The following is a 72,089-nucleotide window of genomic DNA, read 5'->3' as shown; positions in this document are numbered from 1 at the left end:
TGAGCTGGCCTGTATGGCTTGCGACTCAGGCCTTGGGTACCTGTTGCTTGCTCCTCAATGTACTGGTCCCTCTGTGTGGCGGAGCCTCCAGGCTTCTTAGGCCAAGGGACCTGAAATCCCTCGCAGGTTGGTTCTCTGCTGCTGGGCTTGTAACCCTGACAGCCTCGGACCCCAATGTCCGGTAGATTGGTTCTCTGCCATGACTGGCTGTCGTCGCCTCTGTCCCTGTCTTGCAGTTTCTCCTCTGCCTCACAGACTCTTCAGCTACAGCTGAACTGTCCCTCCTTCTCTGAGACTAGTCTCACTCCTGAGCTAGGTAGTCCAGTTTTCTCTAACCCTGCCCCCAGTTCCAGCTTTTATAGGGGCAGCCAGCTCCCCCTGCTGGCCTGGGACAGGAGGTGCTGTATGTTAATTGTCCCTAACCAGTGGACCTCCCTTCTGCTTTCAGAAACAGATTATTGTTTGTGGCATCCAGGCCTGGGGTGACACACACACACTGCTCTATATTTAGTATGATGTCCCCACTCCTCCATATATATAGCATGATGGTCCCACTGCTCCATATACAGGTGCATCTCACTAAATTAGAATATCATCAAAAAGTTAATTTATTTCAGTTCTTCAATACAAAAAGCTGTCTTTCAGCTCATCTGCATTGTTGGGTCTGGTGTTTCTCATCTTCCTCTTGACAATACCCCATAGATTCTCTATAATAGATTCTCTATGGGGTTAAGGTCAGGCGAGTTTGCTGCCAATCAAGCACAGTGATACTGTTGTGTGTAAACCAGGTATTGGTACTTTTGGCCGTGTGGACAGGGGCCAAGTCCTGCTGGAGAATGACATTTCCATCTCCAAAAAGCTTGTCGGCAGAGGGAAGCATGAAGTGCTGTAAAATGTCCTGGTAGACGGCTGTGCTGACTTTGGTCTTGATAAAACACAGTGGACCTACACCAGCAGATGACATGGCACCCCAAACCATCACTGATTGTGGAGCCTTCACACTAGACCTCAAGCAGCTTGGATTGTGGACTCTCCACTCTTCCTCCAGACTCTGGGACCTTGATTTCCAAATGAAAATTGGAACTCTAGGACCTTGTGGAGTGTGTCAATGACTGCCTTCTGGACATCTCTCAAGTCAGCAGTCTTCCTCATGATTGTGGAGCATACTGAAACAGTATTGAAGAACTGGAATAAATTAACTTTTTGAAGATATTCTAATTTAGTGAGATGCACCTGTATATACTATGATGGTCCCACTGCCCCACATACATATAGTATAATGGCCCCACTACTCCATATGTAGTATGATGGACCCACTACTCCAGATATATAGTAGGATGGCTCCACTGCCCGATTATTTAAAAAAATAAAGTTTATTCTCACTTAATCCTGATTCCCTACATCACGACCTCTGTCTCCTCTTCCATGGCGGGACTGCAGAGCAGAGCGATGCAATGATGTCATCGAGCCACCTGCGTGAGTATGCTGACATCTCGTTAACCGCAGGCCTATGGCGATCTGTGGCATATGAAAGAGATAGTGATAGGGCAGGGAGCTTGTGTCTCACTGCTTTATCATGCGACGCCTCTGCATAAGAGACATTAGGGCTATATTAGCTACGTCACAGAAGACACTGGAGCTGGAGTATATAGAATAGGAGACACTGGGGCTGGCGTATATTCATCACAGGATACATTGGGGCTAGAGCATATACATCACAGAAGAAGCTGGGGTATATAGAATAGGAGACACTGGGGCTGGAGTATATAGAATAGGAGACACTGGGGCTGGAGTATATAGAATAGGAGACACTGGGTCTGGCGTATATTCATCACGGGATACATTGGGGCTAGAGCATATACATCACAGAAGAAGCTGGAGTATATAGAATAGGAGACACTGGGGCTGGAGTATATAGAATAGGAGACACTGGGGCTGGAGTATATAGAATAGGAGACATTGGGCTGGAGTATATAGAATAGGAGACACTGGGGCTGGAGTATATAGAATAGGAGACACTGGGGCTGGCGCATATACAGTTCTGCTCAAAAGTTTACATACCCCGGCAGAATTTTTCCTTTCTTGGCCTTGTTTCAGAGAAAATGAATGATAATAAAAACACTTTTTCTCCACTCATGGTTATTGGTTGGGTGAAGCCATTTACTGTCACATTTCTGTGTTTTCTCTTTTTAAATCTTAATGACAACTAGTGATGAGCGAGCATGCTCGCTACTGCTCGGTGCTCGCCCGAGTATCTCACTGCTCGAGATGCTCTGCGCTCACCGAGTATTTCCGGGTTGGTCGGGCGGGAAGTCGGGTCCCCTCCCTGCATGTTTGGCGCTCTTTACAGAGCCAATGAACATGCAGGGATTGCCTGCCATGCACTGTAATGCCATAGCCATGTTGGTTGTGGGCATTACAGTGATTGGCTGGCCGCACAGCGTCATCAGGTGTATATCAGACCTGGCGCCGCCATGCTCATCACAGTCACTCCGGATCAGACAGTGTAGGGAGAGCTGATGCTGCGTTAGAGAGAGATTTGATTGTGTATTAGGTAGTGTAGGGAGAAAAACCGCACATTACACATATCCATCTCAACAAACAGTCCTTCTGAGGACTAATCCATCTGCAGAGATATCAGGCAGGCAGTGTATATAGGCAGGCAGGCAGTGTATATAGCAGACTGCAGTGCATATAGCACAAGAGGCTCCATCCCAATTCTGCCTTCTGCTGCTGTTAGATATTTCTATACAAAGGCCCAGGTCTCAGGGGCGAGGAATACTTTTCTTTGGATCTTAATCCTCATTATTTGCTTATAAAGAAATCCAGAGAACACCTTTTTTCTGCGCCATTTGCTTGTTGGCACTGCAGAATACAGCCAGGTCCTTTCCATATTAGAGCGCTAGAAATCCAGCTATTTAAAACTGTGTTTTCTCCGTCACACGGATCACATATACGTTGTCAGAAAATACTGCCATTTCTGGCCTCCATTTTTTCAGTGTGTCAGTGAAGCAATTCACAGCAGTTTGCTGTTCACACTACTTACCTACAGGCCAGGTATTTAAAACTCAGTTTTCTCCATCACACCGATCACATATAACTTCGCTTCAAACTCAGTCATTTGCAGTGAGCGTGGAAGATACTGTCCTCCATTTAAAATGGGCAAGGCACGTGGCAAGGGACGGGGAACTGGACGTGATGGTAATGGTACATGCAGAGGCCGAGGACAAGGCCGTGGACAAGCCGAAATTGTGCCACAACAAACACCCACATCTTCTCGCCTGACCTTCCTGTCCCAATTTCTAGGGGTCCGCAGCACACCACTATTGAACCCAGATCAGTGTCAAAAGGTTGTTGGTTGGATAGCGGATAATGCTTCCAGTCACTTAGCCACCACCACCACCACCACCCTGTCTTCCACATGGTCAAGTCTCAGTAGCCGTGAGTCTGGACCGCATATTCCTCACCCTGATCCTCCTTCCTCCCACCATGCCGAGTACCCAGAGACAACTGATCCCACACTTGGACAATCTGAAGAGCTGTTCACTTTTCCATTTATAGATTCGGGCCTCTCGCCCGGTCCACTTGAAGCGGGGCAAGAGGAGATCACGTGTAGCGATGCCCAAATATTTGAGCAGCCACGGTCACACGAAGGCGCCGGTGGGAAACTGTCACAAGAGGTGGACGATGATGAGACACAATTGGCAGAAAGTCAGGAATAGTACCAGGGTGCAGAAGTGGGAGACGAGGTGGTGGATGATATAGTAACTGACCCAACCTGGCAGGAGGACATGCAGAGCAAGGACAGCAGCACACAGGGGGAGGGAGGCAGAGCACCCCAACAGGCAGGAAGAAGCAGTGTGGTGGCCGCAGACAGAAGGCAGGCTACTGTTTCCCGTAACACCAACACGAAGGAAGTTGCCACTACAACTGTTAGGTCTTCCCGAGTCTGGTTGTTTTTTAAAGACTCTGCCGATAGCTACAAAAAGGCCATTTGCATCACGAGCCAGACCAGCATCAGCAGGGGTGTCAAAACGACCAGCCTGACCACCACCAGCATGATCAGGCACATGGCAGCAAAGCACTCGACTTTGTGGGCCGAACACCAGGGTCCAGGAACAGTGTCTACAGGTGGCACCATTGCTTCTTCTGCTGTTGTGCATGCAAGCCAATCCCCTGTCCATAGTGCATGCAAAGATGCCTCCTGCCCTGCATCTGTCATTGCACACTCTCAAGTAGCAGCATCAGGAAGCACGTCCATGTCCTTGTCCCAGCGCAGCGTTCAGTTGTTCATACTCCAGTCCTTGGAATGCAAGCGCAAATATGCAGCCAACGTCCCACAGGCCACACTACTAAATTCTCACAATTCACGACTGCTTGGCTCGAAATGTTGCCTTTTAGGCTTGTGGAGACAGAAGCATTCCGCAACCTGATGGTGGCGGCCGTCCCTCGGTACTCTGTCCCCAGCCGCCACTATTTCTCCCAGTGTGCCGTCCCCACATTACACAAGCACGTGTCCCAAAACATTAGCCGTGACCTCAACAACGCAGTTACCGGTAAAGTCCACCTAACCACGGACACGTGGACAAGTGCTTGTGGGCAGGGACGGTACATCTCGCTGATAGCACACTGGGTTAACATAGTGGAAGCCGGGACCCAGTCGGACCTTGGGACGGAACACGTCCTCCCGACGCCAAGGATTGCAGGCCCTAGGTCAATCAGGGTTGCCCCCACGGTCTACAGCTCCTGCACCTCATGCTCCTCAGCCTTCTCCTCCTCCTCAGCCTCCATCTCCGCATCAGTCACAAGCTGGAAGCACTGCAGCACTGCCTCGGCCAAGAGGCAACAGGCTGTGCTGAAGCTAATATGCTTAGGTGAAAAAACACACAATGCTGAAGAGTTATGGACAGCTCTGAAAGAGCAGGCAGATCTGTGGCTCAAACCACTGAACCTACAGCCAGGCATGGTCGTGTGTGACAATGGCCGTAACCTGGTGGCGGCTCTGAGGCGAGGCGAGCTCACACATGTACCATGTCTGGCCCATGTGCTTAACCTCGTGGTTCAGCGGTTACTCAAATCCTACCCGGAGCTGCCGGATCTGCTTGTTAAAGTATGCCGCCTGTGTGCCCATTTTAGAAAGTCAGCTACAGCTTCCGCCGCCCTTGCAGTGTTTCAGCAGCGTTTGCAGCTTCTGGCTCACAGACTGGTGATGTCCCCACACGTTGGAACTCTACATTGCAGATGTTGGGAAGGATTTGTGAGCAGAAGAGGGCAGTTGTTGAGTACCAGCATCAAAAAGGCTATCGGTATTCAGTTCAGACTCCACACATAAGACCTCAGTAGTGGACGTGGATGTCAGACATATGTACCATCCTCCAAAACTTTGAGGACTCCACCAAGATGGTGAGCGGCGATGACGCATGACGCCATAATTAGCCTCACCATCCCGCTTCTCTGTCTTCTGAAACGCTCTCTGCTCACAATCAAAGATGATGCATTGCAGGCGGAGCACGATAAGATGGAGCAATTAACCATACAGGGTGATTACACACAGCCAAGCCTCATCTCATCCCAACGTGGATTGGGTGACAATGAGGAAGAGGAGGAGGAGGAAGGACAGGAACTAGTTTCATGCACTATAGACGGTGCTATCTGCACAGCTGTCATACCGTCTGTTCAGCTGGATGGCCAGAGGACAGAGAGGAGGAGGAGGAGAGCATGGTCAGTCATCCTCTTGGTGAGGACACGGAAGTCTTGCCTTTTAGTAGTCTGGCACGCATGGCTGAGTTTATGTTATGCTGCCTTTCCCATGACCCTCGCATTCTCAAAATTTTAGGTCATTACTTTTTGGTGACACTTTTAGACCCACTCTACAAGGAGAACTTTATATCTCTTATTCCTGAGGCGGACAGGTGTACAAAAATGAGGCAGTACCAGAAGGCCCTTGTTGCGGAACTATTAAAAAAAATTCCCATCTGAAAACGCTGGAGGCAGAGGGCACACTTCGTTCGACAACCAAGGAGTACAGGCGAGAGAGACACAACTTCAATCCAGTAGAGGCAGGGGAACACTGTCAAAGTTCTGTGAGAGTTTTCTCAGACCCTCCCATTGCACAGGCCCTGAGGCGCAGGGTACTCTCACAAGGAGTGCAAAGTTTGGGAAGATGCTGAGGGAGTACCTTGCCGTAGCGTACCAACGTCCTCTGTGATTCCTCTGTGCCTTATAAATATTGGGTATCCAAGCTAGATATGTGGAATGAACTGGCTCTCTATGCCTTGGAGGTCCTGGACTGCCCTGCCGCCAGCGTTTTATCAGATCGGGTTTTTAGTGCCGCTGGTGGAATTATAACTGATAAGCGCATCCTCCTGTCAACTGAAAATGCTGACAGGCTGACTCTTATAAAAATGAACAAGGGCTGGATTGGGCCAGACTTCTCAACACCACCGAATGATAGCAGCGTAACATAAACTCAAATCCAGTGTCTTTTCTTGGGAGGTGTATTCCCATGCACCTTTTCACACCCACACATGGGTATACGCTTCCTGATTTTGGCTATTTGCTCTTGTCCTCCTCCTTCTCCTCATCCTCCACCACCATATCACCAGGGTGACCGTGGTCCATGATGCAACACCCACATAATTTTTTTAAAGGGTGTTTGACTCGCCCCTGGGCCGTGGGGCACTCGGAGCCGGGCAATAGGGAGACGGTGGGGGTAGTAGTGGCGTCCCGGTTCCATGGCTCAGGGTGGTCAGACCAGTGGTAGTCCTTTAGCAGTCCTAAGTGATGTTTGACTACGCCACCCGTGGATGGTGGTTATTATGAACCGCCGCTGCTAGGCAGACCGCTGGGGCTGATGATGTATGCAGCTGAGGTAGTGTGACTCCCCACGGGAAGAGTGCAGCCCCAGGGCAGTGTAGTGGATGGTGGGGGTGATGGTGCAGAGAGTCCCAGTGCCGTTAGTGCTGGAGGAGCGAAAGCGTACACAGACAACGTACTGCAGTCCAATGTCTTTTACTCACAGTTCATGTACTCCGGGTCACTTCTGTCAGCAATGACCGCCCGAGCCGTGCTGCGTCCACAAGGTGAGGGGCTCGGTCAACCCCAGGCAGTTCAGGAGCATGGCACAGGACCCCCTTCAATCCTTTCTCTGGCCTGCCTCACCAGTGACCCACTTTTGTCCAGCTGCCGCGGACTTGTGCTTCTCTTACTCCACTCACTGAACTTCTCTTCTTCTCTTCTCTCTGTGCTGGCTGGGCCTCAGAGGCTAGGCCCGCCTACAGAGAAGAGCCCCTTGCAGAGGCCCCCACTCCGTCACTTCTTCTCTCTGACTGAACACTGTTCTAAGATGGTGCCCACCTTTTATACCTCCCTCTAGAACATGAGCCCAGGTGACCAGCAACCAATGGGCTCCTATCTACACTCAGGAACCAACCCCTATCTGCTCCTACATCACTGGGTATTCCTACCCCCTCCCCACTCCAGCCAGGGACATGGTCTGTTGTGCCTGCATTTCTGTCTAATGGGAGCTGTCCCTCGGAAATGGGGTGAGTGTGCTAACTGAACCCTGGTCCATACTCCATCCTTACCCGGGAGTGGAATATCATACCTCTGGCAGAGGTGCAATACCCCTGTAGCGGCCGAGCCCTCGGGGCGCTACATTTTTATGATGCCCGTAAAAAAAATTTTTTATACAGTATGTTCATGTATACCCCCCAGGAGTAAATGTTTGTCAGCCCATACACTTAGTGCATGGCATTACAAGTATAGGAGGCCCGCTCCTTTCTAATGGTAAAAATTTTTTATGATGCGCTCCTCCACGTCTCTTCCAAGGGCCATTGAAGTGCCTCCAAATTTTTGGCAGCCATTGCAGTCACTGCATAGTCCAACACTATGGGAGACTCTCTCCTTTCTAATGGGAATTTGTCATTACTGTGGCCTGGTCTATGTGTCTTTAAATTCTTAGTGGGTTTTTTCCTAAACTTGGTCAGCCGTTGGACTCACTGCATACCCTATAACTGTATAGCAGACCCTCTCCTTTCTAATGGGAACATGTCATATCTTGTTACTGTGGCCCTGCTCTGTGTGTCTTTAAATTCTTAGTGGGGATTTTCCTAAAATCTGTCAGCCGTTGGACTCACTGTGTACCCTATAACAGTGTAGCCGACCCTATCATTTCTAATGGGAATTTGTCGTTACTGTGGCCCTGCTCTATGTGTCTTTAAATTCTTAGTGGGTTTTTTCCTAAAATTGGTCAGCTGTTGGACTCACTGCATACCCTATAACTGTATAGCAGACCCTGTCCTTTCTAATGGGAGCATGTCGTACCTTGTTACTGTGGCCCTGCTCTGTGTGTCTTTAAATTCTTATTGGGGTTTTTCATTAAAATTTGTCAGCCGTTGGATTCACTGCATACCCTATAACTGTATAGCAGACCCTCTACTTTCTAATGGGAACATGTCGTACCTTGTTACTGTGGCCCTGCTCTGTGTGTCCTTAAATTCTTAGTGGGGTTTTTCCTAAAATCTGTCAGCCGTTGGATTCACTGCATACCCTATAACAGTATAGCCGACCCTATCATTTCTAATGGGAATTTGTCGTTACTGTGGCCCTGCTCTATGTGTCTTTAAATTCTTAGTGGGTTTTTTCCTAAAATTGGTCAGCTGTTGGACTCACTGCATACCCTATAACTGTATAGCAGACCCTGTCCTTTCAAATGGGAGCATGTCGTACCTTGTTACTGTGGCCCTGCTCTTTGTGTCTTTAAATTGTTAGTGTTTTTTTTCAAAAATTTTGGCCACCCTTGCAGTCACTGGATGTGCAATAACAGTATAGGAGACCCACTTGTTAATAATGGGAACAACAAAGCATAGCCCTCTGATGGCTCTCTAACAATAGCTAGGGCTGACTGCTGGCCTTTTAAGAATAGTAAGGGCCATCTGATGTCCCTATAAAAATAGGCTTTATGACTTTCAGAGTCCCTCCATCATAAATAAAACAGGATGTGTCTGATGACACCACATTGCCAGATGAGGTTGTAAAATGTTAAAATGACATTTCCCGGTGAATGCATTTGTCATAAAAAAAAACATAAAAAAACATAACAGTAGGATCTTTCTTTAGTATAAAAAACAGCATCACCAATTTAACCTCAATGTAATCACATTGTTCAGCTCATGCACCTCCTCCATCTCCGAAATGACCACATCAGTCACAAGCTGACAGCACTGCAGCACTGCCTTGGCCAAACAGCAACAGGCTGTGCTGAAGATAACATGCTTAATGCTTAATTGACAAACCGCCCAGCGCTGCATAGTTGTTGAAAGCTGTAACACAGCAGCTTGATCTGTGGCTCTCACCGCTGAACATACAGCTAGGCATGGTCGTGTGTTACAATGGGCGGAACCTGGTGACGGAGAAATGACAACCGGGGTAGATACGGTTTCCCTCTATGCCAGTCCTTTCACAGAGCTAAAGAATATGGCTGTGGTGAAATACAACTCCCACTGAGAAGCTGTTTCAGATTGAAAAACATTGTGCCCACCAGAGGATTTGTTTCTGAGGGCTAACCTTTCTCACCCGCTCAAGAGCCCCATAGCAGCTGCAAAGTTAGCGCTATCATGAGCTCTCCTGAGGTAGAAGCCAAGGCACACCAGAGAATTCTCTGGTGGGACTGTCCAACCCTGCCGAGAAGCAGTCCTGGCTTAGTGTGTGGAAGATTCCAGGACACTCTATTTTTACTGAGGAGGAAACACACGCAAACATGGGGAGAACATACAAATTTCATGCAGATGTTGTCCTTGCTGGGATTTGAACCCAGGATCCCAGTGCTGCAAGACTTCAGTGCTAACCACTGATCCAATGTGCTGCCGTTCACCCTCTAATATCTAACAGGCTGGAGAAACTTGAACCTACTGCCACTCTATCATCAGCTCCTTTGTGAGAAAATGTATTTGGGCAGCCACTCAGTCTACCAAATAAAATTCCAGAGAAGGAAATTGAGGATGGCTTCGCTACTGGTACTGGGGGCAGTGCTAATACCATGGTGTTGTACCATAGTTTGCTGGAAATATTCCAGGCTGGTAGGAGGCAAGAAAATTCCCACAGAAAAGTACCAGCAGTAATGTTCAGGCCACATTTCAAGTGCAAGCAGCTTTAGAGGACTTCCTGGGAGAAATGACACGCAGGGTAGATACGGTTTCCCTCTATGCCAGTCCTTTCACTGAGCTAAATACAACTCTTATCAAAAAAAGTTGTGGACTGGCTCCGTACCGTCCCTGGCCACATTCACCTGTCCACGTGTTTGTGGTTAGGCAGTCCTTCTTAGTAAGTGCACTGGGTAGGGCATGGGTAATGTTGAGGGACCCGTGCTTGTGGAAGGCGAAGGCGATACCGGGAATAATGCTGGCGGCTGGGTACCGAGTATGGACACCCGGCCGCCGCCTGCATGAGGTTGTGAAAAGCTTCCACCTCCACAAGCTTAAAAGGACATATTTCAAGTGCAAAGAGCTGCCCAGAAATCTGTCAGTTTAGTGTTGCGGCCTGTGGGTGGGTGGGTGGCTGGCTGCATACTTGCAATTGCATTCCAAGTAACAGAAAACTAAGCAGATGATGGCCTCTATCATCATCATGGCCTCACCTCGGCACTATGAACTCTCCTGAAGGAGAAGCCAGGGCCCGCCGGAGGAGTCTCCGGTTCTCTGGTGGGCCCGTCCAACCCTGCCGAAAAGCAGCCCTGGCTAAGAAAAGTGTGGGGGAAGGTTCCTGGACACTCTATGGCTACTTTTTAAATGCGGATCGGCCATGCTTATGCATGTTATTTCTCAAAACGCATTACGGATCAGGCCATTTTCCAACTCTATATTCAAGAAATTAAATGCGCAAAGAAAGATGTGTGTGTGTGTCAAAGCACCATTGACAAGTGCGAGTTGATGTTGGATGGGCTGCCATTGCTTCTGCAACAAGCTCAATTACAGGAGCTAAATACAACTCTTAGCAAAAAAAGTTGTGGACTGGCTCCGTACAGTCCCTGGCCACATTCACCTGTCCACGTGTTTGTGGTTAGGCGGTCCTTCCCAGTAAGTGCACTGGGGAGGGCACGGGTAATGTTATGGGACCCGTGCTTGTGGAAGGCGGAGGCGATACCGGGAAATATAGTGGCGGCTGGGGACCGAGTATGGACACCCGGCCGCCGCCGGCATTAGGTTATGAAAAGCTTCCGCCTCCACGAGCCTAAAAGGCCACATTTCAAGTGCAAGCAGCTGTCAAAAATTTGGCAGTATAGTATTGCAGCCTGTGGGTGGGTGGCTGCCGGCATTCTTGTGCTTGCATTCCAAAGAATGGGGTAGGGACAACTGAACACTGCAGTGGGACAAGGACGTGGACGGTGATTGTTGCAAGTCTGCAACGACAGGTGCATGGCGGAAGGCATCTTCGCATGTGCCAAGGATCACTTATGATGGGCACACATTTAGGCAGTGACCTGGGAGTCAGAGATGTTTCCAGAGGTCTTCCCCTTGCTGTTCCCATGTCTTTTCAGCACTGTATGCATGTGTCTGATGATGTGTCACACACCACATGGCCAGATAAGGTTGTAAAATGTTAAAATGACATTTCCTGGTGAATGCATTTGTCTTGGTTGAAAGCAATGCAAAAGTGCAAAAACGTGTCAAAAATGCTACGTGTGAACATAGCCCAAGGTGTGTAGTTGTATTTTTGTTTTTGTTTATTTATTTTGCCTTATATACAAGTCATCACCCTGGAAAGGATGTTCCTTACGCCGTAAAAGTGGCGTAATACTCTGACGACGTTGTTGACAGCAGTGATCTGGGAGTCAGAGATGCTTCCAGGGGTCTTCCCCATGCTGTTCACATGTCATTTGAGCACAGTTCCCATCGATTTGGGCAATTTTTAGGCCCTCTGCAGACCGCCGTGGGGAGCCACCTGAAAAATGCTCAAGTTTCCCCTAGACTTATATTGGGCTCATTGCTCGGGTTGAGCACCCGAGTATTTCAATTTGCTCGACCCGAGCAACGAGTACTCGAGCATTTTAGTGCTCGCTCATCACTAATGACAACCAAAAACATCCAAATAATCCTGATCAAAAAGTTCACATACCCTGGTGATTTTGGCCTGATAACATGCACAGAATTTGACACAAATGGGTTTGAATGGCTACTAAAGGTAGCATCCTCACCTATGACCTGTTTGCTTGTAATCAGTGTGTGTGCATAAAGCTGAGTGAGTTTCTGGGATCCAGCCACTGACGTTTCTGGATTTTGAGATGGGGAAAGCAAAAGAATTATCAACGGATCTACGGGAAAAGGTAGTTGAACTGTATAACACAGGAAAGGGAGGCAAAAAGAGTATAACACAGGAAAGGGATACAAAAAGATATCCCAGGAATTGATAATGCCAGTCTGCAGTGTTCAAACTGTGATTAACAAATGGAAAATCAGATGCTCTGTAAAAACCAAACCACAGTCAGGTAGACCAACAAAAATTTCAGCCACAACTGCCAAGAAAATTGTTCGGGATGCAAAGAAAACCCAACAAATAACATCAGCTGAGAACACACTTAGGGGTGTACTCACTTTTGTTGCCAGCGGTATAGACATTAATGGCTGTGTGTTGAGTTATTTTGCAGGCACACCAAATTTACAGTTAAACAAGCTGTACACTGACTACTGTACATTGTATCAAAGTGTCGCATCTTCAGTGTTGTCCCATCAAAAATATATATATGTATTCCGGCCCATTTTTGGAGTTTTGTGTGAAATTATGTCCAATTTGCCTTTTTTTTCTCAGTTTTTTTGTGTTGTTCCAATAAACACAAAGGAAATAAACATGCGTGTAATAAAACATGTGTAATTTTCTGAAACAATTTCAAGGGTGCCAGCACTTTCCGCCATGACTGTATATGCAGGTAGAGTCCTTAACCCCTTTACAACCCAATCGAAGTCGTTCGCAGCATTGCGGGGGTTAATGTGCGGGACCTCTCCCAGCACATAGCACCGGGTGTCAGCTGTGACAATCAGTTGACACCCGGCGGCGATCACGCCCGCACAGCCTGTGTGCGGGCGCGATCGCAAAGATGTACTAATACGTATCAGGCTCTTAAGTCCCAGGGCGCAGATACGTATCAGTACGTCTTGGGCTTTAAAGAAGTTAAAATTATGTGAAAATGGGAAAAGTCACAAAACTTTGCAACTTTTCAAGAGCTTTATGCCAGTTTTCTGGCAAAAACACTGGTGAATCGGGTTCATAATCTCTAATCCTTTCAGCTCCCTTTAATTAGACTACTTTCAACAAACTAATTATAAGTATTGGGTCTGTTTTTTTTTTAATGCTTTTAAAATAATTGTAAATATTTTCAATCATCTTTTGTTATAAGGATTTCCCAAAAATGAGCTAATCATAGGTTGTCCTGCATTCGTGACAGTGATTGACTGCGCGGTCACTTGGAAGTTTACATTGGCATCACTACAGGGCAGATAAAGAAGGACTGTCAGGGACCACCAGAGTGTGGTAAAATGCGCCAACTAATTCATAATTCATTTAATTCTCACACAATATACTAAGTTAGTGTAAGTCTACAAAAAAGCAACAAAACTTGGTGCTAAAAAAATTGAGCATAACTTTTTGAAAAATGAGCCAGGTTATGCCAAATCTTACATATTTTGTGACTTTGTGATCAGTTATCAACACAAATATTTTACTCAAATTACCAGATCGATGGATAAGCATTGGGACTTTTCCCTAAATCTCTCCAAAACATCACCGCTTATAGAAGACCACCCTCATATCCAGATCAGATTTTCTGTGAGAGATGCCCAGATTCACAATATAGTATGCATACTGGCCATCTATGAGAAGTCCACCCCAATGGAAGTCCAGTTATTAAAGGAGATTTTACTGTTTATATAAGGGGCAGACAATGACAGTGAAGGGCCCTTAATCAGGACTTCTGATCTGGGCCCCCCACCCTCCATCAGGCACCACCTACATATACATTTCCATGTATATTTATATTAGGCACACATATAAAATTTGCACATGCTAATACTCTATACACATTTTAGCGTATGCATATACATAGTGCACACAAACATAAAATACGGACATACACATAAGATGCACATACACAGTATAGAGTCCCGGTAGTCCTCATAGTTTTAAGCATGGACCCTGGCAAATTGTAGACGGACTTTTATTGTTCATGGGCTTTAAGGGAGAGAGGCTTCCTTTGTGGAGGATACTCATGAATGCCATTCATTTGCAGTGTACACCGTGTCGTGTCATGGAAAACACTCACCCTGGTTTGGCTTTCTACTTCTTCAGCTAATAGCAATGAATTTGCCTGTCGATTTTCTTCTCATCAGAAGATGCTTTTGTTTAGATGTTAACTTCCATCTGACTGATAAGAAAAGCTTTGCTGATCTTCTTGTAGACTTCACATTTTTTGTAAAGAAATTATTTTCTTTCTCAGAAATGTCTTGTGACATTTCTCTTCTATGTGGTGCCACTTACCCTTCTCATCAGAGGACGCTTTTGTTTAGGTGTTAACTTCCATAGTCGGCCTGGACGTCTCTGTAAGATGGTTGCAGTTCCATCTTTGTTATAGTTTTGCATCACTTTTGCTACAGTATTCTGACTGATAAGTAAAGTTTTGCTGATCTTCTTGTAGACTTCACATTTATTGCAAAGAAATTATTTTCTTTCTCAGGTTTTGTGACATTTCCCTTCTATGTGGTGCCATTGCTGATAGCATGAAATGGGAAGGAGTTTTCTTTATTAAGTAACTTCCTTTTACAGACACCTGTCTGCTGGACATCTGTTTAATGAATAATTACACTTACCTGTGGTTCAGTTCTTGTTAATTAGAATTTTGTTGTCTAAACTTAGCTTTTCTCTTAAGACTGTTACTGGGATGTTCTCATTTTTGAAACATGGTCTTGAATGAGTTTGTTAAGAAAATTACTTTTTTTGGGTCTTCAACATACCAAATCTTGTTTGCATTCAATGGCTCAAATTTGCGAGAGTATTTTGTAGTATGGTATCCCATATAAAATGATGATTCTGAAAGGAAACTACAGGTTTGCTGACAAATCTATTTGGGTGTACTGATTTATGCTAAACACTGTATATATATATATATATATATATATATATATATATATAAACCTTATAAGTTTGGTATCACAGTAATCGTACTACTGACTCTGAATCATTTTGTCAGTTTGTTTTTACAACACAATACACACTGTAAAATGAAGGAACCCAAACCTGGCATTTTTTCTCATTTTTCAACACATTATATGATAAAATGAATGGTGTTGTTCAAAACTACAACACTAAGCGTCAGCACACTGTGATTTGCTGATCTGTAAGATGTGTTCTTTGTGCTGTGAAAATACACAGCTGTGATATCTCACCAAATATTCATAGTGGGAACTTAAAATTATGTTTTTCTGCCATGATTAAGGATGGTTTGGATGTATGAAACATGTTGACCTTTTATTTCTATCTTTGTGGAATTAAGGCTGCATGAACCAGTCACCAACCATTATCTGTATATGTACAAATATTAAGTGCTACTGAGTGCTGTAGGAAAAACTTAGAATAGTGAGGTGATTTGATAGTCCTGCCACAAATAATCTGTTTCTACTGCACACTTAAAATCTCTGATAGTGGGAATGAACCTGATTGCCTGCAGTAGTGCACTCCTGAGAGCTGGTGCAGCAGAGAAAATGTCTTGGACATGAGAGTGGGAGGTCTTGATTATGGAGCATGTTAATCTTAGCTCATTGGAGTGTAGATATGGTAGAGATGCAGGACTGTGCAGCAGTGTGGAGAGGTTTGTGGATGAGTGTAATGACTGGTACAGGGTGGAGGCACCAGTGTAACTGCTGGACAGAAATATGAGACTGACTGCTGCATTAAGGATAATGAGAAATACATTTAGTGAGAAGAAGAGCAATTAGTGAGTTACAAGTATTTGTGAATTCAAGACAAAAAGGAATCAGAGCAACAGTAACAGATTTTACTTTTTTTTAATTAATAATGGGATGAATAAAATCGTGAACATTATCAATAGACTAAATCAAAGTCAGGAAGATAGCCGAGGTCAGATACCAGGTGATCAGTAAATGACAAGTCAGACGAGCAGTATGAATACCGCGGAGCCCGATGACAGAGGCGTTACTGAAACTTGTCCAGGTTGACCAGTCAGAAGGCCACAGGTAGATAATGAAGGTCCTTCTATACAGCTCCAGCAGTGATGGTGGATCTGCTGGACTTCAGGACGCTGGATGCTTAGGTGTCCCGTCTTTTAGATGGTTTTAGGGCAACAGTGACAGCATGCAAATGCGCGAGCAGCCCTGGATAATCCACGCCGGCAGGATGATAAGATCCGGCGGAAGATGGAACCTATGACAAGAGAAATAAATATAATGTAAGTGATGGGACTCCATATTACATGATAATGCTGTGCAGTCACTGTGGCCGGACGGCAGAGGAATATTATCATACAGAGGTCAGGGGTCATTGTCAGCAATCATACATGTGACAATCCCATCACTGACAGATGACATCTACTCCACATGAATTATTCTCACTGACATCACACAACATGGAGCTGATTCTCACACTTACCTCGTCTCTTTTTCCCATTTTTTCCATTTTCTGAGTTTTGTTGCTCCATACTCAGATTTATTGCCGATTTTCTTTCTTCATGAGATGGAAATTCTGATGAAAAATTTAAAAAAAACTCAGTAACAATATATTCTTATAGGATCTGCTTTGTCATAATATGGATAACATAAGAGACCTATAGTATTGTATAAAACCATGTGGGAATATTTGAGCCTTTAAGTCAACATTCACATTGCTGGTGCTGTAGACATGTACATACCTGGCAATGGGGACGAGGGTGGCAAGATGGTAACAGCATAGTCTGTATTACATACAGGAACAGATACTTTCTGCCTGTTTGAAGAAGAAAAACATGTAAATCTCAAGTAAACTCCATATAAAAGGGGTTGTCTCACTAGAAGAACACCGACTATAAGGACTAGTAGGACATATGACTGTCATAGTGGGGAAGGTCTTCTGCTCAAGACTACCTTTTATAGAGAGCTGAGAGGAAAACAACTACCAAGAATGGCCGGCATTTCATACTACATCTCTCCTACAGTGAGGGCAGCACTTAAAGTGCATGACCGGCACAATTATGGGCTGTTATCTTCAACAATTCCGAAAGCTGAAAGCACAATGACCCATAACCATGGGGCGGTGGATGCTGCATTTGATATTATGGTATTTATGTCCTATATTTGGTGTTGTGCACATATATCAGCCTGGAGCTCCCAGTAATGACCCCATAATCTACTCACATTTCTGAGATGTTTGTGTTGGATTCTGGTGTACACTCTGGAGGGGCCTTGGGATCCTCGTTGTTCACCATCCCGTTAGTGGTGGCAGAGTGCTAAATGTGGATAACAATAAGTTATTAAATATACATACTTTTTAATTTTATAGATCCTTTTTTTGTACATATTTTGGATTTATCGATCACATACTTACTTTAGAAAGCCTCTCAGAAGATGATGATGCAAATATTCGGAAGATAAAGTTCTCATCGTCCTCACTTGTGCCCTCCTTATCCTCTGAGACCAGATGGTTGTTTTCATCAGAGTGATCTACAAGACATAGGTAAAGAAGGATTGTTAGAGGGTGTCAGTATAACACAGTCGCTATATCTCACTAGGTTACTAGATGATACAACGTAATATACAGAATACATGAAAAAAAACTCCTGTACAAAATTAGGGAAATAGGGATAAAGTACGAACTCATGGTCAACATAGCTGAGATCCATGAAACATGGATAACATAGTAGACCAGAAAAACCATGTGGAAATATTTGAGCCTTGAAGTCAACATTCACATTGTTGGTGCTATAGACATGTACATACCTGGCAATGGGGACGAGGGTGGCAAGATGATAACAGCATAGTCTGTATTACATACAGGAACAGATTCTTTCTGCCTGTTTGAAGAAGAAAAACATGTAAATCGTAAGTAAACACAGTATAAAATGGGTTGTCTCACTATAAGAACACTGACTATAAGGCCTAATAGGACATATGACTGTCATAGTGGGGAAGGTTTTCTGCTCAAAACTACCTTCCATGGATCAGAACACAACTACCAAGAATGGCTGGCAAGTAATACTACAGCTCTCCTACAGAGTAGGCAGTGCTAAAAATGCATGACCTGCCACAATTATGGGCTGTTGTCTTCTGCATTTTCTGAAGCCAAAAGTACAATGACCGTTAACCAAGAAGCGGTGAATGCTGCATTTGATATTATGGTATTTATGTCCTATATTTGGTGTTGTGTACATAGATCAGCCTGGAACTCCCAGTAATGACCCTTTCTAATCTACTCACATTTCTGAGATGTTTGTGTTGGTTTCTTGCGTATACTCTGGAGGGGCATTGGGATCCTCATTGTTCACCATTCTGGTAGCGATGGTACAGAGCTAAATACGGATAAAAATAAGATATAAAATATTTTTTTTATGTACCTTTAGAGTTTTTTTTATTTTTTTTTTACATATTTTGGATTTATTAATCACATACTTACTTTACAAAGCTTTTCAGAAGATGACGTAAAATTTTGGAAGTCAAGGCTCTCATTGTTCTCACTTGTGCCTTCCTCATCCTTTGAGACCAGATGTTTGTTTATATCAGAATGATCTACAAGAAATAGGTAATGAAGTATTATTAGATGTTGTCAGTATAACACAGTCACTATTTATCACTAATATTAATGGGAACAGATGATCACATATTAGGGAAGATGAGACAAACAGTCGCTTAGTCTAGATGACGTCTCCTTCTACTTACTGATAAATAAGCTGGTGTCTGCGTCTGAAACAAGCTGAGGAACATACTCCAGCTCCTGGCTCAGAATGTTGTCAAAGTCCAAGTCACTCAGGAATGGATGAACCTTGATCTCAAATGCTCCTCCTAGAAAAAGAAAAACAAAAGTGATGCGGACATAGTCAGGGATGGCTCCATATCTGAACAGTTTATCGTAATCTGAACTAATGACAAAACTGAGCCGACATGAAGGAAATAAACTGAAAGTCTTAGTGTGGAGAACTAGAAATACAGTAGATGAGCTGATAGAGAAATGCTGATCTTCATGGACATGAGCGATATGTCCTTGGTCTAATAAGGGAATATTAATACTAGTATATCTGTTACCTGTCCCAAGTCTACGCACAGGATTTCTTCTGAGCAGCTCAGTGATGAGATTCTGAGCATCCAGGGGGGGAGCGCGATCACAATTCCAAATTAGTTCTCCTGTTACATAGAAAATTACAGAAAATAAAACCTTTTTACTGGACTGTAACATAAAGCAAAGGAAATAACTAAACAAATGTAACCAATCAACGCAATGATCGGTTTATTCTACTCACCAATGACAACCCTTTTATAAAGCTCAGTGAGGGAATCAGCATCAAATGGTACACATCCCAGCAGGAATTTATACAGGATGATCCCCAATGACCACCAGTCAACAGGTCTTCCATAGCCTTCTTTCAGGATGATCTCTGGGGCTATGTAACATGGGGTGCCACAGAACTGGAAACCAACAGAACATAGAGATGAGAATCGATGAAACAATTATTATGACAAGATATCATCGTTAAAACACAATGCAGAAGATAAAATATTAGTGGAATAGTTCTCTAGAAAGGAAGAACGTAGAGAAGAGACAATAGTGTGATGAGATTTGCAAATAACAAGCTAAGTTCTTGTAGGTGATGCTGACCTCACGGTCCTGGAACTCTCTGGAGATGTCCACTGCTAATTCCTTGTAGGTGTTGGTTTTCGGTATCATTAGACCAAGTTTTGAAATCCCAAAATCGGTAACTTTAATATGTCCAGTAGATGTAATCAGGAGGCTGCAAAAGAGAAGATGGTTTTAGCCTCACAGACTGAATGATAATAAATGACAACTTTCCCCACTTTATTATACTACGGGGGCACTTACTTTTCCGGCTTCAGGTCTCTGTGCACCACACCGTAACTATGCAGGTATTCCACGGCAAGTACCGCCTCTGCAAAGTACAAGCGGGCCATGGGGACAGAGAAAGGACCCCTGGTGCTTAGAAGGGTCCCACAGTCTCCACCTATAGAAAAAAGGAAATATGACCGGTGAGGGGTTTATACAGAAGATAACCATGATATACCACGAGCAGATAACCATGATGTATAATGAGCAGTGAGCGGAAACATCCTGGGGAGATCACACAGATAGTGGCGTACATAGAAATCACAAGACCCCATATCAAAAGTTGTAATTGCCCCCCACCCTAAAAAATAAAAAAGAAATATATTTATATCCCTGTTGAAGCAGCTTGGTGTTCTCACCAGCAATACAACTTTTATGGCCATTTTAGAGTATGATGCTCCCAAAAATGCCCACACCCACACTCAATGAGTATGGTATCCCCACAGTGAATCCTCCTAAGGAGGCCACCACTTAGAAGGAGGCTAGCCACAACCCCCTACTCGGTGTGATGGCACCCACAGCAACCCCCCCACTCAGAATAATGGTTCCCACAGTCCCTCACACAATATAATGGTCCGCATTACTCCCCACTCAGTATGATGTCCCCACACAGAATGGGGGCCTCCATACAGAGTGAGGACTCCCACAGCACCCCACTTAATATGATGACCTCCACTCAGCATTCACAGTCCCCCCATATCTAGTCATACGGCCCCCTTTCAGTATTTTGGCTCCTACTAGCCACCTACTCAGTATTTTTGCCCCCACCAGCCCCACCTCCTTGAAGAAGCAAATACCGCTGAAATTGTGATGACAGGTGGAGGGATGCTGCCCACTGCCGAGCGTCGACAGACCCCCTCCGACTGATGAGCCCCATAGCGCCCCTGCACCAAGATCAATGAATTTACGAGCATCTTGGTAATAGATAACCTATAGTAAATGCTCTGTGGGGAAGTAACCAACAATGTCCTAATGATATGAGCAGTGATAAGATGAAAGCAGACATGGGCTGAATATAATACAATAGATGTGTCTTACCTCCTACATACTCCATGACCATACACAGGTGAGATCTAGTTGGAAAGGAGCAGAGCATGGAGACCACAAAGGGACAATCAGCAAATGTTAAGATGTCCCTCTCCAGAAAGGCCCATTCCAATCTCTGTGCAGTATTTAGGTTCCGCTTAGCCATTTTCTTCATAGCAAAGGTCTGGTGTGAGTCTTTATGATGCACTAAGTAGACGGCCCTGGAGAGAAGGAGAATCCATCGGTTATAATAAATCCTTATTAATAATCCATCTATAGAAATCATTATATGTTTAATACTGGTATCCAAGGGGTAACATTTCTCCTTGCGGAGAGTGACATGTTAAGCTTGTCAAGGTGAGGAAACTTTTAAGCCTCAATGATCCTCTGGGAAATATGCAAATTGTCTCTTCAGAGAGGAAGAGAACTAGAACTCTAGTGCCCCTTATAGGAAGTAGTAATCCTAAAAGTCAATATCGACCCTTTAACGAGCCTTATCACATGACATGGATTAATAGCCATAACCAAAATCTCAATTTTCGGACACTATGTTTTGGGGTACAAGCACTCATCAGTGCAAAGTGTGAGATATGATTTGGCTGGGTGAGAGGCATCTGACCGGGATCCAAGCGGTAACGTTTCTCCTTTCGGAAAAAGCCATGTTAAGCATGTCAAGGTGAGGAGACTTTTAAGCTGCAATGCTCTTCAGGGAAATATGCAAATTGTCTCTTTTCAGAGAGGAAGAGAACTAGCACCCTAGTGCCACCTATAGGAAGTAGCAATCCTATTTCCCAGAGGAGCATTGCGGCTTAAAAGTCTCCTCATGTCCGCAAGGAGAAACGTCAACCCCTTGGATACCGGTCAGACACCTCTCACCCAGTCAAACCATATCTCACACTTTGCACTGAAGAGGGGCAGTACCCGAGAACACAGTTCCTGAAAATTGAGATTTTGGTTTTGGCTATTATCCTAAGTCATGTGACAAGGCTTGTTAAAGGGTCGATATTGACTTTTAGGATTGCTACTTCCTATAGGTGGAGTTCTAGTTTGCTTCTTCTCTGAAGAGACAATTTGCATATGTTTAATACTAGAAGTCTGGCCGCCACTATAAATCCACATCTAGAAATACATAAAATAGCACTACATAGATCACCTATGGGAGGTCTCCACAATGCCACTTCTGCCGGAGCCATCACCCAGGTCACATTATAGATACGAGAATCTATCGAAATTCTCTTTGGGCAGATTCGCTATAACTGACCAAATACAATTTAGTGCAAATAAAATTGGTCCAAAATGAATGTGCTCCAGGGCTCTCTTCTGCTGCTGAGGCCAGTGATTGGGCCCACATGGTCATGGTGGAGGGTGTAGATGTCATTGACGTCAATATGGTGTCACCCTTCATGTGACCATGTGTAGCAAACTTCTCTGATCAGCTTCATAATGGAGCCCCCCCATCAAAACAAAGATCAGAGTGGAGAGCAGAAAAGCTCAGGTGGAGGAGGCAGCATAAGAACAGATGAGGGTCTAGCACAGGCGAATGTAATAATATTATATTATTATATATTATATTATATGTAATTATATTATTTTAATCGCTTTCCTTACAGTTTGATTTGCTACAGATCACATAATTTCCCTATGATAACACTGAATGGCAGAGTGCAGGGGCAGAAGCATTGTCATAGGGAACCCTGAGAAATGTGGATTATGGCAACAGAAATCTCACCCAAAATTTCCACTGCTGATGAGTTTGGAAGTTTCATAGTCGCTCATATGCGGCTTTCTCGCCAGAACCAATGAATCCATCACGCTCTATAAAAGAATAAGAAATAATACTGATTTATTGAAGATGCAGGAAAAAAGTTACAGATGCAAAAACTTCTCCCCCCATATTATGTCCCAGATGATTTACACTGATATGATGTTGGGAGGATACAAACCGGACGCTGGGCAGACCTGGCGCTAGCACCCAGCACACCCAGGCAAGTGCCGGGGCCCTGAGTAGGCGAGGGGCCCACTTGCTGTCGGGCACCCTGGCGCGCTATGGGACCGGTGAGCAGAGGAGAGTGGTGCCAGCGCCAGCTAGTGGGCCTTGCTCCCCCCCCCAATGCTTGCCCAGGACCACGGCCGGCACAATACTTACCTCTCCACAGCTGGTGAGAAGTGAGGTGAGCATTTGAATTTTTTTTTTTATGTATGGAGGTATGGGACATTATATGGGGGGAGAAGTGACATCCTGCATGGGGCATTATATGGGGGGGAGGTAGGGACATCCTGCGTGGGGTATTATATGGGGGGAGAGAAGTGACATCCTGCATGGGGCATTATATGGGGGGGAGTGACATCCTGCATGGGGCATTATATGGGGTGAGAGGTGACATCCTACATGAGGCATTATATGGGGGGGACATCCTGCATGGGGCATTATATAGGGGGGTGACATCCTGCATGGGGTATTATATGAGGGGGAGAAGTGACATCCTGCATGGGTCATTATATGGGGGGGGAAGTGACATCCAGCATAGGGCTTTATATGGGGTGAGAGGTGACATTCTGCATGGGGCACTATATGGGGGGTGACATCCTGCATGGGGCATTATATGGGGGGAGTGACATCCTGCATGGGGTATTATATGGGGGGAGAAGTGACATCCTGCATGGGGCATTATATGGGGTGAGAGGTGACATCCTGCATGGGGCAATATATGGGGTGAGAGGTGACATCCTACATGGGGCAGTATGTGTTGGGGGGACATCCTGCATGGGGCATTATATGGGGGGGTGACATCCTGCATGGGGCATTATATGGGGGGTGACATCCTGCATGGGGCATTATGTGGGGGGGACATCCTGCATGGGGAATTATATGGGGGTGACATCCTGCATGGGGCATTATGTGGGGGGGATATCCTGCATGGGGCATTATGTGTGGGGGACATCCTGCATGGGGATTATGTGGGGTGGGACATCCTGCATGGGGCATTATGTGGAGGGGACATCCTGCATGGGGAATTATATGGGGGGTGACATCCTACATGGGCCATTATGTGGGGGGGCACAGCCTGCATGGGGCATTATGTGGGGGGCACAGCCTGCATGGGGCATTATGTGGGAGGGACATTCTTCATGGGGAATTATATGGGGGGTGACATCCTGCATGGGGCATTATGTGGGGGGGGGGGCACAGCCTGCATGTGGCATTATGTGGGGGGTCAAAGCCTGCATGGGGCATTATGTGGGGGTCACAGCCTGCATGGAGCATTATGTGGGGGGTCAAAGCCTGCATGGGGCATTATGTGGGGGGCACAGCCTGCATGGGGCATTATGTGGGGGGTCACAGCCTGCATGGGGCATTATATGGGGGCACAGCCTGCGTGGAGCATTTTATGGGGTCCATTATTCTATATGGAGCAATATATGGAGCTCACAATACGGTATAGAGGACTATGTGGTGCCATTATACTGTGTGGAGGACATTACTGTCCGGTCTGCACTGTGAGCTGTGAGGATTCGCCGCTTTCTGAGTTATTGTGGAATTTACAATAGATATCGCTCATGTAATGTAAGAAGTGAAATCTTCGGGCTTGTACTATATATATATATATATATATATATATATATATATTTATATATATATATATATTTATCTGCGGTATCTGTGCATCATGAATCGTGGTATGTGTTAAAGGGGCCACTGAGACTCTTTCGCCCAGGGCCCACGAAATCCTGGAACCGCCCTGCAACGGTCATCATACATTACTATAACATTCTGGATAATGTGGGAGATCACACAGAGGAGGACTTACAGGTAATCTGTCACCAGGTGTTTGCTATGTATTCTGAAAGCACCATGATGTAGGGGCAGAGACCCTGATTCCAGTGATGTGTTACTTACTAGGCTGTGTGTGGCTGTTTCAATAAAATCAGTAGATTATCACTAGAAGACTATCTGTCTAGCCAGGTAGTCCTATTGCTCTGTACCCCTGCCTCCACCACTGATTAGCAGCTTTCTGCCTATGCACAGTGTACACAGAAAGCTGCCAATCAATGGTGTGGGCGGGGTTATACAAGACTCAGCATTCAGAGCTCTGCAGCAGAAAAAAATAGTGATTTTATCACAACTGCTCCACCGAGTAAAGTAATCAACACATTCAATCAGGGTCTCTGTCCCTGCATCATGCTTCTCTCAGACCAAATAGCATAAACCTGGTGACAGATTCCCTGTAATTCAAATGTAATTAACACCATAGGGTCATCTACACTTAGAATAGAGACGTCCCATGGTTGTATGGGGGATAATACTGGACGAGTCATTCACACCCCATGATCTGATGACACACACGCATCCCCCTCTATGATACTTACGGATTCTTGGATCTCCGGGATCTCACTAATTCCATTGTTAGGATTCGACAGCTCAGTTGTTTCTAAAATAATGATGAAGAAATGAAATGTATTAGAGGATATTATTCCTACATAGATAATACAGCAATATAACGGAGAAATGACAAGATGTCTGTAAATGGGATTAATACACGTTATATGGGGATTCTAAATATGAGAATATACGGGGAATCCATAGATAAATGTAATGTAAATGATGGAGGAACCCCTTCATAAATAACAAAAGACTGACCATCACTTCCGAAAAGAAAATGGGTATGAACAGGTGCAAACTAAGAGTAGCCATCCAAATACATAACTAACAAAGTTGCACTCTGTAACGCTATAGCATGTAAACATGAAATAAATGAAATTTGAATTGCATTACTGCTGTAGAAAATAGGATAAAAGGAAGATACTTAGCGCATAATTTGGACAATTCATGCATGGCCAGAAGCCACGGCAAGGCGACCTTCTTTTTCTGGGTGCATGCCAAGTAGCCAAGGCAAGGTGACCTTTTTTTTTGCTGGGTGCATGCCCAGCAGTCACGGCAAGACGACCTTCTTTTGCTGGGTGCATGCCCAGCAGTCACGACAAGGTGACCTTCTTTTGCTGGGTGCATGCCCAGCAGTCACGACAAGGCGACCTTCTTTTGCTGGGTGCATGCCTAGCAGTCACGGCAAGGCGACCTTCTTTTGCTGGGTGCATGCCCAGCAGTCACGGCAAGGCGACCTTTTTTGCTGGGAACCTTTCTCCACCCATCAGCCCGGGGTGGTTTTAATCACAACAGGATCCTACCTACCCATATAAATGTAGGCTTCAGCCTAGGAGAGGATTCACATTAGGAGAGGATTCCAACAAAAAGATCGCCTTGTCATTGGCTGCTGGGCATTCATGAATTGGCCAAATTATGTGCTCAGTATCTTAGTTTTTTCCCATTTTCTAGAGCAGTAATGCAATTTAAATTTAATTTATTTCATGTTACTTGCTATAGCACTGCAGAATGGACCCTCCATCACATGAATGAGGAAGCCCCCACCCACGCTGCACATACGAGTGATGGTAAGAGAGCTGAAACATAGGAGAGATTTGCAAATTAGCCTGGAAGTGCACTGGGGGCGTGTCACTGCACTTGGATTTCTTCTTTCACGCCCCCAGCGCACTTCCATTCTGATTTGTATATGGTGTCTACTTTACATTTCTCCTGACTGGCACATTGGATTTCTACAAACAATTATTATTAGGGGACAATGGCCTATACCGTCACACCACTACTTCTATATGTAACAATGTGCTGCCAGGTTCCCATTACACAGAGTAGAGAGTAAATCTAACATTATCCTCCGTCCTCTGTAATATCTGGACATTCCTTGTAGAAGGTCGGGTGATCGCTCACCTGTAATCAGATCGCTGTTCAGCTCCGGCTGACTCCTATTAGGGTCAGGGATTTTCGGGGTCACATTTTGCCCATATTTGGCATCGCCTCCTGTTGTTTCCTGATAGATATAATATATGTAATTAATATGTGGAAGATTTCACTAAATCACCAAATACATAAATCATGAAGGACTAAACCAACATTTACAGATGCACCAATTGTAACGATACAAATCCCGCGCCATCTTCAGACCTTTTCTCAGAAAGTCTCCTCAGATACGGTGGATTAAGATACATCTATTAATATTGATCCTTACCGGGCGTTCCAATGAGCGTTCTAGTATAGACAGGACTTTTTCGGCCAGTTCTTTAAAGACAGCCAAATCTTCAGTCTGAGATCTTTCTTCAGCCTATAAAGAAGGAAAAATGGAAAGGAGAATTTTGAGATGGGAGAGGTCAGAATGGAGGCGGAAATTGTATGTGACATCGGTTCTCTGTCTGCAGATACAATGACTACATACTGTATTTGGGGACTCGTTGTGTTTTACCGTATATTTTGGACTATAAGATGCCTTTTTTTCCAAAATGTTTGACCTCCCTTCTAACACTCTCGCACCCCTCCAATCTATCCTAAACTCTGCTGTCTGACTAATCCACCTGTCCCCCCGCTATTCCCTGGCTTCTCACATCGCTCCGCCAATCCCTTCACTGGCTCCACATTACCCAGAGACTCCAGTTCAAGACCCTAACCTTGGCATGCAAAGCCACCCACAACCTGTCTCCTCCATATATCTGTGACCTAGTCTCCCGGTACTTACCTGCACGCAACCTCCGATCCTCAAAAGGTCTTCTTCTCTACTCCCCTCTTATCTCCTCTTCCCACAATCGCATACAAGATTTCTCCCGTGCATCCCCCCTACTCTGGAACTCTCCACCCCAGCATATCAGACAGATTATTAATAATAATAATTGTCTGAATGTAGCTTACCAGGGGGGTGGCTGTGGTGGAGTGAGGTCACAGGAGGTAGGGTCACTGCTGTAGGAAGCCGGCAGTAGAAGTGGGGCGCTGCTGCGGGCCCCGAGCTGGGAGGAGCGGGGTATCCAGGAGGTGCGAGGCTGCGGGCCCTGGGCTTCAAGGAAATGTTAGCGGTGATTTAGGAGGGGAGTCCCCGCTCTGCCCATTGATTTTCTGGCGGTGGGCTTCAGGCAAATGGCCGCTGGAGGCAGTGCATGTGCAGATTTAGATCTCGGCTCAATGAGGAGCTGAGATCTCAATCTGCGTATTGGCCATCTCCAGCAGCCTACTTCTTGAAGCCCACTGCAGAGAAATCAATAAGCAGAGCAGGGCCTCCCCTCCTGAATTACCGCTAACATTTCCTTGAAGCCCAGGGCCCGCAGCCTTGCACCTTCTGGACACCCCGCTCCTCCCAGCTTGGGGCCCGCAGCAGCGCCCCACTCCTACTGCCGACTTCCTGCAGCAGCGACTCTGCCTCCTGTGACCTCGCTCCACTGCCACCACCCCCCCTCAGTAAGCAACCGAAAATTCGAACTATAAGACAGGACTATAAGACAGACCCCCATTTTATTATAATAAATGTTTTTCCTGTCTACCTCCCAAAAATTTTTGGTGCGTCTTATGGTCTGCAAAATACGATATATTAGAAGAAAAAGCTTCTATCCCTCCATTATTATCTGTTAATATTGAGATGTTCTGTGCAGAGTGTCCGCCACTTACCTGATGTAGTAATGTCCTGATGTTCTGAAGTAAATCCGTCAGATAGTCTGACGTTAGACGACGTTGTCGGTGTTTGGTCAGGCAATCCTTTACTAGCTCCATCACCAGCCGGTGAGTGAAGCTGAGGACGCCATCGGGTGGTAGAAGCACACTGTTAGGACGATTGATCATAAGGATCAACAATAGTGCTTTTACCTGAGGAATGTCCAAAACAATTCCAGCCATAGTGAAAAACTGCAAGTGCTATCAGTCACTATAGAGCCAAGAAAGGCACGGGTGAGCCTATGTGCATTGTATATATAGCGACTGTGAGCAGTGATGTCATCATCACCTGTGATGTCATCACGGAATCTTGTGATAGAATCTTCACGGAGCAGCTCTGCGCAAATAGAATGCGGCCTGGTAATATATAAAGTGAAAACACCATACAATTAACTACCCATGTTATCATGGCCGTTCTATTTTATATCCAATTAGAACACAACCAGGATAAAGGTGTGTTCACAAGTTGGATTTTGGCAGTATTTTTTTTCTACCTCAAAAATCAAAGAAGGCAGGAAAAACGCTGCTTAAAATTCAGGTGTTTTTACTTGTGTTTTTTTTCCATTCATTTGAATGGGTGAAAAATGCTGCAAAACCTCTGAAAGACTTGACAAGCTGCAGATTTAAAAAAAATGCAAAAAAAACAGCATGTGAATGAGATTTCAGAAATGTCATTCACTAAGATGGTGCTGTAAAACACAGCATTTTTGCTGCAGAAGAAAAAACAGTGAATACACCCTAAATATATCCTCAGTCATATTATGGGAAATATTGTATATTTCGCATTTATTATCTCACGTGTTTTTCTTCACCATAGAACTTTTAAGGCTGTGTGCCCACTATGTGTTTTTTAGGCGTTTCTGCAGCGTAACTTCCACCGCGGAAACACTTAAAAAACGCTTGTTGATAGGTCTGCAATGGTCCCCAATGATAATCCGCATGTGCTGTGCACATGCTGCAGAGATTTCCGCTGCGGATTATCATTGCGGAAAAATCCGCAGCACGTCCTTTAATTCTGCAGAGTCGCTGCGATTTAGCCGCCATTGACTTGCATTGGAACGCATAACATCCGCATGACTACACATACACATGTGGATATTATGCGACTCAATGCATGGATGGTACCTGGGTCTGGAGATGAAGAGACTCTCCTCCAGACCCGGGTACCATAGTACTTGTAGTTAAAATAGAATTAAAATAAAAAATAAACATATACTTACCTTCTGATGGCCCCTGTCTGCTCCCGACGGTGCTGCTGGCTCTTCGGCTGCTCGCGGTGGTAAAATGACCTTCCATGACGCCATTTAGTCATGTGACAGGTCACGCGACCGCTGACATCGGCGGTCGCGTGACCTGTCACATGACTAAATGACGTCATGGAAGGTCCTTTTACAGCACCGTGATCCGCCGAAGACACCAGACGCACCGGAGAAGGAGATCGAGGACCATCGGAAGATGAGTATAATGGGTTTTTTTTATTTTTCACCATTATTATTCTTTTTTTTTATTATTGATGCTGCATTTGCAGCATTGTAACTTGGTCACACTATATAAATCCATTTCCGAAATCTCATGCACAAAGCTTGCTTATTTGTCCTCAGTATTTTGTGCTTTCCATGGCTTTTTGCAATAGAGTATGTCACTTGTTTCAGCGTTTTTCACCCATTAAAAAAAAAGGGTGGTGGAAAAAAATGCTGAAAAAAAGCCTAGGGTGAACATTTTGCTGCGTTTTTAGTGAAAAAAGCAAGTATGTGACACACATTTATTCTTGTGATTTTCCCAAGTTTAAACCATCTTGTCTTGGTCACCTGAGATAGCAGCTTGGATTATTACAGTTTAATTAAATTAGTGATGCCTACAAAATAAACATTGGTTGAGCTAGGTGTGAGATTGAACAACACGTGTGGCCCAGGGAGGTGTGAAAATGAACAATGCCTGAGCAACTCAATGGCAAACCATAATGTGAAAGTAAATAGTGTCCTACAAATTCAATGCACTGCCAGGGTCTTAGATAAACCATTCCAGACCAATTCACCCCCCCCCCCCCGTTACATTTGTAATGTGTACTTTTTCATGAACATATGTCTTGCAATGGTGACCTGTTTTCATGTGTCTATGGTGGAAACAAAGCTGAACTTTGGGATCCTGAAAAACGCACCAAAAATGCACCAAGAACCGCTGCAAAAAAACACACAAAAACCTGCGTTTTTGACGCTACTTCTTTCCTGCCAAGAGATTATGTTTTGCTGCAGAAAAAAAACACCTAGTGTGAATATAGCCTAAGACTTACTCTGCCAGCATTATTAGTCAATATTCTGTATACAAATAGGACTCCAATCCAGGTAATCAGTTTATCATAAACATGCCTGAGTTAATCTGCCAAATACACATAGTATGCTTTCTCATAGGTGAAATATAAATCCTGTTAAAGGTCCAAGTTGCAGCAGTTAAGTAGAACAAAACAGACCTCTTCATTCTTTGTAGGTGGAAAAACTTTCGAAATTGTCAGTGTATCAAGTACTTATACTCCTGACTGTATATAGTATAATTGCCGCACTGCTACATACAGGTGCTTCTCAGAAAATTAGAATATCATCAAAAAGTGAATTTATTTCAGTTCTTCAATCCAAAAAGTGAAACTCATATATTATACAGAGTCATTACAAACAGAGTGATCTGTTTTAAGTGTTTATTTCTGCTAATGTTGATGATTATGGCTTACAGCCAATGAAAACACAAAAGTCATTATCTCAGTAAATTAGAATTAACAAGAAACACCTGCAAAGGCTTCCTAAGCATTTAAAAAGGTCCCTTAGTCAGTTTCAGTAGGCTCCACAATCATGGGCAAGACTGCTGACTTGACAGATGTCCAGAAGGCAGTCATTGACACACTCCTCAAGGAGGGTAAGCCACAAAAGGTCATTGCTAAAGAAGCAGCTGTTCACAGAGTGCTGTATCCGAGCATATTAATGGACGTGGAAGGAAAAAGTGTGGTAGAAAAAGGTGCACAAGCAACTGGGATAACCGCAGCCTTGAAAGGATTGCTAAGAAAAGGCCATTCCAAAGTTTGGGGGAGATTCACAAGGAGTGGACTGCTGCTGGAGTCACTGCTTCAAGAGCCACCACACACAGACGTATCCAGGACATGGGCTACAAGTGTCGCATTGCTTGTGTCAAGCCCCTCATGACCAATAGACAACGCCAGAAGCGTCTTACCTGGGCCAAAGAGAAAAAGACCTGGACTGATGCTCAGTGGCCCAAGGTGTTGTGTTGAGATGAAAAGTAAATTTTGCATTTCATTTGGAAATCAAGGTCCCAGAGTCTGGAGGAAGAGTGGAGAGGCCACAATCCAAGCTGCTGGAGGTCTAGTGTGAAGTCTCCACAATCAGTGATGGTTTGGGGGGCCATGTCATCTGCTGGTGGAGGTCCACTGTGTTTTATCAAGACCAAAGTCAGCGCAGCAGTCTTCCAGGACGTTTTACAGCACTTCATGCTTCCCTCTGCCCACAAGCTTTATGTAACATACCTGGCGGCGTCCTTGCATGGTGGTCCATCTCCCACTGTGCAAGAGCGCGCACTTGATCTCCAGTCCAGAATGTCTCTCTGGCTTCCCTCCATGCTGTCTGTTTGTGTCTGTTTCTGCTGCTTAAGGGCGGCGCCCGATCACTTCCTGCTTTTTGTACCTGCTGTGGGTCACACCCCTTGTGTGTCCTCAGCCTATTGCTGTCTGTCACCTGGTATATAGCTCAGCTTCTCCCATCTATCCCTGCCTGAGCAGGTCCCGTTCTTTGTCTCCTGTCTTGCGGTATCAGTTCCCGTGTCTGAACTGAGTCCTGTCTATGTCTCCTGCCTTGCGGTATCAGTTACCGTGTCTGAACTGAGTCCTGTCTGTGTACTCTTGCCTGCTGCCTTTCCTGGAGGCTGTATTTCCAGGCCTGTCTGAACACGCTCCTAGCCTGTTCCTCCCGCCTTCTAGGGGCCGATTACCTAGATCCGTTCCTGTATCTTGTCTGTCCTGTCTGAACACGCTCCTTGCCTGTTTGTCCCGCCTCTCTGGGGGCTGATTACCCAGACCTGCTCCTGTATCTTGTCTGTTCTGTCTGAACACGCTCCTTGCCTGTTCGTCCTGCCTCTCTGGGGGCCGTATTCCCAGACCCGCTCCTGTGTCCCGCTCCTGTGTCGGTCTCGTCCGTACACTCAGTTCCAGTCTGTACTCTCTCCTATCTTTTATCTGTCTTTTCTCTATGTCCGTTCCTTTCCTTTTTCTGCAGAGTCTGTACTCGTACCTAACTCCTGCTTGTTGTCTCTGTACTCCCGTTTGTGAGTTTGTGGTCCACTCGCTACTTCACTGCAAGTACCCTGTGGGTGTCTGGCTCTGCCTTTCCCTTCCTGTCTGTTCCGTGTGAACAGAGCCCTGTCCCCCCTACTCAGCCTTGCCTGCTCTGACTCCTTTGCTCACTGCTCCGGCGGTTCTAGCCTGCTCTGACTCCTTTGCTCACCGCTCCGGCGGTTCTAGCCTGCTCTGACTCCTTTGCTCACCGCTCCGGCGGTTCTAGTCTGCTCTGACTCCTTTGCTTACCGCTCCGGCGGTTCTAGCCTGCTCTGACTCCTTTGCTCGCTGCTCCGGCAGCCTTGCTCCGCTCTGACCCTTTTGCTCGCTGCTCCGGCAGTCTCGCTCCACTCTTGCTCACCGCTCCAGACGGCCTCGTCCTGCTTTACTCTTGTTCACTGCTCCAGCAGTCTCGCTCAGCTTTGATCCTTTGTTCACCGCTCCTGGCGGCCTTGTCCTGCTCTACTCTTGCTCACCGCTCCAGGCGGCCTTGTCCTGCCCTGTTCTCGCTCACCTCTCTGGGCGGCCTCACTCTGCTGTGTTTGTCCGCCACATCTGTGGCTCTGTTCCTGAGTCCCAGTGTGTACTGGGTCCTATCCCGCCAGTGTCCCTACCTGCTAGTGCCTCCCTGTCTGCACTCTAGCTGTGCTTGCCTGTACCCCTCTGCCTGTATTGTTCCTGAGTCCCAGTGTGTACTGGGTCCTATCCCGCCTGTGTTCCTACCTGCTAGTGCCTCCCTGTCTGCACTCTAGCTGTGCTTGCCTGTACCCCCCTGCCTGCTTACCCGCCTGCCTGCATACCAGTCGTGCCTGCCTATACCCACCAGTCTGTGTGCCAGCCTACCAGTCTGTTCCTGTATTCCCCTGTGTGGGTCAACAGCCGTGTCCGGGGTCTGTCCTGGAGTAGCACCTGGTCCCTTTGCTCGGTTCCTCCTTGGTGCACTGGCGTCGTATGCCGTCGTGCGACCCTGGTCGGATCGGGTGAATACCTAGTTAAGCCCCTCCAGGCATTCACTCTCCGGCACGGTCCAGTGGAATCACTACAATCACACGCACACGCCGCTCAGCCCGGGCGTGTGCATAACAGCATGCTCAGGCCATGGTTCCCGTTGAGCCCCACGGCCTTCGCTCTCTGAGAAGTTTTCCAGCGAATACATGCATTAAAATAAATAAATAAATATTTTTTTCCTTAGCTGAGTTCCAGGCGAATTACTCACCGTCCAGATGGATCTATCAGCTCTCGTTCCTGCGGATCCGCCACGTTACTATGGGGATCCAAGACAGTGTCGTGCATTTGTGGAGCAATGCATGCTACACTTTAAGGCCTACCCTCTCTATTTTCCTTCCGATTGGGCTAAAGTGGCCTTTATGATTGACTACCTAGCGGGTGATGCCTTGAAATGGGTCACCCCCCTATGGGAAGCATGGGATCCTGTCGTCCTTGACCTGCAGGCCTTCCTGGTGGCCTTTCGTATGGTCTTCGAGGACCCTAACCCTGAAGCCCCTGCTGAAGCTTCACTTCCCAATATCCCGGAGCAGCCCCGACGGGTAATGTGTGTGGGTAGCGCAATAGTCCTCCAGCCCAATGAGACTACTGCCCACCCAGAATCCTCACAGGGTGACTACGCTTTCCGGAATACTTCTCCCAACCTCAAGAGGCAGTCCAGACGTGCTAGACGTAGAGGCAAGCCGTCACGCCAGGGTCTGTCCTCCCTGAGACCTCCTGACCCCAACCTTGAAGTCCCTACTGAAGCTTCATCTCCCTGTATCCTGGAGAAGCCCCAACTGGTAATGTGCGTGGGTAGTGCACCAGTTCTCCTGCCCGAAGAGACTTCTGCCCATCCAGACTCCACACAGGAGAACTTCCTGCACCCGGCATCAGATGCTTCACCCACTTTAACCGGTGTGCATGTCCAAGGATGCTCCAAAGCTGTGGTTACCTCAGAGTCTGTGCACCTCTACTACCTGGTGGAGGACCCCCTGTTGCCTCCTGAATCCTCCGGGATACCACTCGATGACAAATGGAGAGAGACTTCTCTACACCCGGTACTCGATACTTTGTCCGCTTCGTCCTGTGAGCCTGACAATAGGTACTCCAAAGTGGTAGTTACCCCCGAGTCTCTACACCCCTCCGACCAGGCGGAGGACCTCCAGTTGTCTCCTGAACCCTTTGGGGTGCTACCTGGTAGTGAAAGGACAGAGACTCTCCTATACTCTGTACCTGATACCTCGCTCGCTTCGTCCACTGAGTCCAACCTAGTGTACTCCGAAGCAGTGGTTACTCCCGAGTCTCTACACCCCTCCGACCAGGCGGAGGACCTCCAGTTGTCTCCAGAACCCTTCGGGGTGCTACCTGGTAGCGAAAGGACAGAGACTCTCCTATACTCTGTACCTGATACCTCGCTCGCTTCGTCCACTGAGTCCAACCTAGTGTACTCCGAAGCAGTGGTTACTCCCGAGTCTCTACACCCCTCCGACCAGGCGGAGGACCTCCAGTTGTCTCCAGAACCCTTCTGGGTGCCACCTGGTGGTGAATGGACAGAGACTCTCCTATATCCTAGATCTGATACCTCGCTTGCTTCGTCCAGTGAGTCCGACCTAGAGTACTCTGAAGCAGAGGTTACCCGTGAGTCTCTACACCCCTCTGACCAGGCGGAGGACCGCCAGTTGTCTCCAGAACCCTTCGGGGTGCCACCTGGTGGTGAATGGACAGAGACTTTCCTATACTCGGTACCCGATACCTCGCCTGCTTCCTCCAGTGAGTCCGACCTAGTGTACTCTGAAGCAGATGTTTTCTCTGAGCCTCTGCACTCTTCTGACCCGGCGGAGGACCTCCAGTTGTTTCCTGAATCCTCCGAGGTACCACCAGATAACAAAGAGACAGTGACTTTTCCTCATTATGTACCTGATAACCCGTCTATTTCTTCCTGTGAGCTTGACAAGATGTACCTCGAAGCAGAGATTACCCCCAAGTCTCTGTCCCCCTCCAACCCGGTGAAGGACTTCCAGTTGTCTCCTGTACCCTCTGGGGTGCCACCTGAAAATATGTGGAGAGAGACTTCCTTGTGTGCTGTTCCTGGTACTCCACCCGTTTCGTCTGTTGCTGAGGATGGCTGGATAGGAGGTAGCATCCTAGCTAACCAGATGAGATCAGGTTTTCCTGTGGACAGTGGAAGTGATCTCCTTGAAGTGAACGACTGGTCCTCGAATTCCCTGCGGAAGATTCTGGCAGGCCTGAAGAAGAGGGGGCGTAAGGGGGGGGGTACTGTAACATACCTGGCGGCGTCCTTGCATGGTGGTCCATCTCCCACTGTGCAAGAGCGCGCACTTGATCTCCAGTCCAGAATGTCTCTCTGGCTTCCCTCCATGCTGTCTGTTTGTGTCTGTTTCTGCTGCTTAAGGGCGGCGCCCGATCACTTCCTGCTTTTTGTACCTGCTGTGGGTCACACCCCTTGTGCGTCCTCAGCCTATTGCTGTCTGTCACCTGGTATATAGCTCAGCTGCTCCCATCTATCCCTGCCTGAGCATAGTGTTTCATTCAGTGTGTGCCTTCACTCTGAAGATGCCAGGTCCCGTTCTTTGTCTCCTGTCTTGCGGTATCAGTTCCCGTGTCTAAACTGAGTCCTGTCTATGTCTCCTGCCTTGCGGTATCAGTTCCCGTGTCTGAACTGAGTCCTGTCTATGTCTCCTGCCTTGCGGTATCAGTTCCCGTGTCTGAACTGAGTCCTGTCTGTGTACTCTTGCCTGCTGCCTTTCCTGGAGGCTGTATTTCCAGGCCTGTCTGAACACGCTCCTAGCCTGTTCCTCCCGCCTTCTAGGGGCCGATTACTTAGATCCGTTCCTGTATCTTGTCTGTCCTGTTTGAACACGCTCCTAGCCTGTTCCTCCCGCCTTCTAGGGGCCGATTACCTAGATCTGTTCCTGTATCTTGTCTGTCCTGTCTGAACAGGCTCCTTGCCTGTTTGTCCCGCCTCTCTGGGGGCCGATTACCCAGACCTGCTCCTGTATCTTGTCTGTTGTGTCTGAACACGCTCCTTACCTGTTCGTCCTGCCTCTCTGGGGGCCATATTCCCAGACCCGCTCCTGTGTCCCGCTCCTGTGTCGGTCTCGTCCGTACACTCAGTTCCAGTCTGTACTCTCTCCTATCTTTCATCTGTCTTTTCTCTATGTCCGTTCCTTTCCTTTTTCTGCAGAGTCTGTACTCGTACCTAACTCCTGCTTGTTGTCTCTGTACTCCCGTTTGTGAGTTTGTGGTCCACTCGCTACTTCACTGCAAGTACCCTGTGGGTGTCTGGCTCTGCCTTTCCCTTCCTGTCTGTTCCGTGTGAACAGAGCCCTGTCCCCCCTACTCAGCCTTGCCTGCTCTGACTCCTTTGCTCACTGCTCCGGCGGTTCTAGCCTGCTCTGACTCCTTTGCTCACCGCTCCGGCGGTTCTAGCCTGCTCTGACTCCTTTGCTCACCGCTCCGGCGGTTCTAGTCTGCTCTGACTCCTTTGCTTACCGTTCCGGCGGTTCTAGCCTGCTCTGACTCCTTTGCTCGCTGCTCCGGCAGCCTTGCTCCGCTCTGACCCTTTTGCTCGCTGCTCCGGCAGTCTCGCTCCACTCTTGCTCACCGCTCCAGACGGCCTCGTCCTGCTTTACTCTTGCTCACTGCTCCAGCAGTCTCGCTCAGCTTTGATCCTTTGTTCACCGCTCCTGGCGGCCTTGTCCTGCTCTACTCTTGCTCACCGCTCCAGGCAGCCTTGTCCTGCCCTGTTCTCGCTCACCTCTCTGGGCGGCCTCACTCTGCTGTGTTTGTCCGCCACATCTGTGGCTCTGTTCCTGAGTCCCAGTGTGTACTGGGTCCTATCCCGCCAGTGTCCCTACCTGCTAGTGCCTCCCTGTCTGCACTCTAGCTGTGCTTGCCTGTACCCCTCTGCCTGTATTGTTCCTGAGTCCCAGTGTGTACTGGGTCCTATCCCGCCTGTGTTCCTACCTGCTAGTGCCTCCCTGTCTGCACTCTAGCTGTGCTTGCCTGTACCCCCCTGCCTGCTTACCCGCCTGCCTGCATACCAGTCGTGCCTGCCTATACCCACCAGTCTGTGTGCCAGCCTACCAGTCTGTTCCTGTATTCCCCTGTGTGGGTCAACAGCCGTGTCCGGGGTCTGTCCTGGAGTAGCACCTGGTCCCTTTGCTCGGTTCCTCCTTGGTGCACTGGCGTCGTATGCCGTCGTGCGACCCTGGTCGGATCGGGTGAATACCTAGTTAAGCCCCTCCAGGCATTCACTCTCCGGCACGGTCCAGTGGAATCACTACAATCACACGCACACGCCGCTCAGCCCGGGCGTGTGCATAACACTTTATGGAGATGGAAATGTCATTCTCCAGCAGGACTTGGCCCCTGTCCACACTGCCAAAAGTACCAATACCTGGTTTACACACAACAGTATCACTGTGCTTGACTGGCAGCAAACTCGCCTGACCTTAACCCCATAGAGAATCTATTATAGAGAATCTATGGGGTATTGTCAAGAGGAAGATGAGACCCCAGACCCCACAATACAGATGAGCTGAAGGCTGCTATCAAAGCCACCTGGGCTTCCATAACACCTCAGCAGTGCCACAGGCTGATCGCCTCCATGCCACATTGCCGCATTGATGCAGTGATTGATGCACAAGGAGCCCGACCAAGTATTGAGGGCATTTACTAAACATACATTTCAGTAGGCCAACTTTTCGGATTTTAAAAACATTTTTCAAGCAGTTGTTATGAAGTATTCTAATTTACTGAGATAATGACGTTTGTGTTTTCATTGGCTGTAAGCCATAATCATCAACATTAACAGAAATAAACACTTATAATAGATCCCTCTGTGTGTAATGACTCTTTATAATAGATCCCTCTGTGTGTAATGACTATATAATAGATCCCTCTGTGTGTAATGACTCTATATAATAGATCCCTCTGTGTGTAATGACTCTATATAATAGATCCCTCTGTGTGTAATGACTCTATATAATAGATCCCTCTGTGTGTAATGACTCTATATAATAGATCCCTCTGTGTGTAATGACTCTATACAATAGATCCCTCTGTGTGTAATGACTCTATATAATAGATCCCTCTGTGTGTAATGACTCTATATAATAGATCCCTCTGTTTGTAATGACTCTATATAATAGATCTCTCTGTGTGTAATGACTCTATATAATAGATCCCTCTGTGTGTAATGACTCTATATAATAGATCCCTCTGTGTGTAATGACTCTATATAATAGATCCCTCTGTGTGTAATGATTCTATATAATAGATCCCTCTGTGTGTAATGACTCTATATAATAGATCCCTCTGTGTGTAATGACTCTATATAATAGATCCCTCTGTGTAATGACTCTATATAATAGATCACTCTGTGTGTAATGACTCTATATAATATAGGAGTTTCACTTTTTGTATTGAAGAACTGAAATAAACTAACTTTTGATAATATTCTAATTTTGTGAGAAGCACCTGTATATAGTATGAAGCCCCACTGCCCCATATGTGTATGTATGATTTGATGCACATGACTCGCCCCCTGGGCCGTGGGGTACACGGAACCGGACCTTCTAGTGTACGGTGCTGATGGGGGTAGTAGTGGCAACCCGATCCCGTGGCTCAGGGTGGTCAGACCAAATGGTGGCAGTCTATTTATCAGTGTTTTGAATGTCCGACTACGCCACCCGTGGATTGCGGTCAGGGATAACTGCCGCTGCGAGGCAGACTGCTGAGGCTGGTGTTGGTGTGCAGCACAGGTGTAGGATAACTCCCCACGGGAAGAGTTTAGCCTCAGGGCAGTGTAGGTGGATGTTGGGGGTGATAGTGCAGGCCGCAATAGTAAGAGTTCAGAGTCCGCTTCAAACAGTTCAGGGTCTTTATTGTAGATATTATTAATGACCCAACAGTACCGGTTAGGAATGGGCCTGGGTGTCTGAGAGCATTCGGGCGAGCCCCACTGGTCAGGGTGAGTGTGTAGGCCTACCGTTCTCTCTATGCTCTTTCTGACTATCCCCCTTTTCGTGGTGTAATAGCCCACGTCCCTGAGCTGGCCGTGTACTTCTCGCCTGTATGGCATGCGACTAGGGCCTTGGGTACCTGTTGCTTGCTCCTCGCTGTACTGGTCTCTCTGTGTGGCGGAGCCTCAAGGCTTCTTAGGCCAAGGGACCTGAAATCCCTCGCAGGTTGGTTCTCTGCTGCTGGGCTTGTAACCCTGACAGCCCCGGACCCCAATGCCCGGTAGATTGGTTCTCTTCCAGGACCGGCTCTCGTCACCTCTGTCCCTGGCTTGCAGTTTCTCCTCTGCCTCATGGACTCCTCAGCTACAGCTGAACTGTCCCTCCTTCTCTGGGACTAGTCTCACTCCTGAGCTAGGTCTTCCAGTTCTCTCTAACCCTGCCCCCAGTTCCAGCTTTTTTAGGGGGAGCCAGCTCCCCCTGCTGGCCTGGGACAGGAGGTGCTGTATGCTAATTGTCCCTAACCAGGGGACCTCCCTCCTGCTCTCAGACACAGATTATTGTTTGTGGCATCCAGGCCTGGGGTGACACATTCTCCCCTAGTAAAATTTAGTACTCCGGACTAAACAGGAAACACAAATACAGGGTATAAATGACAACATAACATATATACAAGTATATTTTGTCCTTGAGGTCACGGCGCTTCCGTGACCGGGTGTCCATGTCACCCAACAAGGTGTGAAGTTTTCCACGGTGTGGGAACCTGTTTCCATAAACCCCAAGTTCCTCGCCTTGGGCGTGGCGACAAGGCTGAGCTCTCTACTTTGGGCCACAAGGAGGCCACACCGGACAGATTTTTCTTCCGTGGCCATCTTCGAAAGAGGGCACCAAGTGCAACTATCTACAAGACAGTTCCGGTTATTCAGCGTCCATAACCTGTTAGTCCATGAACTAGAAAGACTGGAAAAACATAATTAGCAACCAGGCAACAAACATAAAACATTTACAATATACAGCATTTAGATCTTCCAGCGAGCTGGTATTTGCCCCCTAGTGCTCTGGGTTGACCTGCGTAACCCACTGTCTGGTGGTGGTCTAACCTGACTTTCCCCACTAGCATTCAGGGTACAGCTACTAGCTGGGTTTACAGGCAGTGCAGGCAGATATCTGCGGGTCCTTTGGCTTACCGCAGGTATGGCAGGCTCACTGTCAGCAGAGGGTTGACTCTCCTGGGCTGCTGGCATGGGTTCTTCTGCCTCTAGGGCTGCTTGGTCTTCTGATTCCTCCTGCTCTCCTGTAGGTTCCTGCTGGGTTGGTTGAAGGAAGTGTAGGACGGGTACCACTATTGCATCATTTATCCGAGTCCAGGACCGGGGGAACTCTCCAAGAACTGTGCTGATCATTTCTTACTTGTCTTCTGCGGGTTCAAGGTCATCTTGATCTTCTCCTGCACTCTGTAGTTGCTTGGGGCACCTTTTTAGGTGGTCTCTGGAGACGGTGCTAGTGGTTTCTCCTCCATCCTTGGTAATTACACATACCTTCGGGTTGTTGTGGTTGGACTGCAGTACTGTGTACGAGTCGCTCTCCCACTGGTCATCTAGCTTGTGAAGCCTTCTCTTCCGCTTCAGGACCTGCTCACCAGGTTCCAGGGGACCAGCAGGGACGTGTTGGTTGAAGAGCCTCTCTTGCTTTTCTCTCGCTTGAGCCAGACTCCTCTCCACACTCTCCTGTACCTTCTTGTACTGTAGCCGCCGTTCCGTATCCCAGTCCGCGTCTGGGGAGGTGGGGAGGACTACCATCTCCAGGTCTATCAGCAGCTTACCTGGTCTTGCCCTCATCAGGTAAGCCGGGGTGCAATTTGTAGCATTCACCGGGATATGGTTGTATAAGTCTATCAGGTCTGGCAGATTCTCAGGGCCACAGGCTGCGTTCTTCCAGGGGCAACGTTTTGAGGAGATCAATGATGATATTATTCATTTTCTCACATAGCCCGTTGGTTTGTGGGTGGTAAGACGTTGTCCGAATCTTCTTACTGCCGTAGAGGTTGAAGAACTCCTGGAAGATTTCAGCCTCAAACGCTGGACCTTGATCTGTCAAGACCTGTTCCGGATACCCGTGTGGATGGCAGAAGTGTTGTTGGAAGGCTCTGGCCGCTGTTTGGGCTGTCAAGTCTTTAACAGGAAAAAGAGAGGGGTCGCTCACTGGTCTATTCGGGTGCTCTGAAGAAAAGAGTAATCTCAATTGCAAAAAGAACTTCGGCACTCCATACATGAAAATATAAGAAATATTGTATCTAGACTAATGTCACTTTGAAAAATGAAGGTTTTTTGCGCATAATTTGGCCAATTTATGTGTGCCCATCAACCACGACAAGGTCACCTTCGTATGATGGGAAACTACGCTACGCTACCACTGGATATGCCACTCTTGGGCTGTAAGCCTGTATGGACAATATGTCTCTGCTTGGGCTTTTAACTTACAATGTATGGGCTGGTAGAGCTAGTTAAAACCACCTGTGACTGAATGGGAGGGACACATGGTCAGAAAAGAGGCTGTCAAACTTCTAATAGTGTGAACACGCACCTGCTGCAACGCTCCAGGAGCGGGATCCCAAAAATGATTAATAGAAAAAAGAGAGGGGTCGCTCACTGGTCTATTCGGGTGCTCTGAAGAAAAGAGTAATCTCATTTGCAAAAAGAACTTCGGCACTCCATACATGAAAATATAAGAAATATTGTATCTAGACTAATGTCACTTTGAAAAATGAAGGTTTTTTGCGCATAATTTGGCCAATTTATGTGTGCCCATCAACCACGACAAGGTCACCTTCGTATGATGGGAAACTACGCTACGCTACCACTGGATATGCCACTCTAGGGCTGTAAGCCTGTATGGACAATATGTCTCTGCTTGGGCTTTTAACCTACAATGTATGGGCTGGTAGAGCTAGTTAAAACCACCTGTGACTGAATGGGAGGGACACATGGTCAGAAATAAAGCTGTCAAACTTCTAATAGTGTGAATACGTACCTGCTGCAATGCTCCAGGAGCGGGATCCCAAAAATGATTAATAGAAAAAAGAGAGGGGTCGCTCACTGGTCTATTCGGGTGCTCTGAAGAAAAAAGTCATCTCAATTGCAAAAAGAACTTCGGCACTCCATACATGAAGATAAGAAATATTGTATCTAGACTAATGTCACTTTGAAAAATGAAGGTTTTTTGCGCATAATTTGGCCAATTTATGTGTGCCCATCAACCATGACAAGGTTACCTTCGTATGATGGGAAACTACGTTACGCTACCACTAGATATGCCACTCTTGGGCTGTAAGCCTGTATGGACAATTTGTCTCTGCTTGGGCTTTTAACCTACAATGTATGGGCTGGTAGAGCTAGTTAAAACCACCTGTGACTGAATGGGAGGGACACATGGTCAGAAAAAAAGCTGTCAAACTTCTAATAGTTTGAATACGTACCTGCTGCAATGCTCCAGGAGCGGGATCCCAAAAATGATTAATAGAAAAAAGAGAGGGGTCCCTCACTGGTCTATTCGGGTGTTCTGAAGAAAAAAGTCATCTCAATTGCAAAAAGAACTTCGGCACTCCATACATGAATATATAAGAAATATTGTATCTAGACTAATGTCACTTTGAAAAATGAAGGTTTTTTGCGCATAATTTGGCCAATTTATGTGTGCCCATCTACCACGACAAGGTTACCTTCGTATGATGGGAAACTACGCTACGCTACCACTAGATATGCCACTCTTGGGCTGTAAGCCTGTATGGACAATTTGTCTCTGCTTGGGCTTTTAACCTACAATGTATGGGCTGGTAGAGCTAGTTAAAACCACCTGTGACTGAATGGGAGGGACACATGGTCAGAAAAAAGGCTGTCAAACTTCTAGTAGTGTGAACACGTACCTGCTGCAATGTTCCAGGAGCGGGATCCCAAAAATGATTAATAGAAAAAAAGAGAGGGGTCGCTCACTGGTCTATTCAGGTGCTCTGAAGAAAAAAGTCATCTCAATTGCAAAAAGAACTTCGGCACTCCATACATGAATATATAAGAAATATTGTATCTAGACTAATGTCACTTTGAAAAATGAAGGTTTTTTGCGCATAATTTGGCCAATTTACGTGCTCACACTATTAGAAGTTTGACAGCTTTTTTTCTGACCATGTGTCCCTCCCATTCAGTCACAGGTGGTTTTAACTAGCTCTACCAGCCCATACATTGTAGGTTAAAAGCCCAAGCAGAGACATATTGTCCATACAGCCTTACAGCCCAAGAGTGGCATATCTAGTGGTAGCGTAGCGTAGTTTCCCATCATACGAAGGTGACCTCGTCGTGGTTGATGGGCACACATAAATTGGCCAAATTATGCGCAAAAAACCTTCATTTTTCAAAGTGACATTAGTCTTGATTAGTGTTGAGCCACCCCCGTAGTGTTCGAGTTCGGTACGGTTCGTCGAACACCCGTGTGTTCGCCGAACTGTTCGTCGAACTGTTCGTCGAACACCTTCGAACACCGTTAAAACCAATGGCAGGCAAACAAAAACACATAGAAACACATAGAAAACACCTTCAAAGGTGTCCAAAAGCTGACAAACTGCTCAGAAGACATAACTAACACAACACATGGAAAAGTGACAAGTACATATAGTCATGCGAAAAGAAAAGAGGTGGAGGAGTAAAAGGAGGGGGAGACACAGATATAGGCATGTCATGCCCTTCTAAAATCCAAAAAGTGAGAAGCCGACACGGCCAGTCCGTTCCTGCCCGTGCCACCTCCGTGTCGCCGGGTTTGTGCCAGAGCCGCGGTGGACCCTGACGGCCAGCCCCCCTCTCCTAATACTGGTGCCTGTCCGCTGGTGGGTCGAGCCCCCCGCGGTGGGGGGGGAGTAACATCTGCAGAAGAAAGACCATCTTCCAGCCAAACTAACATGTCGACTTCTTTTCGTGGACAATGTGATGCGATCCCTTTCTTACGGACACGCCCATCGCTACAAATTCCAGATGAGGCACAAAAACAGCAGGTGCTTCAGCGGATATCAAGTGCTCCTTCAAGTGGGCTCTCCTCCACATCAACTTCAACATCACAAATACTCCAGTCCTCAGAGGTGTCACCCCAATCGCACTTGCTTCCTCACAGCTCCCAAGTCTCCAGCTGCTCGTCTGAGTATGGGGTAACACAGATGGTTGAGTCTGCACAGCTGTTTACTCATACTATAGCCTGGGAAACGGAGGTCTGCTCCAGAGCTTCTGTTAATCCAGACGAGGAAATGATCTGCACTGATGCCCAGAATCTTTATAAGTCGGATCCAGGACCAGATGAAGAAGGTTCTGAGCATAATGTAGACCCTCGTTCCCAAACTGTAACTCCTGTTGGTGGAGACAATGATGAAGATGATGATGAGACTCAAATACCTGATTGGAGCGACAACTTGACTTTTCGGTCAGGGCAGGAAGAGGTTGGCTTTGAGGACGACGGGTGTGATAACACACAGGGTGATGATGACAAGGTTGGAGATCCCACTTACTGTCAACCCACAGTCAGCCAGTCGATGAGGTCACCCGGGCCTTTGCCTGGCCTTTGGGATGTCGCGGTGGTCGGCTCCCTGGCCCGTACCCTGGGGTCACTCTTTAAAAGGGTGGATAATTGTTAATTTTATAAGAGTTTGTGACACCACCTGTGGTATCTGGTGAGAAGCACCAGCGCTGCAGCAGTCCACTGAGGCCCGTGATAAGGCAGCTCGATGGTATAGCTCCCCACAGGTGGAGCTAGGTCTCAGGGCAGCGTATGCAGGGGGAATGCAGGACAGGCGAGACCCAGCTGGGTCAGAGCAAGAACGGAAACGGACACGGTAGTCACTTCAGTACCTTTTACTGGAGGAAATTCAGGCACATCCTAGAGCACTGTAGGGTGAAGGGTGCATATCAGGATCCTCCCCAATGAGCGGGTGTAGGGCCTCCTGTTTCTTGCCTCTGCGCAGTAAGTTTCTGACCTGCCTGGAGCTAGGCCTAACTTTGTCTCTGTCCTGCGCTGGCTGACCTTGTGGTAGGACCTTCTCTTGAAGTTCACGCTCCCAGTATGCGGGGCCTAAGCGTCTCCTGGCTCTGTTACGTATCAGCACCTTAGCGATCCTGGGACTTGTAGTTCTCCAGGGATTCCGGTTATGCCTTACTGGGTCATAGAGATCCCGGTAAGCTCGGATCCGGTGTCCGGTAAATGCTTCGGGGTGAGCTGGTTAAGCTCCTCTGCCCCTTATGTACTAACTCGCCACTCGCCTTCGGCCTACTCGGGCCCTCAATAGGCTATACACACTAACGGCAGCTTGCCGCGCTTCACCGATCTTATGACGCTGGCACACCTTAAGCTCTATCTGGGCTCCCTGAATCTAGCTAGCAGGAGCCTCGTGCTCCACTGCTGAACTATTAACTGAGTTCTCTAGACTAGACTGAGCTCCACTGCAGACTGACCTCTCTTAGGCTTCTCTACTGCAGGAACTCTTCAGAGGAACTGAACTGCCTAGCTCCACCTTCCCTATTTATATCCCTAACGGGCTCCCTCTGCTGGTCTGAGGTGGAAGGTGGAGATGTGTGAATGTTTATGGGGGCCTCTTGTGGAGGATTCCATCAATACACTCTTCTAGGATCTGTGATACCAAGCGCAGCGGGGCGTCACAGATGCTATTGATGACGAGGTTAGGTTGCGCCTTCCTGGACAGAGACGGAGTACTGGAAGCACGTCAACAACTGCATCCTCAACCACAACTCCGCCTCTGACCACAAGTCGTAGTGGCTCTTCAGGTCGCATGGGCTCTAAGCCTTGCATAGCCTGGGCATTTATTCAGATCGATAAGGATGACCCAACTCGTGTTATCTGTAATATTTGTCACCAAAAGCTAAGTAGAGGCCAAAAAATCCATAGTTTGAGTACTTCATGCATGTACCGTCACATGGATATGAAGCATAAGTTGCAGTGGGAAGCTCACTGTGCTACAATGCGGCCTAGCAGGCTGGGCCAACCACCGTCTGCCCCATCTTGTGCATCCGCGGCCTCTTCATCCTCTGTGACTGGGGGGACAGCAGTCACACATGTTTTTGGACGCAGACCTGCCACCTCTTTACCTGCAACAGCCAGTGTGATTGGCAGGTCGTCAGTTCATTGGGAAGTGGAAACACCTGCTGGTGTTGAGAGCTCTCTGACATCGAGAGCACCACCTTTGGATCAAGGCAACCTAACATGTCCGCCTGCATCTTCCTCACAGACCGGCAGTTTGCCAGGGACACCCTACTCAACCCCGTCAAAGCACAACAGCCAGCCCTCGGTCCCTCAGATGTGGACAAGTAAAAGACCATTTCCTCCTAGCCATGAGAAAGCTAAGAGGTTGAATTTCACCATCTGCAAGCTGTTGGCTACAGAAATGCTGCCTCTCCGCCTGGAGGACACAGTGGATTTTTGAGACCTTATGTCCGTCGCAGTGCCCCAGTACCAGATGCCCAGTCGGCACTACTTCTCAAAGAAAGGTGTGCCTGCGCTCCACCAGCATGTCGCACACAACATCACCGCTTCTTTGAGAAACTCTGTGTGTGACAGGGTGCATTTCACCACAGACACTTGGACGAGTAGGCATGGACAGGGGCGTTACATGTCGCTGACAGGGCACTGGGTAACTATGGTGACAGCAGGACAAGGGGCTGCTGTCCAAGTCTTGCCGTCCCCGCGAGTTGTACGTCAATCCTCTTTATCTAGAAGTTCCTCCACTGCTTCTGCCTCCTCAACCTCCTCTCGGTCCTCCACCTGCACCCAAAGCCTGTCTGGTAATGCCACCTGCTTTCTAACTGCGCACCTCCTTACTATGCTGGCAGCAGGGCTCAACGGCATCAGTGTTTACTTTGAAATGTCTGGGAAATGTGAGTCACACAGCTGAGGACTTGTGGTCAGCTCTGGAGATCCAGTTTCATGAATGGTTGTCTCCACTGGACCTGCAACCAGGGAAGGCCGTGTGCGACAATGCTGCAAACCTGGGTGCGGCCCTTCGCCGGGGCAATGTTACACACGTGCCTTGTATGGCTCACGTGTTGAACCTGGTTGTCCATAAATTTTTAGCCCACTATCCCGGACTAGATGGCCTTCTGCAGAGGGCACGGTCGCTGTGTGCTCACTTCCGCCGTTCGCATCCCGCAGCTCAACGACTTACATCTCTACAGAAGTCGTTGGGCCTGCCAGTTCACCGGCTGAAATGCGATGTGCCGACACGGTGGAATTCAACTCTGCACATGTTGCAGCGACTGTGGCAGCACCGACAAGCCCTGGTGCAATAGTTTCTGACGTATAGCCTGGGCCAACGAGATCCAGAGGTGGGGCAAATCACACAGCAGGAGTGGTCTCAGATCAGGGACCTATGAAGTTGACGCGCCCCCTGGGCCGTGCGGTACCCGGAGCCGGGCCGGTAGACGCTGGGGGTTGTAGTCACTGTGGCGGTGACCCGGTCCGTGACCCAGGGCGGTCAATCCAACGGTAATTTGTATATATGGATTTTATCATGTCCGACTACGCCACCTGTGGAGTGCGGCCAAAGGGGCCGCCGCTGCGGAACAGTCCTCTGAAGCTGGTGGTTTTGCTGCAATGGTATTATTACTCACCACAGGAAGAGTGTAGCTTCAGGGCAGTGTGGGTGGATGATGGTGGTTGTAGTGCAGGGAGTCAGTAATGAACACAGAGTCCGTGTGATGCAGTCCCAAGATCTTTACTCACAGTTGTTGCAGTCCAGATTACAGGTACCAGAGCTATCTCACCCGTCGTGCTGTGCGTACTCAGTGAGGGGCTCAGTCCACCCCCAGATAGCTCCGGAGTACTTAGCAGGACCCCCTTCTGTGTGTCCTTTCTCTGGCCTTCTCCCTGCACCTCACACCCAGTGACACTTCTATCCGGTATCCTCGGGCCTTGGCGGGCGACTTGTGTTCCGTCCCCTGGGTCCTATGTGGCTACCTTCTTAGTGAGACTGGTGTGGACTTTTGCCTGCAGTACATGAAATGCTGCAGCCTCCGGTTTCTAGTTGAGCCTTGCTGTTTCTGACGCACCCCTGGGCCTGTGTCGCGCAGCGTTGCGCACGCGGGAGCTTACCCGGAGCCGGATCTGTTGAGGGTTGTAGTCTCGTGGCGGTGACCCGGTCCGTGCCCAGGGAGTCAGACTAAGTGGCACTGTATTAGCAGTAGATGTTGGACGACTACGCCACCCGTTGAATGCAGCTATGGAGCTGCCGCTGCAGGGCAGACCGCTGAGGCCGGTGGAAGGATGGTGCAGCGGGGATGGTATAACCCCCAACGGGAGGGGTATGGCCTCAGGGCAGCCGACGTGGATGATGGGGGTAGCAGGAACCACTCGGAGACGGTACGGTGTAGTTCAGGGTCTTTACTGGTGACAAAGATAGACCCTCCCGGAGTACTGGCTAGCAATTGGGGCCTGGTCAGTCCTTGAGCAGATGGGATCTCCCCTGGCCAGGCGGAGTTGTAGGCCTCCCAAACTAACTGTACTCTTCTGGCTACCTTGCTAGAGGCGGGTATAAGTAGCCCACGTCCCTGAGTGTACCGTGTGGTGCTCACCCGTATGGCCGGTGACTCGGGGCCTTCTAGTAGCTTCCGCTCCACGACAGCGGTGCTGGTCCCATGCGTGTGACCGTGCCTTCGGGTTTCTTGGCCAGAGGACCTGAATTCCCCTGCCGGGCGGATTCTGCTGCTGGGTAGGAGTTAGTCCCCACAGCCTCGGACTCCGGGTCCGGTAAGAAATCTTCTCAGTCAGGGCGAGCTCTGCAGCTGCCAGCCCCTGACTCCTTGTAACACTGCTCCCACAGAGCTCCTGTTGTTTCTTCCCATAGCTGCTTCTCTTCTCTGTCTCTACTTCTGGCATGGCCCTGGAGCTGGGTCCAGCCGGAGCCACAGCTCCCTGTCAGCCCTCCTGGCTGCACTCTCCCTCTGAACTCTCTAACCCTGCCTCAGCCCCAAGTTTATATAGGGGAAGTTCTTCCCCTCCCAGGACTGGGCAGGAGGTGTGGCATGCATAGGATCCCTGACCAAGAGACCTCCCACCTGCTCTCAGACATAACATTGCTGTTACTGTGGAAACCAGACCCCTGGGGTGCCACATTCCCCCCTAGTGAAATTTAGTACTCCGGGACTAAACATATTTTTAGAAAAACATAACAAGGTATAAACAATAATAATACAATAAGAAAAACACATAAAGATGGTTACGGCGTGTCTGCAACGGGGTGCAGTTTTTGAAGAAAAGCAAGGTGTCCATTTCACCAAAACAGGGAGACGTAACCAGGTAGGGGTCTGTCCTGCCCCGAGTCCTTAACAGTCTTTAGTCCGTCCTGGGTTACGCTCCAACTATGTACAAAGGATTCCCGGTAAATCCACCAAGGACTCCTATAAATAACTAGAAACACATAATTATTTACAGGATATGGCCGCTCTCAGTCCTCGGCCAGGTAGAGGGAAAGAACGACCGCTCTCAGTCCTCGGTCAGTGGGAATAAGGGATGGCTGCTCACAGTCCTCAGCCTGGTTTAAGATAGGGGCACATGGGGAACAATTCACTAATCCCAACGGGGACCATATTTTAATTAGCAGCAGTCCTTGTACCCTTACGGGTAACTATTTACAGCTCTTTATTCACGCTACTTCCCTTCAGTAGCTATGTCCTCTTTGTGCTCCCTCCTGAGGGTAGTCCTCAGACCCGTCCGGTTCCTCTTGGCTTTCCTCGTATTGGTAGTACTGCAGCTCCTCCTCGGTTAGCTGGGTTAGTATCTCTGCGACAGTCCTCCTCCCAGGTGGCCAGGACTTTACCTCCCTTTGGGCTGCCCCGGTTAATTGGGCCACCAGGATGCTCACTTTTTGCTCCTCTGTGAGGGGGTACACCTGGAAGAGGCTATCCAGCTTTTCTCTAAAGTCATGCAGGGTATGTGACTCCCCTGAGTACTGGGGTAGCCAGGCTGTCCCCGGGATATAGGGCATGGTGAAAAGCATGACCGCAACAGCGGTGGCGTTGGTGGGGGTTGAAGCGGTGAAGCTCTCCTCCGTATCCGACATCCTTCTCCCCCCCTAGTGGACCGTGGCCTACCTTGCGATGATCCTCTTCCGTAGGCCGCGGCTCCGCAGTGGATCGTCAGGGTTGAGGACCTTCCGTCGCGCTCCTGTGACGTCGGCGTCTGCTGGGATCCTTCCAGGACCTTACGCAACGTCCGGACGTGAGGCGGGGCTTCAGTTTCTCACGCGCTTTCGGAGTCCACGCCCCTCTTCTTCCCGCGCGGCGTCTTCAAGATGGCGTCCAACGGCGGGAAAACTCCACGGAAGGCGGGAAGAAGGCTGAAAATGGCGCCGGATGGCGGGAAAACTTCACGGATGGCGGGAAGAAGGCTGAAGATGGCGCCGGATGGCGGGAATCTTCGCGGATGGCGGGAAGAAGGCTGAAGATGGTGCCAGATGGCGGGAATCTTCACCACAGGTTAGTTTAAAAGTCTCTTTTTCAGGCGCGCAGTACCCGGTGGTTGCGGGCACGAAATCCTGCCGACTACGCCAAAAGTTGACGCACCCCTGGGCCTGTGTCGCGCTGCGTTGCGCACGCGGGAGCTTACCCGGAGCCGGATCTGTTGAGGGTTGTAGTCTCGTGGCGGTGACCCGGTCCGTGCCCAGGGAGTCAGACTAAGTGGCGCTGTATTAGCAGTAGATGTTGGACGACTACGCCACCCGTTGAATGCAGCTATGGAGCTGCCGCTGCAGGGCAGACCGCTGAGGCCGGTGGAAGGATGGTGCAGCGGGGATGGTATAACCCCCAACGGGAGGGGTATGGCCTCAGGGCAGCCGACGTGGATGATGGGGGTAGCAGGAACCACTCGGAGACGGTACGGTGTAGTTCAGGGTCTTTACTGGTGACAAAGATAGACCCTCCCGGAGTACTGGCTACCAATTGGGGCCTGGTCAGTCCTTGAGCAGATGGGATCTCCCCTGGCCAGGCGGAGTTGTAGGCCTCCCAAACTAACTGTACTCTTCTGGCTACCTTGCTAGAGGCGGGTATAAGTAGCCCACGTCCCTGAGTGTACCGTGTGGTGCTCACCCGCATGGCCGGCGACTCGGGGCCTTCTAGTAGCTTCCGCCCCACGACGGCGGTGCTGGTCCCATGCGTGTGACCGTGCCTTCGGGTTTCTTGGCCAGAGGACCTGAAATCCCCTGCCGGGCGGATTCTGCTGCTGGGTAGGAGTTAGTCCCCACAGCCTCGGACTCCGGGTCCGGTAAGAAATCTTCTCAGTCAGGGCGAGCTCTGCAGCTGCTAGCCCCTGACTCCTTGTAACACTGCTCCCACAGAGCTCCTGTTGTTTCTTCCCATAGCTGCTTCTCTTCTCTGTCTCTACTTCTGGCATGGCCCAGGAGCTGGGCCCAGCCGGAGCCACAGCTCCCTGTCAGCCCTCCTGGCTGCACTCTCCCTCTGAACTCTCTAACCCTGCCTCAGCCCCAGGTTTATATAGGGGAAGTTCTTCCCCTCCCAGGACTGGGCAGGAGGTGTGGCATGCATAGGATCCCTGACCAAGAGACCTCCCACCTGCTCTCAGACATAACATTGCTGTTACTGTGGAAACCAGACCCCTGGGGTGCCACATTTCTCCTCTAGTTGAGGGACCGGTTCCCCTTATCTGGCCTGACCCCTCTACCTCCTGGTAGCAGCGGGAGTACAGGTGGCCTTCTGCACGGCCCGTAGCCCTAGGGTCCCTTCGGTTCCTGGAGCCTTCCTGCTCCCACTCCTCTCTTCTCTCCTTCAGTCCTGGACCTCCCAGGCTAGGCCCTCCTCCGGAGCAGAGCTCATGCCGAGCCTCTGCTCCTGTCACTTTTCCTCCTCTGACTGGCTTGCTCTTTCTAAGATGGCTTCCTATTTATACTCTCCCTGTCATGTGCTCCCCTAAGCTGCTCCCCTAAGCACCCACTACATAGGATCCTCCCACCAGCTAGGGACCTGGGACTGTGCTCTCCCTTAGGAGCAATCTCGCCCTAACCCCACTGCGGGTATGTGTTGGATGCAGGTGTTAGGGTCCCGAGCCATACGCCTTCCTTACCTGAGGGTGAGATACCACACCTCTGGGTGAGATGCAGTAACTCTGTGGTGACTGCACCCTCAGGGGCGCCACACACCTTTCTGCACAGTTTTGAAATGGCGACGAAGATGTTTAGTGCTGACGACGATGCCATTATCAGCATAACTATTCAGGTGATTTACATGCTGGAGCACACATTAAACAGAATTCAGAGTCAGGTGGTCGGACAAGAGGAGGTGGAGGAAGTAGAGGAGGAGTCGTATGCGGAAGGGATAACATCTCCAAGGTCCAGACGGTTGGCAGCACCAAGGAGGCAGGCATGGGAGGGTGGGGGAGAGGGATTAAACAGGGCGCATGGTAGCAGCCAAACTGTTGAGGAAGGTGCAGGAGCCGAGGAAGAAGTGGAGGATGAACTGGCGATGGGCATGGAAGACTCATCAGATGAGGGAGACCTTGATCACATTTCTGTTGTGCGAGGTTGGGGGGAGAGGGCAGAGGAAAGAAGCATGATTCTTACCTCGCTACCAACACAACAAGGACTTGGTCCTCCTGGATGCGCAAGACACATGAGTGCCTTCTTGCTGCACTACCTGCAACATGACCCTCAGATTGCAGAATTCGAAGTAATCTCGACTACTGGGTTGCCACACTCTTAGATCCCCGGTACAAAAGTAAATTTGCCGAAATAATTCCTGCCATAAAAAGGGATTGACGCATGCAGGAGTATCTGCAGACGCTGTTGCAGAATCTTACATGTGCTTTTCCACAAAACACCAGTGGTGCACGAAGTGAATCTCACAGTTCTAACTTGCCAACCGCGGGACTGTCGAGTCTTCATCACTCAAACCGTAACAGTAACACAGTATCTGCTGGTAACAGCAATTTTGTGAAATCGTTTCACCACTTTTTTAGACCATCCTTTGCAAGGCCACAGGAGACAAGAAGTCTGACACATAGTCAATGCCTAGAGAGGATGGTGCAGGAGTATCTCCAAGTGAACATCGAAGCCATGACTGTGTCACTGGACCCTTGCTCATTTTGGTATTCCAATCTGGAAAAATGGCCGGAGCTCGCCACTCACGCCTTGGAGATCTTGTCATGCCCTGCAGCCAGTGTTCTCTCTGAACGTGTGTTCAGCGCTCCTGGTGGTGTGCTGACAGATAAGCGCACGCGGCTGTCCACTGAGAATGTAGACAGACTCACGTTCATAAAGATGAACAAATCATGGATTCGCAAGGACTTTTCTAATCCTGTGTTATCCTTGGGAGGCTAAAAGCTTGAGGATTTGGTAATATCACCTCACCAACCGTTTTAAGCAACTGTGGGGCAATTGATGCCACTTAACCCTAGAACGCATGACCATAAAAATCTACACTTTCATATACCTGGGGCCTTTTAGGCCCGTGTGCAAATAACATTGAATAACTCAAACTCAAATGACAAACAACTATATACATGAAGAATACCTAGAGTTTCAAAATTCTAACTAAAGTAATCTTGCAGAAAATAGAAAACAATTAACAGGGCGGGACTGCGAGGCCCCAGGTATGCGTTCTAGGGTTAAGTGGTGTCTGTGCCACAATTTTGGGAAAAAATGGAAACTCTTTTTGGAGTCCCCTTGCTGTGTCTTACGTGACGTTGGCATCGTCAATTCCAGGTGGTTTGGGTCGCTCCCCCCCCCTTTAACTGTAAGAAACTACATACACTATGGCTTGGGGTAACACAGATGATTGAGTCTGAAGAGCTGTTTACTCAGAGGTCTGCTCCAAATCTTCAGTGTCTGCTAGTCAGCGTAGAATTTTTAACTGCATCTAGCCTAGGCAATACTTTGGGCGTAGTAGCCCAGCTGCGAAGCAAGCTGCACCGCCTGTGTATCTAATAAGAATTTTTAAATGCATCTAGCCTAGGCAGACTGTGGGGACCCCCAACCAAACCCAGACGCTCAGCCCCCCTACCGCCCCCCTTTCCTTGACAATACAATAATGTAACTCTTACAACTGGATGGGTGAGGATCGGTCACAGCTTTATTAACTCTTTATACTCATTCCATTAGAAAGACATTTTATTTCTAAAATAATTCAGCTTGTTGCAGCATGCCCTGGGTCTCCACTCCGGCAACTTGGCCAACAAGTGTAACTCTCCAACATGTCCTTTCTATTTCCAGGCCACGGAGGATCCTGCGTACTCGTATGCAGGACTCTGACCCCCACCCATCACTCTTAACGCTTGTTCCACTCCGTCCTGGAGTCCTGACAGGAATATGTCCAGTCCAATATCCATTAAGTGAACACCGTCGGGCCGTATGAGGCCTGCTTTATCTCCTTCCAGTTGTCGGTGTCGTACCACTACACCGCCTCTGTCTCTTCTAAATTTTGCCATCCGAATATTTATTACCCGCCTTGTCCGTTCGATGGCCGTGATGTCTCACGCACCTTGCCATACCGCTATCGGCACAATCTCTGACCATACTATAGCTAGTTTTGTGAAAAATTCTCTGAAGCGCTCAGTGTCTAGTTTCATTATTGCCATTAGTTATGCGCTCTTGTGATGACCTAGGTTGTTTCCCCCGGCCTGTATAACTAAGATGACCAGACATCTTGCCTCTCTCCGTACCTTGATTACCTCCATTAGTACCTGTGGCCATAGCAGGCCTCTAATACCTCTCCAGTTGAAATATGTGTTATGAAACTCTAATTTCCTCCCGCCTGGGCGGACTTTCGCCCTTTAATCTGCCCAATATATATACGAGTGGCCTATCACCCACACTGTTGGCTTAGCGTCACCTGTAAAAGAAACAAACCACGTTAGGATAACAAGTCCGGTCTTATGTATCTTGCCAAACACGTGGATCACCATCTCTCTATCCTCTGAACTTCTGTTTCTGACAGTCCTGCTCTTGCTGCTTCTGTGGCCGCGCCTATGCGGAATGAGTGTGTCCCGTAATCTTTGGGGTGGTTCCCTGCCGATGTTATGCATTTATTAAATATAGCTTGGAACTGGTATCTTGCTAATGGCGTCCCATCAATGTGTGATAGGAACAAATTACTTTGTGATCTGATGGTTAGATATGGTTTTACTATTGTTACCCGACTCAGTGTACCATTTGTGGGTTGTAGAAGTACCCAAGTGCCCCTGCCCGCTGGAACCATTTTCGATTTGTGTATGCGTAGACGTATTGCATTATTGGCTATGACTACGTCCTGGTGTAATAAGCCTCCACTGGTGCTAATTTTGGATTGAGGGACTAATTCGCTTATGCATAGCGCCCCGAAGAAGGCGATCACAAATGCAGTAGACAGTAGTGTTGCTTCAAATTGTGAGTGTCATGTTAATGGTGTTAGGGATATGATGTGAGAAATCAGTTTTAGTGACACGGGACGGGACGTCTACACTCCTGACTTGGCTGACCCCTTTTCCACCCTTTTATGGATTGTCTGATGATGAATCTTTGTCACATCTCCCCAATTCAGTAGTTGGAAGTGAAATGCTACTCCGGTCAGACACCGCTGCGCTGACGCCCCTGATATGCCCCTCATCATTAGCTGGTGGAGAAATTCTATGGTGACTTGTGATCTGGCTTGTTCACATTGGTCAACCCGTCTGCCTGCTACTAGTCGTGTCCACTCTTCCCATGCCTTACCATATGCTTGCCACGTCGACGGGGCAACTGACGCTCTGATTAATGGCATCAACTATTCGCCACTAGATCCCATAGGGAAGGTGGGCAACTGTTGTCCCGATGGGTGGGCATTGTGGAAGAGCTCTGTGAAAATCTGCCAATTGAATTGTTATAAAGCGTTAGCAGCAGCTTTAGACCCCTCAGCATAGTGGCTAGCGCGGACCCATACATTGTGTTTTAGGCACAGGAATGCTAGCCTGGTTAGTAGGCCTAGCACTGGGAGAGACGATGATGCCATCTTATTAATGCAGTGCGCTAAGCTGGTGTTTTTTGTTATGAAGCGTATATTTTTGTAAGCCAGGAGCGCGCCCCATATTTCTATTGCTACCACTATTGGGAAGAAAAATTATTTTCAGGGCTAGATGCAGCGAAAAATTATTATTAATTGAAAAGCTGGTGGAGCTTGGTATAGATGGCCTAATACAATGAGACCCACACACTGCTGGAAGGCCAAATATTTTTTCAGAGGTAGATGCAGAAAAAAATTATATTCAGTTTGCAACCTTATGGAGGTCAGTATAGATGGACTAATAGAACAAGTCCCACACACAGCTAGAAGGCCAAATATTTTTTCAGAGGTAGATGCAGAAAAAAATTATATTCAGTTTGCAACCTTATGGAGGTCAGTATAGATGGACTAATAGAACAAGTCCCACACACAGCTAGAAGCCCAAATATTTTTTCAGAGGTAGATGCAGAAAAAAATTATATTCAGTTTGCAACCTTATGGAGGTCAGTATAGATGGACTAATAGAACAAGTCCCACACACAGCTAGAAGGCCAAATATTTTTTCAGAGGTAGATGCAGAAAAAAATTATATTCAGTTTGCAACCTTATGGAGGTCAGTATAGATGGACTAATAGAACAAGTCCCACACACAGCTAGAAGGCCAAATATTTTTTCAGAGGTAGATGCAGACAAAAAATTATTTTGAATTTGCAACCTTATGGAGGTCAGTATAGATGGACTAATAGAACAAGTCCCACACACAGATAGAAGCCCAAATATTTTTTCAGAGGTAGATGCAGAAAAAAATTATATTCAGTTTGCAACCTTATGGAGGTCAGTATAGATGGACTAATAGAACAAGTCCCACACACAGCTAGAAGGCCAAATATTTTTTCAGAGGTAGATGCAGAAAAAAATTATATTCAGTTTGCAACCTTATGGAGGTCAGTATAGATGGACTAATAGAACAAGTCCCACACACAGCTAGAAGGCCAAATATTTTTTCAGAGGTAGATGCAGAAAAAAATTATATTCAGTTTACAACCTTATGGAGGTCAGTATAGATGGACTAATAGAACAAGTCCCACACACAGCTAGAAGCCCAAATATTTTTTCAGAGGTAGATGCAGACAAAAAATTATTTTGAATTTGCAACCTTATGGAGGTCAGTATAGATGGACTAATAGAACAAGTCCCACACACAGCTAGAAGCCCAAATATTTTTTCAGAGGTAGATGCAGAAAAAAATTATATTCAGTTTGCAACCTTATGGAGGTCAGTATAGATGGACTAATAGAACAAGTCCCACACACAGCTAGAAGGCCAAATATTTTTTCAGAGGTAGATGCAGAAAAAAATTATATTCAGTTTGCAACCTTATGGAGGTCAGTATAGATGGACTAATAGAACAAGTCCCACACACAGCTAGAAGCCCAAATATTTTTTCAGAGGTAGATGCAGACAAAAAATTATTTTGAATTTGCAACCTTATGGAGGTCAGTATAGATGGACTAATAGAACAAGTCCCACACACAGCTAGAAGCCCAAATATTTTTTCAGAGGTAGATGCAGAAAAAAATTATATTCAGTTTGCAACCTTATGGAGGTCAGTATAGATGGACTAATAGAACAAGTCCCACACACAGCTAGAAGCCCAAATATTTTTTCAGAGGTAGATGCAGAAAAAAATTATATTCAGTTTGCAACCTTATGGAGGTCAGTATAGATGGACTAATAGAACAAGTCCCACACACAGCTAGAAGGCCAAATATTTTTTCAGAGGTAGATGCAGACAAAAAATTATTTTGAATTTGCAACCTGATGGAGGTCAGTATAGATGACTAATAGAACAAGTCCCACACACAGCTAGAAGGCCAAATATTTTTTCAGAGGTAGATGCAGAAAAAAATTATATTCAGTTTGCAACCTTATGGAGGTCAGTATAGATGGACTAATAGAACAAGTCCCACACACAGCTAGAAGGCCAAATATTTTTTCAGAGGTAGATGCAGACAAAAAATTATTTTGAATTTGCAACCTTATGGAGGTCAATATAGATGGACTAATAGAACAAGTCCCACACACAGCTAGAAGCCCAAATATTTTTTCAGAGGTAGATGCAGAAAAAAATTATATTCAGTTTGCAACCTTATGGAGGTCAGTATAGATGGACTAATAGAACAAGTCCCACACACAGCTAGAAGGCCAAATATTTTTTCAGAGGTAGATGCAGAAAAAAATTATATTCAGTTTGCAACATTATGGAGGTCAGTATAGATGGACTAATAGAACAAGTCCCACACACAGCTAGAAGGCCAAATATTTTTTCAGAGGTAGATGCAGACAAAAAATTATTTTGAATTTGCAACCTGATGGAGGTCAGTATAGATGACTAATAGAACAAGTCCCACACACAGCTAGAAGGCCAAATATTTTTTCAGAGGTAGATGCAGAAAAAAATTATATTCAGTTTGCAACCTTATGGAGGTCAGTATAGATGGACTAATAGAACAAGTCTCACACACAGCTAGAAGGCCAAATATTTTTTCAGAGGTAGATGCAGACAAAAAATTATTTTGAATTTGCAACCTGATGGAGGTCAGTATAGATGGACTAATAGAACAAGTCCCACACACAGCTAGAAGGCCAAATATTTTTTCAGAGGTAGATGCAGAAAAAAATTATATTCAGTTTGCAACCTTATGGAGGTCAGTATAGATGGACTAATAGAACAAGTCCCACACACAGCTAGAAGGCCAAATATTTTTTCAGAGGTAGATGCAGACAAAAAATTATTTTGAATTTGCAACCTGATGGAGGTCAGTATAGATGACTAATAGAACAAGTCCCACACACAGCTAGAAGGCCAAATATTTTTTCAGAGGTAGATGCAGAAAAAAATTATATTCAGTTTGCAACCTTATGGAGGTCAGTATAGATGGACTAATAGAACAAGTCCCACACACAGCTAGAAGCCCAAATATTTTTTCAGAGGTAGATGCAGACAAAAAATTATTTTGAATTTGCAACCTTATGGAGGTCAATATAGATGGACTAATAGAACAAGTCCCACACACAGCTAGAAGCCCAAATATTTTTTCAGAGGTAGATGCAGAAAAAAATTATATTCAGTTTGCAACCTTATGGAGGTCAGTATAGATGGACTAATAGAACAAGTCCCACACACAGCTAGAAGGCCAAATATTTTTTCAGAGGTAGATGCAGAAAAAAATTATATTCAGTTTGCAACCTTATGGAGGTCAGTATAGATGGACTAATAGAACAAGTCCCACACACAGCTAGAAGGCCAAATATTTTTTCAGAGGTAGATGCAGACAAAAAATTATTTTGAATTTGCAACCTGATGGAGGTCAGTATAGATGACTAATAGAACAAGTCCCACACACAGCTAGAAGGCCAAATATTTTTTCAGAGGTAGATGCAGAAAAAAATTATATTCAGTTTGCAACCTTATGGAGGTCAGTATAGATGGACTAATAGAACAAGTCCCACACACAGCTAGAAGGCCAAATATTTTTTCAGAGGTAGATGCAGACAAAAAATTATTTTGAATTTGCAACCTGATGGAGGTCAGTATAGATGGACTAATAGAACAAGTCCCACACACAGCTAGAAGGCCAAATATTTTTTCAGAGTTAGATGCAGAAAAAAATTATATTCAGTTTGCAACCTTATGGAGGTCAGTATAGATGGACTAATAGAATGATGCTATGCCCAAAAGATTTTACTTCACTAGGTGCAGTAAAAAAATTGGTATTCTATACACAGGTGGTATATCTTGCAACACAGATAGGCTACTCCACTGACTAACACACTCTGCAATAGGCCAAAAAGGATTAGCTTTGCTAGATTCAGCCAAATGCTGTGAAAAAATCTTGCACAGCACTGGCACAGACCTGCCTGGCAAAAACTGATAGGAACTGATGTAACCTAGTCCTGAAAAGGACTCCAATTACAATTAGTCTTTACTCCCACAATCTATCTATTTAAGAGCACAGACCTGCCTGATAAAAGTCGTAGGAAATGCTGTAACCTAGTCCTTAAAAGGACTGCAATCACAACTATTCCCTACTCCCAAGCTATCTGTAGATTTGTGCGAAAATTGGCTTGAAATTAACAAGGTATAGCGCACACAGCAACAGCGGTGCCGTCTAACACGCAGCTGCAGCAGTGAGAAAATGGTTGCAACGGGGAAAATGGCTGGGTCTTATAGGGCAAGGACATGTGACATACACTGCCAATGACACATGCCCTTGCTTGTGTGAAAAAAAGCACTTCGCTCCGTGTGTGCGCTGCTGATAGGCTGACAGATTGCACCTCCCCACTGCAAATGCGGGAAAGAGAAAAAAAAATGGAGATCTTCATTGTTCCTGCAGAGATCCATCCCCTGCCCCTCCCCCCACCCCGCTGTACACTCAAACTGCGTATTAACATTAATTTTCATCATTACTGAGAAAAAATCCAGTTATGATTTTGGTGCACGAACAGTTATCGAACATAACCTCGAACAGCCGAATTTTTCTCAAATTGTTCGTGTTCGCCGAACGGCTCGAACACCGCCCAAAACAGCTCGAATTTGAGATTGGCGAACAGTTCGAGTAGAACAACGCTCATCTCTAGTCTAGATACAATATTTCTTATATATTCATGTATGGAGTGCCGAACTTCTTTTTGCAATTGAGATGACTTTTTTCTTCAGAGCACCCGAATAGACCAGTGAGCGACCCCTCTCTTTTTTCTATACTTTATTATGTAGACATGGGGTTATATAGTATTCTACTTCTAGGTGGGATTAGTAAAATTCATTGCTCCTTCTGATAACTTGGCACACTGCAATTTGCTCATCCATGTATCTCCTGGCCTCAGTAACACCTTAGGAATTCTGATGGGAGGGGTGAAGTCGTCTCTCAGCGCCATCTTTGCCAACTCGACATGAATCTCTCTGTTATCAGCCATGCACATACATATGTCATTCCCAGGAAATCATTTAGTTGTTCATGTCTACAATAAGGCTGTGTGCCCACGATGCGTTTTTTAAGCGTTTCCGCAGCGGCAATTCCGCTGCAGAAACGCTTAAAAAACGCTTGGTAGAAGGCCTGCCATGTTCCCCAATGATAATCCGCATGTACTGTGCACATGATGCAGAAATTTCCTCTGCGTCTTATCATTGCGGAAAAAAACGCAGCATGACCAATTATTTTGCGGAAGCGCTCCGCCATTGACTTGCATTGGAACGCATGGAATCCGCATCACTGGATCTGTACATGCGCATTCCATGCTTTTCAATGTGCGGATGGTACCCGGGTCTGGAGAAGAGGAGACTCTCCTCCGGACCCAGGTACCATAGTACCTGTAAAAAAAGAATAAAATAAAAAATAAATATTATACTTACCTTCTGATGGCCCCCGGTGTGCTTGTCTTGGCTTGCCGGCAGATCGCGGTGGACTCAAGGACCTGCGCTGACGTCATTTAGTCATGTGACGGCAGGTCCTTCAGTGTACCGCGAGCTGCCGGCAAGCTGAGACGCATCGGATAAAGACACCGGGGGCCATCAGAAGGTAAGTATGACATTTATTTTTTATTTTTTAACATTCTTTCGGACACACTATATAAATCCATGCCGTTTGCATGGATTTATATAGTGTGACCAAGTTGTCAAGCACTTTCCAAGTGATGTTAAAATCGCTTGGAAAGCGCTTTTCAATGCGCATGCGGAAATGCATGTGAAGAACGCTTCACATCCGCTTGTCCCTGGCAGGAAAAACGCATGTAAAATCCGCATGTACAATCCGCATGTAAAATCCGCATGTACAATCCGCATACATTTTTTCTGCCAGGGAGATGCAGAAACGCTCAGGAAAAATCCGGAGCATATTTGCATCGTGGGCACATAGCCTGAGAACAGAAACTGTTATATATCATTAACTATTAACATAATCAATGTGCATATACACATTTGCATACATACATACACATAGATTATTCCATCATCTCTATATTAATTCACACTGATTAGGTAATCTATTAAAATAAAATAATTGATTTTCTATAATATATATATTTTACCTTGACATCACTACCCACCTAACTAAAATATTTGACCTCTCTCTTTCTTCAGGTATCTTTCCCTCCTCACTTAAACATGCCATCATTACCCTTTTACTGAAAAAGCCATCCCTGGACCAGAACTGCACTGCTAACTACAGACCGGTCTCTAATCTTCCCTTCATCTCTAAACTCCAGGAACGCCTGGTCCATTCCCGCCTAATCCGCTATCTCTCAGATAACTCTCTTCTCGACCCTTTACAATCCGGTTTCCGCTCCTCACACTCTACTGAAACTGCCCTCACTAAAGTCTCTAATGATCTACTAACAGCTAAATCTAATGGTCACTACTCCCTGCTGTTTCTCCTGGATCTCTCTGCCGCTTTTGACACTGTAGATCATCAGCTCCTCCTCACTATGCTCCGCTGTATAGGCCTCAAGGACACCGCTCCCTCCTGGTTCTTCTCCTACCTCTGACCGCTCCTTCACGGTATCTTTTGCCGGCTCTTCTTCCTCTAATCTTCCTCTTACTATCGGGGTTCCACAAGGATAAGCCCTAGGTCCCCTCCTCTTCTCCTTGTATACTGCTCCTATTGGACAAACCATCAGCAGATTTGATTTCCAGTACCATCTCAATGCTGATGACACCCAACTATACACCTCTTCACCTGACATCACCCCCACTCTAATACAAAATACCAGTGATTGTCTGTCTGCTGTCTCTAACATCATGTCTTCCCTCTATCTGAAACTGAATCTCTCCAAAACTGAACTCATTGTTTTTTCTCTCTCTACTAACCTACCTATACCTGACTTTTCAATTTTCTTGGGTTGCGCCACCATAACCCCCAAGCAGCAAGCTCGATGTCTTGGAGTCATATTTGACACACAACTTTCCTTTATCCCCCATATACAATCATGTAATGCAGGTGCAGAAATGCAACGCACAGAGACACAAGGCGAGAACAGTCTGAGATGAAAATAAACAATTTCATGCAACTGGTATTCTGAACAAGGGATTAGTAACAAGGGTAATGAACAGTAATTCAATATATCAGCAAAAGGCAAAATCTCTCAAAATAAGACGCAGTCTCTCAAAGTAAGGTGAAGCCTCTCAAAGTAAGGTGAAGTCTCTTAAGTAAGGTACAGTCTCTTTAGTACGGTGAAGTCTCTTAAGTAAGGTGAAGTCTCTTAAGTAAGGCGAAGTCTCTTAAGTAGGGTGATGCCCTCAGTCATGGGAGACACCACGTAAGTTCTTTAACTGTACATTTGGCCCTAGCGGGGGTCATCGGTTATTCACGCTAGGCCGTGAGTCTCTTCCGCATAAATTCAATTAGATCACATTGTGCTCCTTTAGTCCCAACTGTTCCCCTCCCAACCTGATTATCTAAACCCAATTGGCCCCGGTACTGCGGGTGAACAGAGAAAGTGACGGCTTTGTTCACGTATGCAGCTCCTCCGCTTCCGCTGGCGTGACTTTCCTGGGGCAACCGTCTCTCAACTCCTCTCTGCTTGGCTGTTGGAGGCAGTCTCTCGAGCCTTGGATAGGGGGGTCCAGGCCTCGTCTGTCGGCGGGCGACGTCGGGTTCCGCGAACTCACTCAGCACCGCAATTAGGTTCCTATTCTCCTCAGCAGGCACAGCACTCAGGTAACATCCGCGAGATATCCGGAGCTCTTTTACCGGTGCCCGGCTGTGGCACCTCACAGGCCTCTAGCTTAGGCCTGTCACGCGGGGTTTCTCAGGATGCAGGGAACACGTCTGCTCCTTTCTGCTGCTTGGCGCCAAAGACCCCTCAGGTTTGGCGTGCTGGCCTCTTATTTTCCGGAACTCCTTCCTGGAAGTCACCTGATCAGGTCCAGCGTCTGAACTTGCTCTCCCTGCAACTTCCCTTGCATATCTTGGTTCAGCTTGACTGCGTCTGGCAAGTAGATGGCAGTCTTTTTCCATCCTTGAAACATCATGTAGAAGTTCTTTTACAAGCTCTCTTGACTGGGCTACAATCACTCACTCACTCATGTCACCTGCACCTTAAAAACATCTCTAGAACCCCACATTTTCTCACCTTTGATACTGCAAAAACTCTTACTGTCGCTCTTATTCGCTCTCGTCTGGACTACTGCAACTCTCTTCTAATCGGTCTCCCTCTAAACAAACTCTCTCCTCTCCAATCCATTCTGAATGCAGCAGCCAGGGTCGTATTTCTATCAGGCCGCTTCACCAACGCCTCTAACCAGTGCCAGTCATTGCACTGGTTACCCATTCACCACAGAATACAATACAAACTCATCTCTCTCACCCATAAAGCCCTCCACAGTTCTGCACCACCCTATATCTCATCCCTCATTTCTGTCTATCACCTCTCCCGTGCCCTCCGTTCTGCAACTGATCTAAAACTAACATCCTCCTAAATCCCAACCTCGCAGGGGGTGGGGATTTTACCACCTACCTCCACCCTTTCTGGGATAAATTCCATACTGGAAATATTTTTCAAAATGCTCAATATACATCTCTACATTATCTGCTAGAGGAGGTAGGCATAGTGGACCTATGGAGAATACGGCACCCTGATGTCAGATCGAAGTCGATCGCAGCATTGCAAGGGGAGGTGGCAAGGGGAGGTGATCGCAATACTCACCTCCTCTTCCGGCCTCCAGCGCTGTCTGCCGCGGCTTCCCAGGTGTTGCCATGATGACCCGATGTCGTCATGACAACATCCGGGTCACCAGACAGCAGGAAGATTGTTTGCTCATGCGCAGTGCATGACCGAACAATCTTCTCACTGTGCAGCGCTGACTGCCTGCATGGCTCAGGGATGGTGCTCCATCCCTATGCTATGCAGGCGATCAGAATAAAAAAAGTGAAAGTCCCAGAGTGGGACAAAGTAAAAAAATGTAAAACCTCTCAGAAAGTGAAAAAAAAATTAAAAAAAAATTGTAAAAATATTTTAAAAAAAATTAAAAAAATAATCCACCAAAAATAAAAATATAATGTGCCCATCAATAAATATTATTATGAAAAAAAAAAAAACAATAAAAGTACACATATTTGGTATCGCCGCGTCCGGAACGACCTGACCTATAAAACTGTCCCACTAGTTAACCCCTTCATTGAACACGGTAAAAAAAAAAAAAAAAAAAAAAAACCGAAGCAAAAAACAATGCTTTATCATCATACCGCCAAACAAAAAATGGAATAACACGCGATCAAAAAGACGAATATAAATAAAAATGGTACCGCTGAAAATGTAATCTTGTCCCACAAAAAACAAGCCACCACACAGCCCAATAATCCGAAAATTCTAAAAGTTATAGCTCTCAGAATAAAGCGATGCAAAAAAATAATTTTTTCTATAAAATGTCTTTTATTGTGTAAAAGCGCCAAAACATAGAAAAATGATATAAATGTGGTACCGCTGTAAACGTACTGACCCGAAGAATAAAGCTAGCTAATCAATTTTACCACACGCGGAGTAGAATAATAAAAAAAAAATTCCTGAATTGTAGGTTTTTGTTTATTCTGCCTCCCAAAAGCTGGAATAGAAAGCGATCAAAATATGTCACGTGCCTGAAAATGGCACCAATAAAAACGTCAACTTGTCCCGCAAAAAAAATCCATCACATGACTCTGTCGGCCAAAATATGGAAAAATTATACGTCTCAAAATATGGCGATGCAAATGTGGCACCCCAGGGGTCTGGTTTCCACAGTAATGTAATGTTATGTCTGAGAGCAGGTGGGAGGTCTCTTGGTCAGGGATCCTGTGCATGCCACACCTCCTGCCCAGTCTTGGGAGGGGAAGAACTTCCCCTATAAAAACCCGGGGCTGAAGCAGGGTTAGTCAGTCAAGGAGAGTAGAGACAAGAAACAGTCATAGGAAGAAACAGCAGAAGCTCAGTGGGAGCAATACTACTACGAGTCAGGGGCTGGCAGCTGCAGAGCTCGCCCTGACTGAGAAGCTTTCTTACCGGACCCGGCGTCCGAGGCTGTGGGGACTAACTCTTACCCAGCAGCAGAAGCCGACCGGCAGGGGATTTCAGGTCCTCAGGCCCAGAAACCCGAAGGCACGGTCACACGCGTGGGACCAGCACCGCCATCGTGGAGCGTAAGCCATTAGAAGGCCCCGAGTCACCGGCCATACGGGTGAGCACCACACGGTACACTCAGGGACGTGGGCTACTTATATCCGCTTCTAGCAAGGTAGCCAGAAGAGTACAGTCAGTTTGGGAGGCCTACAACTCCGCCTGGCCAGGGGAGATCCCATCTGCTCAAGGACTGACCAGGCCCCGTTCGCTAGCAAGTACTCCGGGAGGGTCTATCGTTGTTACCAGTAAAGACCCTGAATTACACCGCACCGTCTCTGAGTGGTTCCTGCTACCCCCATCTTCCACGTCGGCTGCCCTGAGGCCATACCCCTCCCGTTGGGGGTTATACTATCACGCTGCACAATTCTACACCGGCCTCAGCGGTCTGCCCTGCAGCGGCAGCTCCATAGCTGCAAATCAACGGGTGGCGTAGTCGACACTCAAATAACATCTATCAAGACTGCCACACACTGAGTTTGACTCCCTGGGCACGGACCGGGTCCCCGCCACTCGGAGACTACAACCCTCACCTGATCCGGTTCCGGGTAAGCCCCGTGCGCGAGACGCTGCGCGACACAGCAGGCCCAGGGGCGCGTCACAAAAACTAGATTTTACAAAATATGTGTCTTTTAGTGTGTGACAGCTGTCAATCATAAAAACCCGATATCATTCTGGTATCTCTGTAGTCGCACCGACCCGAAGAATAAGGTCGTCTAATCAATTATACCGCACGAGGAACGGCGTAAAAAATAAACACTAGGGCTGGGGTTGGGGTTAGGGTTGTGCTAATGTTAGGGTTGGGGTCAGGGTTGGGCTAGGGTAGGGTTAGGGTTGGGGGTAAGGGTTGTTTTTTTTTTATAAAAAAAAAAAAAAAAGATGACGATATGGCAACTAGTGCTGAACACAAGTGCTCGCTACTTGAGTTTGCATCGGGTACTCGGGTATGCATTGAGTATCGCAGGTGCTCGAGTCTCCGCCCCATATGCTTGGCGGCCAAAATAACCTCGCGGGGATTGCCTGCCATGCTCGAGCGATCCCCGCATGTTTTTTTAGGGGTGTCTAATAACCGTGAAACATGCGGGAGGGGACTCAAGCATTTCACTTGAGCACCTGTGATACATGGTGCATACCTGAGTACCCGATGCAAACTCAAGTAGCGAGCACTTGCGCTCAAGACTAATGACAACTTATTCAATATGATGACCTAATGTCATCAAATTTTGTGTCGTACCTCTGGGTTCAAAATGTACACTATACCCCTTGATAAAATCCTTGAGGGGTGTAGTTTCCAAAATGGGGTCACTTGTGGGGGGTTTCAACTATTTAGGCACATCAGGGGGTCTTCAAACGCGACATGGCATCCGCTATCGATTCCAGCCAATTTTGCGTTCAAAGAGTCACACAGTGCTCCTTCCCTTCTGAACTCTGCCGTGCGCCCAAACACTGTATTTTCCCGACATATGGGGTATTGGCGTACTCAGGAGAAATTGCACAAAAGTTTTTGGGGTCCATTTTCTCCTCTTACCCTTGTGAAAATAAAAAAATTGGGGCTAAAACATCATTGTTGTGGAAAAAGTTTGATTTTTTTATATGTTCAAGGTGCTCACCACACATATAGATAAGTTCCCTGAGGGGTCTAGTTTCCAAAATGGTGTCACTTGTGGGGGGTTTCTACTGTTTAGGCACATCAGGGGCACATCCGCTAATTATTCAAGCAAATTTTACAATCAAAAAGTCAAATGGTGCTCCTTTCCTTCCGAACCCTGCCGCGCGCCCAAACAGTGGTTTGCCCCCACATATGGGGTATCAGCTAACTCATGAGAAATTGCACAACAAACTGAATAGTGCAATTTCTTCTGTTACCCTTATGAAAATGCAAAAGTGGGGGCTGAAAAACATTTTTTGTGGAAAAAATTTGAAAATTTTATTTTTACGGCTTAATGTTATAAACTTCTGTTAAGCACCTGGTGGTTCAAGGTGCTCACCACACATCTAGATAAGTTCCCCGAGGGGTCTAGTTTCCAAAATGGTGTCACTTGTGGGGGTTTTCCACTGTTTAGGCACATCAGGGGCACATGCGCTAATTATTCAAGCAAATTTTACAATCAAAAAGTCAAATGGCGCTCCTTCCCTTCCGAACCCTGCCGCGCTCCCAAACAGTGGTTTTCCCCCACATTTGGGGTATCAGCTAACTCAGGAGAAATTGAACAACAAACTGCATAGTGCAATTTCTTCTGTTACCCTTATGAAAATGAAAAAGTGGGGGCTGAAAAACATTTTTGTGGGAAAAATGTGAAAATTTTATTTTTACGGCTCAATGTTATAAACTTCTGTGAAGCACCTGGGGTTCAAGGTGCTCACCACACATCTAGATAAGTTCCCTGAGGGGTCTAGTTTCCAAAATGGGGTCACTTGTGGGGGTTTCCACTTTTTAGGCACATCAGGGGCTCCCCAAATGCAATATGGCGTCCGCTAATTATTCAAGCAAATTTTACGTTTAAAAAGTCAAATGGCGCTCCTTCCCTTCCGTACCCTGCCGTGCGCCCAAACAGTGGTTTTCCCCCACATATGGGGTATCTGCTTACTCAGGAGAAATTGATCAACAAATTTTGGGGTCTATTTTTTCCTGTTATCCCTGCGAAAATAAAAAAAATTGGGTCTAAAATAACATTTTTGTGAAAAAAGTTAAATGTTAATTTTTTTCTTCCACATTCCAAAATTTCCTGTGAAGCACCTGAAGGGTTAATAAAGTTCTTGAACGTGGTTTTGAGCACCTTGAGGGGTGCAGTTTTTAGAATGGTGTCACTTTTGGGTATTTTCTGTCATAAAGACCCCTCAAAGTGACTTTAAATATGATGTGGTCCCTAAAAAAATGGTTTTCTAAATTTTGTTTGAAAAATTAGAAATTGCTGGTCAACTTTTAACCCTTATAGCTCCCTAGTAAAAAAAATTTGGTTCCAAAATTGTGCTGATGTAAAGTAGACATGTGGGAAATGTTATTTATTAACTATTTTCTGTGACATATCTCTCTGATTTAAGGGCATAAAAATTCAAATTTTGAAAATTGCTAAATTTTCAACATTTTTGCCAAATTTCCATTTTTTTCACAAATAAATGATAGTGATATCGAAGAAATTTTACCACAATCATGAAGTACAATATGTCACGAAAAACAGTCTCAGAATCAGGGAGATCCGTTGAAGCGTTCCAGAGTAATTACCTCATAAAGTGACAGTGGTCAGAATTGTAAAAATTGGCCTGGTCATTAATGTGTAAACCACCTTGGGTTGTAAAGGGGTTAATGACTCATCCTGGTCCTCATATTGTAGTAATGCCTCATCTAATGCCTCATCCTGGTCCTCATCTTGTAGTAATGTCTCATCCTGGTCCGCAACTTGTAGTAATGCACCATCCTGGTCCTCATCTTGTAGTAATGCCCCATCCAGGTCCCCATCTTGTCGTAATGTCCCCCATTCAGGTCCCCAACTTGTCGTAATGAACCCCATCCAGGTCCCCATCTTGTCGTAATGTCCCCCATCTAGGTCCCCATCTTGTTATAATGTCCCCATCTTGTAGGAATGTCCCCCATCCAGGTCTGCACATTGTAGAAATGTTCCTATCCAGGTCCCCACATTGTAGGAATGTTCCTATCCAGGTCCCCACATTGTAGATATGTCCCAATCCAGTTCCCCATATTGTAGATATGTCCCCATCCAGGTCCCCACATTGTAGGAATGTCCCTATCCAGGTCCCCAGATTGTAGATATGTCCCCATCCAGGTCCCCATATTGCAGGAATGTCCCCATTCAGGTCCCACATTGTAGGAATGTCCCCATCCAGGTCCCACATTGTAGGAATGTTCCTATCCAGGTCCCCATATTGTAGGAATGTCCCCATTCAGGTCCCACATTGTAGGAATGTCCCCATCCAGGTCCCACATTGTAGGAATGTTCCTATCCAGGTCCCCATATTGTAGGAATGTCCCCATTCAGGTCCCACATTGTAGGAATGTCCCCATCCAGGTCCCACATTGTAGGAATGTTCCTATCCAGGTCCCCATATTGTAGGAATGTCTCCATTCAGGTCCCACATTGTAGGAATGTTCCCATCCAGGTCCCACATTGTAGGAATGTCCCCATCCAGGTCCCCATATTGTAGGAATGTCTCCATTCAGGTCCCACATTGTAGGAATGTTCCCATCCAGGTCCCACATTGTAGGAATGTTCCTATCCAGGTCCACATATTGTAGGAATGTCCCCATTCAGGTCCCACATTGTAGGAATGTCCCCATTCAGGTCCCACATTGTAGGAATGTCCCCATCCAGGTCCCACATTGTAGGAATGTTCCTATCCAGGTTCCCATATTGTAGGAATGTCCCCATTCAGGTCCCACATTGTAGGAATGTTCCTATCCAGGTTCCCATATTGAAGGAATGTCCCCATCCAGGTCCCACATTGTAGGAATGTTCCTATCCAGGTTCCCATATTGTAGGAATGTCCCCATTCAGGTCCCTATATTGTAGGAATGTCCGCTGTTCCATTCTTCACATACATATATAAGAAAAAAAAAAGTCTCTTCTCACCTGTCCTCCGTTCCCTCGGTGTCCTTTCTGCATATGCGGGCGCAGGCACCATAGACCCCTTGACGATCGCGGCCTGGTCCAGGAGCTTCCGGCAGCTGCGCTTTAGTTCAGTGTATTGCTGCGTAGAGACCAATGCCTGCCACCGGCCTATCAGAGGCCAGCAGCTGACATCTACCCATGTTAGTGATGTCATGCACCGCTGCGCTGGGACGCGGATGTCCGCTGCTGGCCTCTGATAGGCCGGTGGCTGGCATTGGTATTGTATCATGCAGAGAGCCGGTCTCTGCGCAGCAATACACTGAACTAAAGTGCAGCTGTCGGCAGCTCCTGGACCGGGCCGCGATCGGGGTCTATGGTGCACACAGGCCGCATGAACCAGTCTGAAGAGCCACATGCGACCCACGT

The sequence above is a fragment of the Phyllobates terribilis genome, unplaced genomic scaffold (assembly GCF_046119375.1).
Source record: "Phyllobates terribilis strain yellow unplaced genomic scaffold, ASM4611937v1 Scaffold_167__1_contigs__length_4167997, whole genome shotgun sequence".
NCBI classification, from domain to species: Eukaryota; Metazoa; Chordata; class Amphibia; order Anura; family Dendrobatidae; genus Phyllobates; species Phyllobates terribilis.
This window is presented reverse-complemented; position numbering follows the sequence as displayed.